General features: G+C 42.0%; 1 long non-coding RNA gene across 1 annotated transcript; it reads right to left on the bottom strand.

Moving 5' to 3' along the window:
* Positions 1-43,695: 43,695 nt before the first annotated feature.
* LOC128851440 (uncharacterized) lies at positions 43,696-57,279 on the bottom strand. Its single transcript, XR_008448826.1, has 3 exons — positions 56,989-57,279; positions 51,858-51,912; positions 43,696-44,393 (listed from the first exon to the last, which is right to left on the bottom strand). It is a non-coding gene; the product is annotated as an uncharacterized LOC128851440 (long non-coding RNA).
* Positions 57,280-72,089: the final 14,810 nt, after the last annotated feature.

Here is a 72,089-nt window from a genome sequence, read left to right as displayed (position 1 = left end):
CCATGGCACACAGCCAGTCCTTTCTTTCTTGGCTGTGATTACTATGATGGCTGATAGGCCTTCCTCCTTCCCCTTAGGCCCTACCCCAAGGGATCACATGCTGAAAGCAATGATAATTTGGTTGCTGATGCAGTTCTGCAATAACAGGGATCACAACTAGTGAGACTTTGATTACAGTCTTTTGAAGATGAGGTGAAGGCTGTTTACTGCATCCCTCTTTCACCACCAGTCACAGGACTTCCTGGCATTGCCTCTGAGGTGATGCACAACCTCAGCTTCCCTGGCACAGCTTGGTCCCATCACAGGTGTCATTTTGCCCAGTGCAGGGGTAATTCCTTCAGTCGCGGGGAAGCAAGTGACCTCATACACAGCCTGCCTCTCATGCAGTGGCACTAGGCTGGCTGGGAGTGCCCCTGTCCCCCTCCCTGCTGAATATGCTCCACACTGCAGGAGAACTAACGATGCTGGAGTAACCACAACTTCTGGAACTTCCTGGCTTTTCTTAATTTTAGCATCTCATTAGCATTTATTTGCAGGTGCATATCCTTGCTCTCTTCTCACAGAGGCTGTGGTAAATCCTCACTGCCTCTGCGGCAATCAATGTAGTCACTTCAGAAAGGAAAGGGCAGTTCTCAGAGGCAGGGAACTGCTCTACGGCCTGCCAGAAGCAGTGTCTTCACCACCATGGCCTGAGACTCCCAAAGTAACTGTGCCATCTCCAGAGGCCAAAGCAAAACCTAGCTCCTCATCCAAACTTTATTCTCATCATCTTCACCAAACTGAACTCACAGACTTTCAGGGACTTGGCCATTGCTAGCTTCTACTTGGAAGAAAAGCCATCGTGTCACAGTTTTGGAACAATGGATCCAGTCAATCACTTGATAAATGGAAGAAGTTTTTGGCAAACAAGCTTTGAGCAAGGAAATGTTTTATCTGAATGCATAAAGAGATCGTTAATGTTATATGCATCAGAAAGGCGTGTAGGTTTTTTTTTTGGCTAAGTAGGAAATACTGAGGTTAGCATTATTCAGAGGTTGAAGATCAAGTAGCAAACTGCTTGAAGTGTAAAAAGGACTGTAGAGAGATGAAATCTGGAGCATCTGCCTTCTCCTTATTTGTTCATAGTGATCACTTATAGTCTATGCTTTTGCTATGGTGGTAAATCTGCATTTTAAATAGAGATTTCTGGATAGCGAATTGGTCTCCAGTTATTGTCAGAGTACAATGTTGTTCATGCACAGCATACAGTGTCAACTATAGCACCAAAAGCAGATTATCCAAATGATGTAAACATCTCTTCTGTTGGGGACCCCAACACAAACACTACCACCACCTTGATCCATTTTTATAGGTTTTCGTTTCCTCTGCAGCAGGAGACCCAGATACTCAACAGTGGAGCAAAGGGACAGAGGCAGAAGAGATCTGATAGATCACTGCTGTGAACTGCAGATGATCCCTGTTGCCTGGCTCCACATTCAAACTTTCCAAATGATCTAAAAGACCAAAGCGTGCGCCTATTGGCTAAGCTGCCTCCTATCCCTGATGCTGCTGTTCAAGCTTCTCAGGACTTCGCTGCCCTGTTCCCTCAAATGTCTCTCGGAGGATGGCCCAGACACTTGATGACCATCTTGCCATGACCACGCTGTCTCTCCTTGTGGTGGCACCAGATATATCGCCCAAATAGGCATTATCGGTGAATTGTCAGGTCCTAGAATCATAGAATAGTTTGGGTTGGAAGGGATTCCAAAGATCATCTAGTTCCAACCCTCTTGCCACAGGCAGGAACATGTCCCACTAGATCAGGCTGCCCAAGGCCCCATGCAACCTGGCATTGTACACCTCCAGGGTTGTGTTGGCCATCAATCTCTGGCATTTGCTCAGAGATACAGACCTTCATGTCACAGCCAAGGTCTTGCTGATAAAAACTGAAGCTCCAGAGAAGGTATTTCTCCTTCACTCTGCCCTCCTACCTCTCCTCTCCTTTAGACCTTCCTCAATGCACTATAGTCTCACCTTGAGGCAGAAAACACCTCCTCATTGAAGCACACCCACTGGAAGAACTGAGAGTAGTGAAGCGGCCACTGACCCTCGCTGTCCCTGCACCCCTCAGAAAAGGATGGGTGGGATTTTTCACGGTAGCGCACCACAGGGCCATGGGACTCCAGCTCCAAAGCTGCATCCATCATGACATGACACCTCAGAGAGGAAGCCTGAAACAGCCCAGCACCGGAGCAGCTTGTGCTGCTGTTCCTTCTGCACCCAAGAGCCAGGGTGGGCCACATGGCTGCCTGGCACAGCTGTACCCAGATGCTGCACCCAGTCTGGAGAGGCAGAGGAGTATATTTGCCTCCCATGCTCTTTGGACAACCTCCATTAGATAATACTGGGTTCATAACTCATAAAAATACACTAAATTATGTGAAAGCTGTAAAAAAAGAAACCTATAAATAAATCGTATGAATTACAAAATATGCAGAAAGACATATTCATAAATTCATATACACCTCATAAGAAATCTTGCTAGACTTGATGTGTACAAAATATGAAGCAAATAATTATGTATCAGTGTACATTTCTACAGGCTGATTTGCTTTGTTGGTTTGGTTTTGGTTTTTTTTCTCTCAGACTGAGATGAAAGCTAGCATTACAGATTTATTCTAGTGGAAATGCTGATGTTTGTGTGAAGTGAACTCTTTCATTGTTTATGTAACCCTGGGATTTCAGCTACTTTATCAAATAACTACCTCTTCGTATTTACTGGCTGGCAGGAAACTAGCTTTGTTCTACAGCTCTAGTTATGGTCAGGGTGAGACAAGAGGCACGTGGTTAAGGGAAATTTTAAAGCAACCAAGATGCCCTGGAGGATTACTATCTCTAAAGATGGCAAATTTTGTGGTGTTGGTCTGTGGGATAAATCTCCCACAAAGGAGAAAGGGGGAAGGTAGTGGTTAAAAACTTATTCGTACTATGCTTTCTCTCTGAAAAGACAATGTCCTTAATAATATGCTTTATCATTTGGTCAACCCTGAAGCGGTCAGGCAGTTGGACTAGATGATGGTTCTAGGTCTCTTCCAACTGAAACAGTCTATTCTATTTACCTTCTCATCCCTGCCTTGTGATGTAGCACAACATGATCTCCTGAAGTAGAAGAGCTTTTGCTTTCACACATTTGTAGTGGCTAAGGAGGAGATTTTCCCATTGCTGCCACATCACTTAGGCACTGGATAAGAGGACCTGTGAGCACAAGGAAAACACCTGCATTGCTGAAGGTGATCTGTATCTCTGTCCATCCTCCTGAGCTTACTCCCTATGCACGTTGTCCCACCTTGCTATTCACAACCCTACTGGATTCAGCCTAGTTTGGAACCATGATTAATGATGGGATGAGTGTAATGTGCCAAACCAACAGAACACTGTTCTGTGTTCAGTGGGCATTTCTGTTTCACCTTGCCCACTTGGCTGACATAAACGTTTTTTCCATTTAGGTTACATGGGAGTCTTACAGAATTAGAGGCTAATTTTTCCATGGAACAACAACAATTCCTGCAGAACTCTGCAGCCTGTTTTAAACAAGGTATTAGCAAGCACTGTCAGGGCAATTTTATACTGTTTTAATCAACATTTATGTAATTATGTAAAACTGCCTCTAATGTGTACATATATCTAATTGCTACTTTTCTTACTGTCCCACTTGTTAAAAAGTACTTCTTTCGGTCTCCGGTTAACATAATTTTCCTGTTTACTTTCCCCGCTCTAAAACAAGAGGTTGCCTTTTTAATGAGTTGCCTATTAAAGAAAATATGAAATATTTTTTCCACACCTTGCCAAAAGTTGTCCAAAAAGAAACAGTGGCAGGGTCATGTACATCCAGATATGTCATGACTGTAAGGGTAGTGGGGAGAGAAGCCAGTCTGTAAGTGGGGGGTATGATTCATTTGGATAACAATAGAGTCTACTGTCCTTTTCTACCAAATGTTTTTAGTTTGCTTCAAATAAGTAATTGTCTAACTTGTATAAATCTCTTTATTGCTTCTTGAATTATAGTTGGATATTTTGGAAAAATATTTTGGGGGTTTCATGAGGAAAAAAAAGGGAAAAAAAAAAGCTGATTGCAATCACTTCCAAATAACACTTAACTCCTTGACACAAGGTCAGCAGGAGGGTTCATGCATGTGTGTGTGTGTGTGTGTGTGTTTTCTTTCTAATCTGCGAGCTGTTCCCTGAGAGACACGTTGAGAACTGGGGCTTGTCTGCTGACATGTTTTACACAGCTGATCCATTAGCATCCTGCTCTTCCTAGCCTCCCTGGCACCACTTTGATCAGCGACATCTTTTAAAAAAAAAAGGAGGGGGAAGGGGAAGAGTAAAAGGCACCTCTCTGATCAGGAATCCCTCCCCTCCACTAAATCATCCCAGGCACTTTAAAGCCATAGGAACCACTCAGGGACCCCTCAGCTCTGCGAGGCTTCAGGACAGCTCTACGCTAAAACATCCAGACGTGAGACGGCAATGTTTTTTGCCCAGTGGCCTCTTCTGCCTGGCTCTGTGGTTAACCTCTTCCCTGCCCGGCAAGGAGCCCCCACCAGCCTCCACTGATATGAATGTCTTCTCAATAGGATGCGTCCAGAGGGGCTCAGTGCCTATCACACACCCGGGGCACAAAGGGCAAATGCCAGCAAAGCTTCACCTCCCCGCCTGCTTGCAAAAACTTGCCTTGCCTAGAAAACTCGGCTGCTGCAGGATCCTGACTTTGCCTTTCCATTGAGGAGAGAGTTTTTCATTGATTTTCACTGAGCACCTTTCCAAAGGTCAGTCAGAAAAGCATAGAACACATCTCTGTGTGAGGGCACAGAGAGGGAAAGAGAGAGATGAGGATACACCATGAACAGGGATGGCTGCAGATGTGTGTGCTTAGTCTGCCACCAGTACCCAGGGCAGATATGCATGAAATTGCAATTCAAGACACGAGCTCGCGATACATCTCAGTCAACCTAACACCGATATGAGGCACTAGGGACGCAGAGATTTTGGACAGGCTCTGGATGGTACAAAAATGGTGAGTGATGCTCTGCCCTTGTGGAAGCATCCTATGACACACGGTAGACACAATAATGCTGTGGCCATGTCCATAACGTAATCCCTTACAGCATATACACACACAGCCAGATAAGGCTTCACCAAGGGATGAATGAACCTTTGTGGGTCAATCCCAGTGGCCAATGCTAGAACTTCCCAGGTCCAGCTGAGCATGGCTGCTGGTTCCCTGAACAGCTGCTTCCATCACACTGGGAGGCAGCCAGTAGTGCTCAGGGACTGCTGACAGACATCACTGCTTAACATTTTGACAAACCCTGATGACAGAGCCCATTTCTTTAGTGGTTTGACACCACTTTGGCATATTAAAAACTTGACATCTTTTCTGATGCTGGCTGAAAGTGCAAAAACTGAAACAGAGGTAGGGGCACAGCATAAGAAGAAGCACAAAAGGAAAGGGGGAACAGCTGTACAGAGGCCCAGAGGTCCCCGGCAATGAATGGGGAGGTGAGGGCAGACAGGTGTGCTTTTGCCGCTGCGACAGTACAGATCAGCTTCCTCATCCCTTCTCTTTTAATGTTCCCAAGTCTGGTGGGGTCTTCATCTCAGTCACTTGTTGGACAACTGACAGTGGTAACTCTGAACAGCCTATCTCCTGACAGGGAAGGATGAACAACTAACAAATAAGTCATTACCACCTTCCAAGCCATAAAGGAAAGTCTTTGTTTCACTTTTTTTCTTGCCACATTGACACCTCACTGGGGTGGAGAGGCGATGAACCCAGGATATTATGGTGGTTTGAACGCTAAGTAAGTACCCTGTGGTGTTCATTAGCAGCAGGTATAGTCCCATGGTGGTGCTAGTGCATGGTGGTACTGATTGCACCCCACCCCCCACCCCCACCTTCCTGTTCAGGTCTTCAAAGTCACTGCAGTTTGTAGTAGATAGAGTACATACCAGACAGTGTAGAGAATTGGATGAGTTGTTCTCTGTGCAAGGAAATTCCCTAAACCACAGCTCCAGCAGCTTCCCTTCTCCTCACCCATCTCACTCCCCACACATTAATTCCTTGCCTTTTTTAAGCATTTTTCACTGACTTGAATGATGAGAGGGACTTTTTGCCCTGAATGTCCAGTGTGCCCTTTTTATTTGGTTTACAGAACAAATAGGAATAATGTGATGGACGATCTGCCCTTGACAGCCTTCTGGAGACTGGTATTTTGGTAGTGCAGAAATTGAGGAATCAGAGAAATGCACTTTCTTTTCCCATATCATGGCTCACATGTAGCTCTGCAACTGCCACGTGCACCAACTCTGCAAAACATAAGGGTCCAGCAGCTTATCTTTAAGGCAGATGTGAGAGTATACACAATTCTACCTTTGACGTGAGGCATTTGCAAGAGTTTAAAGGTACTGTCCCGTACCTTGTTTCGGGGAGACTTTTCCATGTCAAATTTTGGTATAATAGTCTCAAACTGTTCATATTTCATCTCAAAGTCCCTTCAGCTTGGAGGAGACCCCTGATCTGGGTCCCCACTATCCTGATTTTATCGTGCTTTGTTCAGCAGGCCAGGCTCAGAGAATTTTGAAAAAAAGCACAAACATCCAGAGTCTCAGTTCCCTTACACTTCGGTTCAGACTGTGGCTGGAGGAAGATCTCTTCAGCTCTAGGTTTTCCTCACAGTACAAATCCCCATGACTGGATTCCATAAAACATTTTCATAAGCTCCCTAAGAATTTGTTGGGATGCCAGGTCCAGCATGCCAAGCCCTCATGAAACAGGGTAGCTGAAATCAGCAAAGTGAAAAAAAGACAAACACCTTAGTAAAACCAAGGACTGAAAAAGAAAAGCCGCATTAAAACAACATCTATTTTTTTCAGGCCATCTGCCTGAAAATGAGATAAATGACCTCTGTTCTTCTAATTAAAGAAAATGTGCAATTAGCTTAATCAGATCTGTGGGAAGAAAAGCAGTTGTTGAGTCTCAAAACGCAGGTTCTGAGAAACTGCAGCCAACTTTTCCTGGGGCCGACAGGAGACACTACATCAGAAACGGCATGAGCCCTGCCAAGGCCTTCTTCCTGTGAAAAATGATGTTTCAATTTAGGCTCCTGTATATTGTATTCGTTAATCTCCCTCTCACTTGCTTACTCACTTGCTCTCTCTCGCTCTTTGGCACTGTAAATAGAGGCATGAAGAAGTATTGCCTTGTATTGATACAGGCATTACATTCTTAATTTCTCAATGAAATGAAGCCAAGTTTATCATTTCAGTTCCCCATTAGCCTCTACGTTCTTAGTATATTGGGATCCAAAGATGTCCTGTTCCATGATACCACACAAGGGACAAAAGCACTCAAGGACTAGCAAATAGGACTTTCCTTCAGCAAAGGAAAATTGGACTTGTGCAATGGCGAAAGATCTCAGAACCCTTAGCAATGATGGGGGTGAAGGTCCTGAGAGGCTATTGGAAATCCTGGGGAGGAAGCTGGGAAATTGTGCAAACTGCAGGACCAGTGCCCTTAACCCCTTACTGGGGTTGGTTTGCCAGTAACCTCCGCTCTCTTGTTTCACAGATGTTCAAAGGATAGAAATCAGGGAAGGTAAAAAAAAAAAAAGCCCTATTAAAAAAAAAACCAAACCAGCTGTTTTGAAGTGTTATCTATTCAAATAGCTTTAAAATCTGCCTTCTTCCTAAAATCAGGGAAAACCCTTTTAGTTAGGCAAAGAGCCAGCCCTATAACAATCTTGCAAACCCACAAACTGGGCAGCACCTGGGCAATTATTGGAATAAAAAATAACCCTTATTCTGTCTGTTCCTTACCCTTCATTTCCTAAAGACCTTTCAAAACATGTCATAAGCCATCTCTGCAGTCAAGCAGGGGTTTGGCTTTTCTCTGGATGCTGCTCCTGAGAAGGGAGAGAGGGATACAAAGTCCCTCTTTGTTTGCTAATGGAGGGTAGCTTTGGGATCAAGGTTTGTTCGTTCTGTTGCACTCCCCATGCAAAAGATAATGACCACATCATGAATAAGTGACTACAACTCCTGTTAGATGCTCTTCTTCTACTGGGACAGTTTTTCCTAAGTGCCTGAACAGTAAGCACCACTAAGCAAGCACCTGCTCCCATTTGTGACCACCTGCATGTTAGCTTGTTGCTAACATGTCTCATAAGACTTTGGTGGGCATTTAATACAGGGGCTCTCCCAGTTACCACAAATGATGACAACCTGGTTTGCCCATTTCAGATGTCCCTCTTCTGTCCAATGGGAATGATCTCAAATCTTCAGTGAGTGACTGGGTTTCGTGGAGAGCACAGCTCCACCTTTAGACTTCCTACAAGTACAGGTGCAAATTAGAGTTATTGTGCTAGTGCATCTGGCCAAGGAAGGATCTCCACAGCCTCCATGTGCGGCGAAAACTCTGGATGCTCACACAGAGGCAGTAAACACCTGCAAAACTGGAATTTTACTTCTGATTCTGGGGGCATCTTTTTTTTAGAAATCCTTCTGCTCCCAAGGTTCTCAATCTTTCTTATTGACATTTTCTAGAAAACACTTTGATTTTCAAATGTCTATGGGATCTTTTTTCTTTGCTTGTTTCAGATTTATTTTTTTTTAAACAACGAAATGCTTAGTTTTTCAGCTTTGGTCTAGGTTGTTTGCTTGTTTGTTTCTTTGTTTACAGTTTTCCACCTAGAGAAAAATTAGATATGCAGTTCCAAAAAGTAGAGATTTCCCTGCTGTTGCCCGTGCTTTCTTGTTGACTCCTAATTTTTTTTCCATCTCTGCATAAGGGAAAAAGTCAGGGTTAAAAATAAAGATGGGGCCCTAAAATATCTCCAAACCAACAATAGGAAACGGATGTGTTTATTTTTTGGTTGGTTTCCAAAAATCTGCAGGAGGTAATACTTTATATTAAAAATATTTATTAGCTCGGGTAATGAACGCATGCAGATAAAGAGCCCATTGCCCGAAGTGTGAGGTAACAAATAAGCTAAGCCTTGTCTATTTTACATCATGTAATGAATATTTTGGTGCAAAACCAAAACTTCTTGACCAGTCAGGAGGTAATAAAGTGCAAGCTGGTGTCACACAGCTCTGCATGCACCCAGGAAAAGCACTGCTGCCCTTTTCCCCCGTTGGCTGGATTTAGCTTTGCCATCACCCTAGGCTCATTCGAGGGAGTTATGGGGAACAACACAGGGGCTGCAGTCAACCTTTGACACCGATTTCTAGCAGCCACCAGCCTACTGGGTAGGTTGAGAGACCAAGGTTTGTGTGTGCATCCCTGGGTCCCAGTGGACACCCAGGGGTTTTCTTGATGCAGCAGGGGACAACAGGCTCCCTGCCAGGAGCTCTGAAATGGCGAGAACTGGAGGTTGGCCTGAGTCTCTTAAAAAAAAACATCAGTAACGTTTCTGACAAGATAAATTACATTTTAAATGCAGAGATGACCTCGGCAATCGGAAATAAATCAGCAGGATAATCAAAATTGATGGGTAAGTCAAATCTGGAAAATTTATATACTGGAGCCCTATAGAATAGCTTGGAAACCCCCATAAGTTGGGATCTGGCTGAATTTTGGTCCCTTTGCTGTAGTAATTTAAACTTTTCTATTTACTTTGGCACTCCTTTGTTCAGTGACTTGGCCTGATAGAAATGCTTTGATATGTCCAGCAAGAATAAAAAATATGAAAATTGAAGAGTAATATCTTGGTTTAGGACAACTGTGAACACGAAATTTAATCCTGGGCTTTGGAAGAGGGACTGTCTAGAACATACTGGGGGGAAAAGCAATTAATACTGCATTAAAAAAAAAAAAGAGCAGAGCAGTCCTTCCTTTTCACTTTGCTTTTCAATGTCCTGCACTTTGGGCCAAACCAAATAGTGCTTACGCCACTGCTGATTTTACAAGTTCACGTACCACTGCTGATGTTACGTACATTAACACAGCAGTCACTGGAAAGGAAAAGCAAGTGTAATTTATCCAGAACATGGATAAAAAGAGAATACAGAATAAAACTGTCTTCCCATTACATTTTACTCCCTGCTGCTAATTGCTTTCTTAACACACCTTTGTTTTTGTCCTTTTGACATGTAGGCTACCATCACACTTCACAGCTACCAGAGCCGAAATTGCTCCAAGATCCATTATCCCTTAAGCAATCTTAAATCTGCAGGCACTGCTCTGAAAATCTTCTAAAATCTATCTACTGGCTTCAGTGTACTTATTCCTGCTTCATATCAGTACAAGGAAAGTAGAATCAGGCCAACTCTCTGATCTACTTGAGCTTGACATGTGGCTTACACTGCTTTTATATTGATCAAGAATTTGGCCTTGAGATCTCCATTTTCTTGGTTTGACCTAGTGTTTAAAAAAAGTACTTCCAAATCTGTGCCTCTCTTTTCTGCCTTTCCTTCATTCTTTCCAAGCTCTACTGCAGGCACCTCATGACTGTGAACTCAGCCAAAAGTCCTGGGACTTTTACAGATTCTTTCTTTCTTTCTTTCTTTCTTTCTTTCTTTCTTTCTTTCTTTCTTTCTTTCTTTCTTTCTTTCTTTCTTTCTTTCTTTCTTTCTTTCTTTCTCTCTCTCTCTCTTTCTTTCTTTCTTTCTCTCTTTATTTCTTTCTTTCTTTCTTTCTTTCTCTCTTTCTCTCTTTCTCTCTTTCTTTCTCTCTTTCTTTCTCTCTTTTTCTCTCTTTCTTTCTCTCTTTCTCTCTTTCTCTCTTTCTTTCTTTCTCTCTCTCTTTCTCTCTTTCTTTCTTTCTTTCTTTCTCTCTTTCTTTCTTTCTTTCTTTCTTTCTTTCTTTCTTTCTTTCTTTCTTTCTTTCTTTCTTTCTTCTTGAGTTTACACATACCTGTTTTCTTAAAAACATCACTTTTTTGTAGGGCTGATAAGGATTTTTCCACTGAAACTGCTGTGAAGTAAACTTGGTTCTTAGCTAACAGGAAAAGATGTTCAATCATAAAGCATGTCAGGGAACAGTTTCTGTTTTGCATTGGCAAAACACAATGCTTGAGAACTGCATATTGAGATATCAGTGCCTGCAGTTGTCACTTCAGTGCCCAATGTTCCTGTTTTCTTCCAGGGGTCTGCTCAATCCTTGAGTGATATCTTCAACGGTATAATCCAGAGACCTTCTCAGAAGCACTGTCTGTTCTTTTACTATCCCAGAATCTGAGCAAGGAGTTTGACATGGCAGGACATAGCAACTCCTTCAGAAATCCTCTGATGGAGTTTCCATCTCAGTCTTCCTTGTCTGGGGTAATACATTTAAGTATTTAAAAGTCAACATGGGACACGGTAGTTATTTTCTGATCAGTCTACTGGCAAATTTTTAAAGTCCTTAAATATATGAAGTACACAGTGCTTAACTTGGGCAGCTAACTAACAAACAATACCACTATTATGAACCAGCTGATAGAGAAGATAAATAGTCAGGCAAAGAGGAGAAGTACTGGGAGAAGGATAGAGGAAGAATTACAAATTATTTTTTCACTATGTGTACTAAAGACTGAAGATTATTGATGATCAAATCCAAGGAGTCGTGTAGGTCCTGGATTTGATGCATCAAAGGAGAGTAACTAAGTTCATTGACAAGTGTTGAAGTTACAACATTAATGGTTAACAAAGAAGTGAGAAACAGCTCAGGAAGACTAAAAAAGAGGTATGGAGGCATATCAGTGAAAAAAATATGTCTTTACTTCCACACTTAATTCCCTGGTTTCTTAAGATGGAAGACCCTGTGCAACAAGCCATGCTAGTGGGGAAGGACACTGCTAGAATTATAGAATCATAGAATCATATAATCATAGGATGGTTTGGGTTGGAAGGAACCTTAAAGATCATCTAGTTCCAACCGGTCAGCCATGGGCAGGGACACTTTACACTAGACCAGATTGCTCAAAGACCTATCCAACCTGGCCTTGAACACTTCCAGGGATGAAGCACCCACAACTTCTCTGTGCAACCTGTGCCATTGCCCCACCGCCCTCATCATGAAAAATTTCTTTCTTCTATCTAGTCTAAATCTATCCTCTTTCAGTTTAAAGCCATTACCCCCCTGTCCTTTCACCACAAGCCCCTGTAAAAACTCACTCTCCAGCTTTCTTGGAGGCCCTGTTTATGTATTGGAAGGCCACTATAAGGTCTCCCCTGAGCCTTCTCCTCTCCAGGCTGGAGAACTCCAACTCTTTTCGTAGGACAGGTGCTCTACACCTCTGATCATCTTTGTGGCCCTCCTCTGGACTTACTCCAATAGGTCCATGACCTTCTTATATTGGGGCCCTGGGGCTGAATGCACTGCTCCAGGTGGAGTCTTACGAGACAAAAGCAGAGGAGGAAAATCAAGCAAAGGTAGCAGGAGATCTACATGGATGAGCAAGAAGCTTCTGGAAAAACTCAAATGGAATAAGGAAGCTTACAGAACTTGGAAAAAGGGACTGGCCACTCTGGATGATTATAGGAACACTGTCAGAGTATGCAGGGATGCAATGAGGAAGGCTAAGGCTTTCTTTCCTAAATAAAATCAAATCTGGCAAACGACATTGAGGACAACAAGAAGGTCTTCTTCAAGAACATTTGTAGCAAAAGCAAGACAAGGGAAAAAGTGGATTGCTGCTGACTGAGATGGGTGCCCTGGTGATGAAGGATACAGGAAAGGCAGAGTTACTAAGAGCCTTCTTTGCTTCAGTCTTTACTGCTAAGGTCAGCCCCTAGGAATCCCAGACCCTGAAAGAAAGTCTGGAGAGAGGAAGAATTTTCTTTGATCTAGTAGGATCAGGTTAGAGATCATTTAGGCAAATGCAACACCCACAAATCCATGCATCCTGATAGGATGCACCCACAAATGCTGAGAGAGCTGGCAGATATTCTTGCTAAACCACTCTCCATTATCTTTGACATATCATGGAGAACAGGAGAGGTGCTTGAGGACTGGGGAAAAGCTAGTGTCACTCTAGTCTTCAAAAAGGGCAAGAAAGAAGACCTTGGAAACTACAGGCCAGTAAGCCTCATCTCCATCCCTGGAAAGGTGATGGAACAGCTCATTCTGGATGTCATCTCCAAGAATCCGTAGGAAAAGAAGGTTATTTGAAATGGTCAACATGGATTCACCTGATTGCCCTGATCCAGATGCATGACCTTGCACTTTGCCTCGCTGAACTTCATGAGGTTTGCAGGTCCACCTCTCAAGCCTGTCAAGAGTCCCTCTGGATGGCATCCGTTCCCTCCAGTGTATCAAACACTTCACACAACTTGGTCTCATCTGCAACTTGCTGAGGGTGCACTCAGTCCCACTGTCCATGTCTCTGACAAAGATCTTAAATAGTGCCAGTGCCAATACCAACCCCTGAGGAACATGACTTGTCACTGGTCTCCGCTTCAACACCGAGCCATCGGTAGCATTGGCCATCAGATTTGTTGGGCACAATTTGCCCTTAGTGAAGCCATGTTGGCTGTCACCAATCACCTCTTTATTTTCCATGTGGCTTAGCATAGTTTCTGCTGCACTATCTTGATAGACATAGAGGTGAGACTGACTGGTCTGTAGTTTCCCAGATCTTCTTTTTTTCTATTTTCAGAAGTGAGGGTTATGCTTCCCCTTTTCCAGCCAGTGGGAACTTCACCAGACTGCCGCAATGTCTCAAGTATGATGGATAGTGGTTTAGCAGCTTTATGCGTCAGTTCCCTCAGGATTCATGGATGCATGTCATCAGGTCCCATGGACTTGTGCACCTTCACGTTCGTTAGATGATCTTGAACCTGACTTTCTTCTGCAGTGGGCAATTCTTCATTTTACCAAGTCCCTGCCTTTGCCTTATGCAACTTGTGTGGTGTGGCTTGAGTCTCTGTCAGTGAAGACTGAAGCAAAGAAGTCACTGAGTACCTCACCCTTCTCCACATCCTGGGTAACCAGGTCTCCTGTTTCCTTCTGGAGAGGACGCATATCTTGCCTAGTCTTCATTTATCTCTTGTTGGTGAGAACAAGGTCCAGCATAGCACCTCTCCTCATTGGCTCCTCTGCCGCTTGGAGAAGGAGGTTATTGTCAACACATTCCAAGAATCTCCTGGATTGCTTATGTCCGGCAGTGTTGTCCTTCCAGCAGGTATCGGGGTGGTCGAAGTCCCCTAGGAGGACCTGAGTTTTGAATGTGAGTCTGCTCCTATCTGTCTATAGAGGCCCTCATCCACTTAGTCTTCTTTGTCAGATGACCTGTAGCAGACCCTCACCATAATGTCACTTGTCTCTGGTCTCCTTTTAATCCTGACCCATAAGCTCTCTGTCTAGGCCATTTGGACACACTGCATCCAGGTCTGAGCCATCTCACTGTCCTTCTTTCAGCATTGGTCAAGACCCTTTGGATGGCAGTTTGGGAAGGGCACACCAGGTGATACCTCAGCACATAAATGAATCTCCCAGCTCTTTTTCAGTGCTAATGCTTGTGAAGAATTGAAGAGGCAGTCTGCTTCTCTGTTGTTATGTGCTTTTATTTCCAATAATCCATCAGGTGCCCCTAGATCATATGGAGGGAAAATGTCTATGCCAGCTGATTCTACAGACAAAACAAACTCTTGTGGCTATAATGTAATGTTTTCCTTGGAGTATATGTTATGCTATAGGAACAGGTGGCATTCCAGGCTCTTGAAGGAGCATACTTTTTCTTGGAGCCAAGGTGAAGTATTATCTATTAAAAGCCTAAAAATGACCACTACCAACAGCAAGGAAATTAGGCACACACAAACAAAACCAGTCAGAAATCTGGCTTTTAGCCAGGCGACAACTGAGTTTGGCTTATTTTAGGACTTATGCACAGACAGTGACGCTATTGGTTCACATCTGCTAAAATTACTACAGCCCTAAGTGGCTTTCCAAACGACGGTAGGTCTGCAGGGTTAGCTACAGGTATGTTGGGTTAGAATGACACTGGTCCAGCCCTGGTGCAAGACATGGCACTCATAGCAAACCTCTTGTCCCTGTGTGGGGAATGTCAGGGGACCCAGAGAGCGGGGAGAGATACCAGCCATACCTGCTCCCATGGTACAATGCAGTTTATCAGGCTATTAGGGTCAGTCCATGACAGCAATGCTGGGTGCCTCCCTGGGACACTCAGCAGAATTTTTGCTGTTGCACTACACTATTTAAATGAGAAAAGCAAATTAGTTAAGTGATGTTCCAGGTGTGCTGTGCCTCATAGCCAAACTTTGGGCTGAAAATAAATTCACCTGGGGTCACGATTTTCCAAGGCTTGAGCTATAAACCTCAGGAATAGTCTAAAACTGTTCATGTCATCACTGAAAATTATGCAAGTCAGAGCTTGCTCATCACCTCACACAGTAGTTTACACTGCTGCAAACAGGGAAAAACAGATGTAAACCAGCTGACAGTGTTGTAAAATCACTGCACAAACTGTGAGGCAACAAAGAGGTGGTATCTGTTGGTGCTGCTGACAGTGGAGTTGGTCTCGTATTTGTCAGAGCAGTTCAAGGATGCAGAGAGATTATTTTAAAGACAAAAAAATCAGAGGAACTCCAACTGTCCCAGCTTTCTAGGGATGGCAAGAAGGCTTCCCAGTTCTTTTACACTGCCGCTCCGGGAGTTTGTCTTTGGTAGGACACAGATTGTTATCCCAAAAGGAAGAAAGCAAATCCATCCAGAGGAGCGGATCATCTCTGCATGAGAAGGCGAAGAAAGCTTGGAACAGTAAAATCTTGTTTCTTAATGACAGTTCTGAGAATTTTAAAAAAATGAAGTGGAAAAAAAGACCCCTCGGTGAAACATTGATTAGATGCCAGTTCACATAGCTCTCCTTGGCTACTATGTATCATTGTTATTGCTTTTAAAAGCTAATAGATCCTATTCTTGACAAGCGCAAAGCCAGGAGGTGGGATCTTTTCCAGTATTTTCATTTTTTAGCCCACAAGAGGCAATGATTATATCAGAATATTATTTGTCTGCCCAAACCACATTTACTGTGTGAACCTTTGCAGAGGACTCCCATTCTCAGGAAAAAAATGTTCTGTCAAACAGAGTGCAGAAGAAACACTCCACATTGTCCTGGTTAAGCCAGCTCAGTTAGGACAGAATCACTTTTCCTAGGCCAAAGTTCAGACTCGACTTTCATATTGCATTTACATTTTTTACCTGAAAACCCCGACATACAGGGCAAATTGGGTCTCGATATGTCAAAAAGCTGAGTGCTCAAACAGCTGAGTCACATGTCTGAAGCAATGAGAATAGTAAGAAGAACCTCAAGAGAAGGCTGATGGAATGGAAATGTGGTTGAGCACATATGATTTCCCCTCACAAGAGGAGAAATATGGCTTTCACTGAATTGCTTTTTGAGCAACCAAAAGTCAACTCTTATGCTTTGGAACTCTTAATATAAAGGTGTTTTAAGAAATATGTGGGACATCTGTTGGACAGATTGGGTTCAAAGCCTCCATCCCAGTCATCCTATAGGATAGAATCATAGAATAGTTTGGGTTGGAAGGGACCTTAAAGATCATCTTGTTCCAACACCTCCCACTGAATCAGGCTGCCCAAGGCCCCATCCAACCTGGCCTTGAACACCTCCAGGGATGGGGCATCCACAGCTTCCCTGGGCAACCTGTTCCAGTGTCTCACCACTCTTCACTCAAGAAATTCTTCCTAATGTCCAGTCTAAATCTGCCCCTCTCCAGTTTATACCCATTGCCCCTCATCACCACAAGCCTTTATGAATAGTCCCTCTCCAGCTTTCCTGTAGGCCCCCTTCAGGTACTGGAGCTATATAACCCTGGGGACTTCCAGCATAGTAAAAGTAGCCCACAAAGATCTTCATGTTCTCATCTTGTCTTCTGGATGACATTGTGATTAAAGCAGAGGCAGTCCCAGAAGGCAAGCACTATCCTTAGCCACATGCTTATCTCTCTGTGTACATTTTCTCCAGCACTTAGCGTTACCGGATCCTGACTCATAAGACTGGGTTTGCTTTTTTATGAAGCTACCATAGAGTCCTGGTACTGGCATGTGTGTGAATGTCCTGATAAGAGTATGACAGTGTGTGGGAGACCAAAGATGGGTAATGCCGCTGGTATGTTGAGTGGGGAATTAGTTGTGTGTGTGGAGTGACCTCTTCCAAAACTTCTCCAAGACAGGCCAAAGAGAAAGAGCAGCAGTGACGGTTCAGTGTTCAGGCCGCCATACCAAAACTTTCCATCCTTATGAATGGAGCCATTCACTAGATTCTGCTTCCCATTTTGCTTCTATATACTTTTAATCTTAAAATAGAGAACTTCCTCTCGGGCGAATAACTTCTGCCATAACACAACCTTGGTGATGTCAATACACCAAGGATAAGGTTGGTCTTCTTCCAGCAGGTTTTCTGGAGTTAAACCTTGGGTAGTACAACACTGAAAGAGGCATTTGCACTGTTTTGTGCTCAGTCTGTTTCCTCTCAGAGCACTAACCTGCAGAAAAGATTAAAAAATAAGAGGAAGAACCCATGAAAATGTTGCAGTTGTTTCTACACAGCAGAGTTTAAAAACAACCACATTTTATGGATTTTTCCACAAACATTCTCCCTCTCCCTCAAATTTCAGTGTTCCCTTTTCTTCTATTCTCCTTGTTTTTGACATATTGGCATGGAGTGAAATGAAATGAGAAATAGCCAGGGGCTTGCTCTGACATTTTCTTCCCCACCCCATCCATCCGTCCACCCTGAATCTTCTCAGTTTTGTTTTATTTGTTTGTTTGGCTTTTTCTAATAATATGGAAAGGCAAAAGGGAACTTCAGACTGAGCCTATTCATCTGCTGTAACCCACTCATTCTGCTGTTCCTTGACACCTTTCTTATCATTGCTTCAATATTGGTTTGGACCACCTAAAGCTGAAAAAAAAAAAAAAAAAGTCTTTGCCTGCAGATTCACTCCTGATTGACATGGAGGGAAAAATCTGGCCCCAGTATCTGAGATCAAGAGCTTTATGGCCTAGTTCTGCTTAATTTTAAGGGATTTTATATAGCAGAATTGGAAAGAACCAAGAGGCACTTACAACACATGTTCTGAAATACCAAGAATAACAAAGCAAACGTTTAATAAGTTCCAATGTATATGTCTGCTGTGAGTAATGATGCTTAATCCTGCTACAAAATAATTCTGTTATATGTTCTTCTGTTTTTTAAAAAATGCATCATTGCTGCACTGGGGTCATAAAAATTACGAAAATGTTTTCCCATGGCATGAAGCCATAGCATACTGTAAGGAATTGTGCTGGGCCATTGTACACAGCCTGTAATCAGAAACAAATGTAGTAAGTGAGATGATGTGATGTTACATGAGAAAAGTGAAAATAGAGCAAGGAATTGTGATAGACAGTGACTTGGACCACAGCAGCAGCTCTGAACGCACCCTTCCTCTTCAGAAATCAGAGGCTATGCCAGAAGAGGTTGTGTTTCTAGATACTGGTCTAGAAAACAGTCAAACTTCTTGGAAGAGGGAAGAAATAAAACTTGAGGCCTGTGGTAGGCAAAAAAGTACTGAATTTCCTATTCAGAAAGAGAGATACTGCTGTGGTGCTGAGGCGGTTCTATGTGGTGTGCATTAGCACAGACTTGATAGTGGTCTCAGAAACACAAAGGAGCCCATTGCTCCTTTCTTCCACACTTACAAGCTTGTTGCAAGGATCCAAATATTGGCTGTGATACAATAAGAGCTATCATTGAAGAAAGGGCTCTTGTTCCTTTGGAGTTTGTTTCTGAGACTTTGCACTAGTACTGCTGTTATCAGCTTAAAAATTAAACTTGACTCAGATTAGCAGAAACGAAGCAACTCATTTGTCTATTTGCCAGAGTTTATTTCCTAAAAAAAAATAAAAAAGATGCTGTTTGTGACAGCTGCTTTTATTTCCAGGAGTATACCACGACTCTTAACATCGAGGCTGGGGTTTAGTTTATTGACTGAACTTTGCAGTGCACAGAGCAAAAGGTCAAGTAAAATGAGATTCCTTTAGAAAAGTGGTAATCATTATTAAGAAGCGTATAAGCCATGAGAATGCTCTTGAAGCTCAGCCACTTGTACCTCTTGAGAGATGTGCAGACTGGGCCATAACTGCAGTGTGCGGATGATAGTAGTCTTCATCCCAGCAGCAAAGCAAGTTATGCCTCTGTTTCCAAGGTATTAAAGCAGTGGATCCTAAAACCAGCGCAATGCCCAGAAATACCAACCTTTCATCCACTGACATTTCTCTCTGGGGACTGCCATGAGCCAGGACCGCAACACACAAAGTTTTACATTCAACTGTAAATTTAACCATAAATTCTCTGCAAGCCACCGTAAGTAAAAAGCAGTGACTGTGAACATAAAAACTTAATCATGAGTGCAGTGGTCCATAAATTATCTAGAAAGCAGGTTGCTTGGACAATACCACTTTCTGCTTTCTTTTTCCTTAAAAATCTGTCAAATGAGTAGGGCTCAATAAAGAGGGACAAAGGACCTGGATAAACAAATCCTATCTAATTATTGACAATTATCTTAAGAATTGTCTCAACAGTAATCTTAGAAATGGTTCAGATCCCTTTAAATTGTCAAGACGAGCAGTTGCTGCTTCTATGCCTTCTACAGAAAGCAACTGCCTGCTCCTCAACAGAGAACTTGTTCCATTTTTCTCTCCTGAAATGTACAAGTAATTGACACAAATAAGAGGATTACACTTTAGGCATTATAATGAAGGACATTTTCTTCCTTGTGTCTGGATCTTGAACGAAAAATTAGTGTCTTTGCAATGAAAGAACAGTTGCTCAATATTTTATATTTTTGGACTGTGCAATACAAGCATGTATTTATGAACCACGTCAACGAGCTAGGTGTCTTTGTTGTAAATCCTTCTGTAGCAGCATTTGCTTCTTTTTTGCTTCCCTATTTCTCCCTTATGAAGCAGTATGGCTACTTTAAACCATAAATAAACACATTTAGGGATTTGCAATAAAGAAAAACTGAATGGCCCTCTTTACTGATTCTAGTTAACTTCCCCTCTGCATGAACAAATCTCCTTAGTGGACGAAACCCCATGCCTCAAAGGCTTTGAGACCCCCAAACACAGGACGTAAACCATACGCATTATATTTGTTTGCTTTAATTAAATGATTGATCTATTGGTCATGAATTCCTCAAAAGCATTTGTTTTTATCCCCTGGCTTTACCAGAGAGTCCAAACCAACATCAGTCAAAATCACAGCTGTCATTCACTGTGGTGCAGTGCAACTGAAAGGCTTTGCCAGTGATACCCATTAGAAGAGAGCCTTCCCCTACTTCCAAGCTTGTCCATTGCCAGGACACAGATATTTCCTCCTCCTAAAGTTGTTTGCTTCCTAGAATAACTGGGTTTGAGAAGGAGAGCATTCTTAATGGAGCTTGAGTGCATTGGCAGCACAATAGGTCGTTTCTGGCTCACTTTCTTTCTTTTCAGTTCATGGGACAAAAAGTGACATGCTTACACCATTTGCTTACATTGGTAGGTAAAGAAAACCTTAAATGTCACATGAGTCATTTACACTCAATTAATTTCTGCTTGTGTTATTTATTCACATTTAAGATATGATTTTTTTCTATATGTGACCTTCAGCAATAGAGCTGATAACAAGAACATTACTTTGGAAAAGTGAAAGGTTAAACATTAACCAGAAAAATAGTTCTAAGACAAACATTTTGAATGTTTTTTTCTTCATATTTGGAAGTAACTTGTCACTTCCCGTCTTACCGGCCTCCCTTCCCCATATAACTGTTATGCTGCTGTTCCTGATATCGTGTACTTAGTAGATGCAGTAAGCACTTGTATCACCCCATGATGGACTTCTGTCTTCTGCCTACTATGAGTTAGCTGGGCCTCTGAGCTGGGTGCAAGCTCTTGCTTGATTACCTTTCTGTTAACAATTTCTGGGATTTCTCATCTCCCAAGAAGAAGATCTGAGAGAAGAGCCCCCACAACCATGCTTTCAGACAGGGATTCAGCTCTGTGCTCCCTCTTTTACTCCTTGTTGCATGCAGGTAGAGAAGAAAGCAAAGAAAATAGTATGTGAATTGGAGAAGGGGGTTCTATCTGAGTTTAAAAAAACTGTGAGTTCAAAGCACTGATTTTAGCAGATGTCTTTTTCCTCTGTGACCCACAAACTTCCTTCTGGCATAATCATAGTCCCCAAGAATTTGAAATTTAGTCTACAGTGAGTCAGCTGAGGCAGGGAGGAGGGTGTTGTGCAGCTTTGGTGGTTTAAAAGTCTTCATGTCAATTAAGAAAGGACTGAAAAAAGAAGTCTCCGCCTTCAAAACTGAGTGCCTATTTTACCTGTGGAGTTCCTGTGGAGATATTTTACTTGTTGAGCTCCAACTCTGCTCTGAAGTTGCTTCAGCTTTTCTGCTTTAAGGCATCTCTCACCTCAGCCACAACATCAATTATTAAAAAAAAAATCTGAAATCAAAAATGTTGCTTCTGGTCTCATCCATTTTTGGAAGCCCAGAACATGGGACATGCATACTGTTTATCCAGTAAAACAGTCTAACTGCCTGTTGTTTGGTTAGTTTGTGTAACAAAAATAAACCACCAAAAGTAAAGACAAACGAAACTGCTAAGACAGAACCAAAGCCAATCTAACACTGACAAAAATACATGCTGTGTGCAGAATAGATTGAAAGCAGTGCTGCAGAGAAGAAATTGGAGGTGTTGGTTGGTGAGAAACTCAGCATTACCCAGCATTGTGCACTTGCAGCCAAGAAGGCCAACTGTATCCTGGGCTGTATAAAACCAAGCACAGCCAGCAGGTCAAGGGCAGTGATTCTGCCCCTCTACTCCACTCCTGTGAGACCACTACCTGGAGTAATATGTCCAGCTCTGATGCTCCCAATATAAGAACATCAACCTGTTGGACCAGATCCAGAGGAGGGCCACAAAGATGATCAGTGGGCTGGAGCACCTCTCCTATGAAGGCAGTCTGAGGGAGTTGGGGTTTTCCAGCCTGGAGAAGAGAAGGCTTCAGGGAGACCTTATAGTAGCCTTCCAGTACCTGAAGGGAGCCTCCAAGAAAGCTGGAGAGTGACTTTTTACAAGGGCATGTGGTGATAGGACAAGGGGTAATGGCTTTAAACTGAAAGAAGGTAGATTTAGATTAGACGCTAGGAAGAAATTATTCATGGTGAGGGTGATGAGGCACTGAAACAGGTTGCTCAGGGAAGTTGTGGGTGCCTCATCCCTGCAGGTGTTCAAAATCAGGCTGAATGAGGTTTTGGACAACATGGTCTAGTGGAAGGTGTCCTTGTCCATGGCTGGCAGTTAGAATAACTTGATCTTTAAAGTTGTTTCCAACCCAAACCATTATATTTCAGTGTTTTATTAAATGTCCTTTTGTCTTTCAGCACGGAACAAGGTGAACAGAAACCTCCTGGTCGTCTTCCTTGGGACTATTGAATATTTCACACAATTTGTTCGTGTCTCCCCTTATTTATGTCTCCCACAAGGTAATCCATGCTTGGATAAGAGACTGCTTCACCAATGTCACTGACATAGCCAGTGCCAGAGAGTACCAGAAGCCTCCCACCATAACTTCTTCACAGAGAATTTGTAGCCAGGGTCACAGACCCATAAGATAGACTTGGCATAAGGCAACTAGGGCCTGAGCCTACCACAGTGTGCCTTTTCCTATCCTTCCCAGTCTGGTTCACACCCTCCCCTTCTCTTATCCCCCTTGCTCAACTCCCCACAGAGCCCTCCTTCCCCAGACAGACCATCCCTTCCTGTCGCCTCCCTGGGATGGACTTCATTTTTCCTTAGCCAGCTCCTCTGGACAGACTCTTGGTTTCCCACTAACTTGTTGTGTTGTTGAGGTTTCTTGGCCTGAGTCCCAGGGTTCCTGCCTTAATCCATCCCTTCAAAGAGATTTGGATAAGTCTGGATAAGCTTCCAAGCCTCTGGATGCTTATTCAAAGTGCAAGGCTGAGGGAAAAGGGAATCATCCCTGAAGGGAGCCAGAGGCCATCTATGTACAGTCAAACAACCTTTTTCTTTTCTGAATCAGAGATACCTCCCCAAATCCCTCAGCAGCAGCTGTGTGTCAAAATCTGCATTTATGTTAGCAAAAAGGCAAACTCCAGCCCACACATCCTGAAGCAACAAGCCTGGACATTTAGACATACAAATGGACCAGCATCTTGTCAGGATGTCCGCTGCAGAACTGAAAACTGGGATTCCTTCTTTCAGGAAAGCTGGGGTATGTTTACATACCACTGGGTATTTTAGGGGTGAGTCACTACAGAAGACCCATTTGAAACAAAGAAATATCATAGTTTTGAAATGAAATGCACTGAAGAGGTGTGAACACAGCAACAGATCACAGAAAAATGTGAGGCTGGATTCTCCGGTCTGCAGGAGTCCTGCTGGGGGCCAAATGCTGACGCTGGGAGTACAGGAAGAGTGAAACAGCTGTAGGAGCTGGATCTAGAAGGGAAAGCTCTTCTGTACCATCTGTCCTTCTCTTTGCTTCTGACTTTACGGATGGACTGAGAAAGGGCCGTTTAGAGCTATTTCTGCATGTGTTTAGGGTAGTTCTGGTCCTGGTTTGAAGTCCCTGGCACCTGCTGTGAAACTAGGCATTCTCTCAACACTTCAGCTGCACCTGAATTAGAAGCGGATTTCAATCTCTCTGAAACCAAAACCAGCATTTGATTGAACACCACAATTACACCAATCCTTCCTGTTAGCCCCTCAGCATCCAAGATGCATTCATTCATGGTTAATTTTCTGCTCCAAACGTGTTTGCTTTAGGAAAAATGATCTTTAACTTCCATCTAAATGAAGCCCAGTTGTGTCTTGTCCACTAAAAGAACAATCTGGCTTTAAGAAAACTGCTATCTGATGTCAGTAAATCTCTGTCTATGCTATAACTGCTTTAAGTCAGGAAGCAGTGGGTGTGCTCAAAACAACACATAAAGATAAAGATTTCCAGTGCCAGGAACGTGAATGTGTTTTGGAAGAAAACACAGGAGGCATTCTGTGCAGGAAGAGATGAAAACACATATCAGCCCAGGGAGCCTGTCAGTGCCACAACACACACGCACTAGCTCTCTAGGGAAGCCATGTCTCCAGATGGGGAGGAGGAACTGGAGAGTTCTGGAACTGGAGAGGGACTGTCCTTAGCACACACAGAGAGTGAATGACTGCTGCTATTATTTGTTCCTTTGTCTTTTGACAAAGCAGGAGATGTTCCTCTGTCCTCTAGGAGCTGAAGGAATGATTAGAAAACAGCCCCAAGCCCTGTCTTTTGCAGGGATGGATGTTGAACCATTCCTGGAGGCAGAAGAGGATTTGGCCATCTGGCCACATTGCACTCCTGGATTCCCATCAGAACCTACGGTCATCTTTCCCTGAGCAGAGCAGGTGTTGCCACAACCAAACTCTTACACATTGGTCACAATTTGACCCTACAACTACATGAAAGTCCTTAAGGAAAAGGGCGTCTATCAGTCCCGTGGATGACTGTGTGTCCCTCAAAAAGTCATTATAACACGAGATGCTGGAGTAATTCCACTAGGGCCAAGGACACTTCCATCCCTTGCCCAGCCTAGGGAAGAGAGCTCATTGCTCTCTGTTACAAGTTTAGAATCATAGAATCATAGAGTCATAGAATTATAGAATGGTTTGAGTTGAAAGCAACCCTAAAGATCTTCTGCTTCCAAACCCCCTGCCATAGGCAGGGACAACTCCCACTAGATCAGGCTGCCCAAGGCCCCATCCAGTCTGGCCTTGAACACCTCCAGGGATGGGGCAACCATAGCCTCCCTGGGCAGCCTGTGCCATTGCCTCACCACTCTCACAGTGAGGAATTTCCTCCTAGTGTTCAGTCTAAATCTTCCCCTCTCCAATTTGTAGCCATTCCCCCTCATCCTATCACTACAAGCCTTTGTAGTAAGTCCCTCCCCAGCTTTCTTGTAGCCACCTTCAGGTACTGGGAGGTCTCTATAAGTTCTCCTCGAAGCCTCCTCTTCTCCAGGATGAACAACCCCAACTCTCTCAGCCTGTCCTCATATGGGAGGTGTTCTAGCCTTGTAATTTCTGGTTAGCAGACGACTACTACTTTGTCTTGTTGCTAGTTTCCCACTTAACGTACAACACAGAAAAAAAAAAAAAACTTGGAAGTATATATCCACTTTTTTATTGGAGCACTCTTCTCCTCCAGGAGATACCATCTTTTGAGTCCCAAGGCACTGCACTTAGAGGAAAAAGAATCAGTTAGCTGACCAGCTCCTACTTAAAAGGCAGGATTTTTTTTTAAACCATGAAGACACACAAGGCAGTAAGTTACCAGTTTACAGGATATTTTGAATTAGAATGTTAGGCACATTACCTACCGTTTTTATGAAAAATTCTTCTTGCACAGCTTCTTTCATCCCAGAGTATCCCAAAGCTACTCACATAGTGAAGTGCTAGCAATCTGAGTTCCACCGTTCATATATTTTGTCTACCATTAGCCTTTCTCAGACAACTTTTATTCTTTAACTCTCTTCATAGTTCTTTTTGGAATGAAGCAGAAGACATGAAGGTCTACAGCTCTCCTACCACCCCTTGCCAGAAGAGAAAAGACAATGGCAGAGGACCACAACAAAGTGTATTGCCTGAACTTAGAGAGTGTGACCCCATGCCATGTCGCTAGGAGGTTCTGTGGCATTAGCAGGGCTGGAGTGGCAGAGTGGGAGATACAGCACCTTCTCTTGCTCTGGGGAAACAGATGTCCCAGGCGTGTTCCCAGGTTGCTCCTTAGGACACATCCTTACAGACATGAAAGCCATGATCATGCACACTATCTACCTTTCAAAAAGTGGATGGGAAATACCGGTGCTTAAGGGAAGCCACTGGAAATCCTGGCCACGGTAGATCTATTTTTAAAAAAATCTCATTATCAGAATAACCATGGTTTTGTGTGACATTTGTATATACTTTTTTGTCACAAAGCCTAACAAATCCTTCCTTCTCAGACTCCATATCCAGACATGCCTGTGAAGCCAACTGCACAAAACCATCATGGATCCAGACAGGTCTGGTACAAGAGCACCATGCTGTACTCAGCATCTCCAGGGGAAAACTGACAAGTAAAAAAGCCCTTTTGATCTCAGCACTCACTCTCTAGCTTCCATGTTACCCATTCCTTACTGAACTGCAGTTACCTTTCCAAAAGCCAGAGAAAATAGTCTATGCATTTAGGGACATTTATGCAGCCTAAACAATTCAGCATAATTCTAGTGAGGACAGCCATAGTAGTGATCTTCTCTAATGTATTTAGACAGAGTATTTAACAAATGCGAGAGAGCAGAGCTTGTGAAAGTAGAGGCAAACAGTATGCTAAGACACAGAAGTTAGCCTGACTAAGTCTGGCTTTTCCCTAAGAGAGAAAGCAAAGTGCTATACCCCAGAGCCTTCTAACACTGAAGCTTTCAATAATAATGAAATCTCCATGGACAAAAATGTGCCTCCCACACACATGTCGGATAGGAGCTTACCACACAAGGAGTCCTGTTGAAATTAATGGGCTGTGTGTGGATTACAAGACATGATTTGGAGTAACTGAGAATGACCTTGCAGATATTTTCCCATTGTTGTTTCCACTGTCCACCCAATATACCTAGCTTTAAGTTTAACTGTGCCTCTTCATGAAGGATATGAAACACAGGGAGGGAGAAGAAGAGGGAAATGTGTTTATATGGGGAAGCATGGTGTAATGGCTGAGTAGAATCTGTGAGAATTCGCCTTAGGTCTCCAACTGACTCCTCCTGTTACCTGGATGGATCTCATCTCCACCTATCCGCCAAATGGAGCCTGTGAGTCAGGTGTCCCATGCAACTTCATGTCACAACATGTGCAACCTCAGTGATGTGGGGCTGGACAGGATCCTCTAGGATCCCACCGCTCTCTGTGGGTACAGCTTCTGAAGGGGTGATGTGGTTGTAGCTGTGAAGGAGGCAACGGTTGTGCCTGCGTCATGGGTCTTTTCCTGTTTGCTTTATTCCCAGGGGTTATTTCTGGGCTGGAGGGAGGCTGCAGAGTGATGTCAGTGTGTAAACAGGGAGGTGAGTGTTGTCAGGGCTTAGACGGTGCAGATGAAGGCACGTCTGGCTTCTTGGAGGGGGACTGGGGGAAAAAACATCAGCACAGATAAAGAAACATAAGGGAAATGGCAGTGGAGCCACAGAGGAGGCAGCAGGGGAGAGTGGGAAAAAGGCTGCCATCCCCATGCAAATCGTTTGGGAAAACAGTACACCTCCCTTCATTAATTCATCTGATTAAAACTGGTTTAATTTGTAGGTGTCGGGGACAGGCAGCTGTTTTCAAGGAAGCCCTGGCTCCACCAGGTCCTTCCTCACCAGGCGGTGGTGGCTCTATCTGGAGGTAAATGTCAGCGAGGCGCGGAGCCTGCGACGCTTGTCCTCCTCCTGACAGGCCCTGGCCAATGTCCTGCTGCTGAGGGTCGTGGTAATTTACGTCCCTTCTGTGTACATTAACTTATCTGCAGCGGAGCTGGCGGGGCTCTTTCAGCCAGGCTGTCTCCTCCACAGGCTGGGAGACTTTTCCTGCCTGTGGGACCCAGAGCAGGGACCGACTGCACGCCTCTGCCAAGTTCCTGCGCCAGACCAACAACAACAAGCAGCGCCGCGGAGCCGGCGGCCACTCACCCAGCCCCAACGGCATCACCCACGCCCTTGTGGACCCTCTGTCCCCCCATGGATCCCCACGCCCTGGGGAGAGGGGAGCCAGGCAGACACTGGAAACCAGGCTCTTGGTTTTAAGCCCCTTACCCCAACTCTCCTCCCTGGTTTTATTCTGCTGTTGCCACAACAGCTCAAATGGTTATTTATTATTTGCAGCTACCCTGGAGCTCTTTTCCCAGCCCTCCTCCACTGCTCCCCATGGAAGGAAGCGGCCGCCTCATGCAAGAGGCAGATACTTCCCACTGGGCTGCAAATTGTGGTGGCCTGGCTGAGGTGACTATCTTTACGCGGTGGCTTGGATAACAGCATACAGGTATGCTGCTAGCAACAGCAATTTCACTCTCCGCCTGAGGAGAGAAGCCTCCACCAGTGGTGACAGGCAGATGTGGAGACACCACATGAGTCTTCCTCTGGGCAATACGTTTTTGCATAAATCAGGTTATTCTCCTCATATCAACACATTCCTCTATCATCCCAGCAAGCATGACTGAACAGATTTAGTCATCCAGCAGCCCTAAGGAGGTTTCTTGATTTTGAAATTTTGGGGGACATAGCATTCAGACTCACTTTTTATGAGATTATCCCCTTGAGAATCACTGAGTCTTTATTGGAAGTCAGAAAAGATGAAGAAAACTCTGCCCACCATACTCCTTTTAAAACTCACTATTATACCCTACTTGTCTTCAACTAGGTTAGGCAAGGTTGCCCATTACGATTATGAAGCCCACAAAAATATTTAAAGCAAAAACCAGAAAGCATTGGTGAACACATGGTCCAGCAGCTTGAACACATGTCAGCTCACCCGGAAAGATTTAATCTGCCAACGTAATTGCTATTAAGAAAGAGGAGGAAAAAGAGCAGATATTTGTAACAATATTGGAAAATAAGCCTCCTCACACAATCTTTCAAGATTTCTGAATTATCTTCATCAGATGATTTGCTTTGGTATTTGTGAAGAGCCATTATTGTATCAGGTTGTATCGGAAAGCCACCTAGAAACTCTCAAACTCTCACAGAAATTCTCAAAAACACAAATTACCTTTCTTCCTCACAAGGATTGAAAACTCTTGTTTCTTAGTAGCTATTGGCTTGATCCCCCTCTGTATGCTTTACACGTACAATCTCAGCCTAGTAATGCCTGGTAAAGCTAGTAGGTATGATAATGACTGCAAGGGAAGTTGTGGGTAATTTTGTATGTTCCCAAGGCTCTTGGTGAGAATTAATCTACTGAAAATAGGTAAATGAATAAATAAAAAAAATAAAAGGATGAAGGTTGTAGTTACAGGCTGTATTTCCCTGCTTTTACTTTCACCAGAAGCTGCAGGTCACCCTTTACCAACCTTATGCTGTGACAAGATGAACAACCCCAAATCAAGGGCCAGAACTCAGAGCAGTAACTGTGAACTACAGAAGGTATAGTTACTGGTGATTGGTCAAATCCTATGGAGTAAAAACTGGGGAAAGAGGCCAGCACACACCCATTCCAAGCACAGTGTAAGATTTGCAAGCTAACATCAAACTCAGTATTTCCACCCTTGCCATGCTACTGGGTCTTTAACCCAAGACTCCACACCTTCCACTGTGCGTGATGGAAAATGCAGATAGGAGCAGGGTACATGGGAAATTTGAGTCCCTTGGCAAGACAGGAGAGCAGCAGCAGAGGTGTCTGCTCTAGTTGCAGCCTGCTGGGCACAGCAGCAGTTCTGCAACACCTCAAGTACTGCTCTCTACAGAGAGCTTGCAAAGGATGTTTCTATAGCCATCACGAGCAGACTGAGCAAATCAGCTCTGTCATGTTGTGTGGCTGCCTTGAAGAAAAGATGGGCAACTGAGCCTGTTTGTCTGTGGGAAAGGTAAATGTCTCGCTGGCCTGTTTAGTTTCTGGCGTTCTAAGCTCCCTGCCAATGAAACACAGGGGCCGTGTAGCAAGGGATATTGCAGTGTCTCCAGTCATTACTAAGAAATGTGTTCAAACATCTTTTCCTGATGTTCAAGACCAATCCCATTGGTGAGCTCCCATCCTGACCTCTACCAATGGCTGCCAGCTAACAGGCTGGCAACAGATTTCACGTGTAAGAAGAACGTGTAAGACAAACAGGGAGATTTCATTTCAGAGCTAATGCCTATGGCAGTCTTTATGCACATGGCTATATTTACAAGGTTTTTTGCATGCTTTGTCTGGGAATATTAATTTCAGTTTAAAAAAGACTTCACCCACATTGGAGACACCAACAACTAGTAGCTAAGCTCCACTGGCTTTTTAGGCATGCTGTTATCCAGGAGGATCTGTAGTCCCAAGTGAAGTGCCTACAGCATCTACATGATGTGTGAAGAGAGCTGAGTACCTCACTTGTGGGGTACCAATCATCAGTGCATGGAGGGGGAGCTACCGCAGTTGTTTTGGAAGAATTCCCCAGAAAGGACTTTGACCTTAACTCTACAAATTAAGGACTTGGAGACTTTATGCCATGGCTGGAGGGAAGATCCTACATTTGGCTGAAAGATGAGAGGCATTTCATGAAGACTTTTTCAGAAAGCATACTGGCAATGAAAACAGCAGAAGAAACATTTTTGGAGCCTTTAGTCTTGATGTTTAGGCATTTTCATGTTAAATATTTCTTGTACGAATCTTTGGACCATGTTTTTTCTCCTTTGGTCCAGCTACCCAGCTACTGGGCAGGCATTCCTTTTCTCTCCTTAACTCTATACTGTGAAAGTAGCTCTCTTTTCCTTCTGATAGGTCCCTCACTGGTTGTACAAATAAATGATTATCAAAATGTTCACCAATAGGTCATTCATCAAATATCAAATGAAATTTTCTCATGTTTCCATTTCTCCAGCTACTGCTTTTTCATCCCTGGCAATATTTATCTTCCACCTTCCATGAGGATTTGGTCTCAGTCCTGCTGGATTGAGCGAGTAACTCAGTTGATTAATAGACAGGGAAGAATTCCTTTGGATGTTCCCAGAAAAGCTGCATTACTCCTTGACTTTGACATTGGTAGTAAATAACAAATGTATAGATGAAATGCATCCATCTCTGGTCTTCTTAGGTATAAGAGTGAAGAAATCTGAATTAGTGTGACTAATGTGACTTGCATAGCCCTGCATCCCTAATTAACTATACTTTCTATACTTTGTGTCACGTGCTTTATTTTCACTTGCATTGTATCATAGCACCTGTCCGAGGCACTCGGCTTCCACATAGGTACCCGCATAGGACAACAACTATTCACTGAAGATATCCATCATCATTTTTTGTGTAACATTGCTGAATTCCTCCAGAGAAAAAAAACTTAGCTGAATCACTGCAGGAACACTTTTATTCTCCAGAACTCTGTCATGTTTAGTGAAGATTTCAAGGCTCAATGTGTTATTTGTGTTTTTCAGGGTGCTGCCGACTGTGCTGTTTGCCCCATTTTGACTGAAAGCTCACTAATCTCTTACAAATTCAGGCTCTGATTAAGGACTTTCATTTTTAACTACGGCTCAGTCAACACACCTCGCCAGGCTTTTCTGCACTTAGTACTAAATTTGATAACACAAGAGGTTGGAATCTTCTGTGGAAAAGCTGACAATTTTTTTGCATGTGAAGGACTCTCATTGTCCATGCTTTCCGCTGAGGACAACACAAATGCTTGAGTCACGACGCACATCCCTTCCTTCAAACACTTCCAAGTCATCATTTGCCTGTGTACACCGCTGTATTTAAACTCAGCTTTATGACTTTTACAGATGGGCAGGAACAGGAGTTGGAGGATAACGGACATTCGGAGCCAGAGCAGAAATAGGAGTAAACTATCGGCTTGGAGCCCAAGCAGACACAAATGTGTTTCTCTCTGAAAACTACTACAATGCATCAAAAAACAGATTTAATCACATACAATTGAGTTTGAACAAGTATCGCTTGGGTGCTCCTCTCCTGAAACTCCAGAAAAGATTTCATAGTAGCTCTTTGTTTTCCCACTGACCATCATGTAGTCCCTCTGCCAGTCTTTCCTAAGCCAAAAACCACTGCCAAATCAAAGGCACATTGTGATGCATAGGATATAACTTTGCAACCACTTGATGTAAACAGTTATTGTTAAGAAAGAGAAGTAGAAAAGAGTTAATAACCTTGCCTGTTTAACATAGTTGCTCCCATGTATTTAAGTTTTACTATGAGCTTTAGAAGAATAACAGCTAGGGTCAGTGGCGTAGTTAAAATGTAGAACTGTATATCTCTAGATATCCATATGTTCAAGATAGAGCAAGTGCAAAAGTTACTGAAAATGTACAGTGCCAACACTGTCTGTTCTTCCAGTTACATCAAAACTCCAGTTATACTTTGTTTTTCTTACAGTCTTGCCTCTCAGAATCACGTGACTATATAAAAATCTCAGCTTTTCCTCTTTATGTTTGCAATAGGAATCTTGAAAACATTTGCCTGTGAGCTACTACATCGGGATGCAGGGGAGGCAGGCCCATTCTAACAATATTTAAACATCACTTGGTGTTTCAGAGACAATGTCACAATTTGAGTTCATGGTACGTAGCACCATTTCTGTTAAATCATGAGTGTCCATGAAAGTTCACCTCATGCTTACAGGCAGCTGCAAGGGAATAAACTGAGCAACTCATGCATTTTCTTCCAATCCTGCCTACTATGCTGCGAGTCATGAATATCCCTTGATCAACTCACACAGGATGAGGTACTAGAAAGACTGAGTCTCACCCTTTGATTCCTTGTTTTCATTTTACTATAAAACACCCTCATTTTATCAAGCAAGAGCAGGAGTTCTTCCATCGGCACGCGCATGACAGAGATCTCTTTAGCTCTGACAGGGGCTTGTCAACTTTCCTCACCCATCAATCTTACCCAGATGTATTTGCATAGACCTGTTGATTTTGTGCACAGTACCAGCTGAAATCTGAAACTTTCCAAAAATCATATGAAGAAAAGAACATTTCTGTCTGAAGTACTTTTACGGTGAATTTCACAAACCCTTCCAATCACATTTGTAGTTGAAACACTGGCAAGTAAGGTTTTGTTGTTTTCTTTTCTTTCTCTCTTTCTTCTAGTGACATTGCCAAGCTGTGTTCTAATCTGGTGGGCATTGGGGAAACGAAACAAAAAATAATTGAAGTGCTTCTGGTAAACTTGAATTTCTCTAGGCAAGTACTTGTGCTGCGAAGCAGTCAGAAATCCAAGAGCTCTCTCCCAGTGCGTGCACTTTGCCATCAAGGGAGCTATGTCATTTCTTTGAAGCAGGCTCTATTTAGATGGGCAAAACACCAGAGGATGACGTAAACCCCTAAGGATGATTACTTGGGTCCTGTGTCCGGCTTATTCTCACAAAGAAAAATCTTCAGAGCTGCTGCTCTTTTGTCTAGCTGCAATGAAAACAAGAGAGATATTACTGGTTGCAGAGCAACTGAATCAAAGGACAGGCATTGTGCAAGGGAAGAGTTCCCTAAGATATCTTCTTGTCCTCAGTACAATTTGTCCTCTCTTTTTTTTCTGGAGAAGTCTTCAGATAGAAGTTCCATCTTGGTAGACACTATGCAGGATCTAGACAACGTAGTGTGCCATTTGTCTTGGTCTGACATTGCTAGTTCAGTGTACTCCCCAAGGTTTTTTTTGGTCCTCAGGGCTGTCACCCACACAGAGCTGTCTGGCCAGGGTGGTGTCTGGCCTTTGTAGCTTCTAATGCACATTTAGGAATGGCAGTGATCCCGTATGTTTGTCCACAGCATCTCAGTCAGCTGGATCTATGCAGGCACAGAAGCCAGTAAGGGTCCATAGTTGCCCTCTGCACAAGTCCTCTTGCAGGGATCTGAGGATTCTGATAGTCACATTCTTAACATTTTAATAATGACAAAAAGAAAAAAGAGAAATTGAAACACGTCTGAGAATAATTATGTGTCATAAACCTCTAATCTTAATCTCTGTCTTTTCACTCAGGAGGTCCTCTATTCCTCATAATACACTCCAATGCTCGCCCACCATTCCCATTCCCAGAACAAAACCCCCAGATTCCCAGCAGTCTTGTGGCAAAGTACCAAGATCACTAATAATCTGAGAATTTTTCCACTTCCCCCAAATTATTCACAATGTGACAACTGCTGCATGTAACAAAGCAAAGTCATATTCATGCTAAAATTCTTGAGTTACGGTTTATTTATCCTATTTGATTCTGTTTGCACCCCAAAATTACATTTGTCATGGGAGTACCTGAGCTTCTTGCATTAATGCATTAATGCATTAAGAAAAGTCTCACTCTTTCGGTAGCAGAACACATGTAGTGGAAGGTAGTCTAAAATTGGGCAGAAATGCATACACAATACAGAAAGTCTCACCAGTACCAACTATGGAGACCAGTAAGCTCAGCTCCTGGAGGCATCATTTCATTCCCTGGCACTGGTTGAGACCTGAAAAGTCCCCATTTCTATGCAGAGACTTTTCCCTTTCTTATTATGTGTTCTGCTGAAGACCTTTGACCACAGCTTTCACCCCAGAGTTTAAATACAAGCTTTTTAGATTCTCCATCCAGGCCAGGAGACCATAAAGAAAGTTAACAAGACCATAAACTTGATTCAGATCCTGATGGGAAGCTACTCAAAGGAATAGAGGACAAAAATGACAAATTGGGAATAACCTCAGCTGTTGAGAAAACACAGGACCGCTTTCTGAGCATGTCGGTTCTCTAAAGTCTTTTTACATACCACATTGCTGTAGCCTGGACAACAAACAGTACAGCCATGAATAACTGGAGCCAGACAACTGACTGCCAGAGTGGGAGAAAACATCTTGACCAGCTTCAGACAGAAATGAGTGTTACTCCTGCTAAACCTCTTTAATAATGTTAAATCCAAGAATAAAAGTGAAAAACATGACACATTACCAAGGATAGCTATAAGGAGTATCATGTGCCATAGAGAGAAATCAGAAATGTTAAGTCACAGCATAACTTCCAAGGGATTAAAAATAATAATAATGAGACATTCTCCTGCAAGTATGTTGATCCAAACTGGTTTTTACTTCAGCCTTCACTGAAAGAATCAACTGTGATCTTAACACTGCTGGCAAAAACTTCATTTGTCATAAGTCTTTGGCACCCCATTAGTCAGGGGTAAAGTGGAAAAAGGCAGATTGTTACTTGCTATGCAGTTAAATATTGTCAAATGGGCTTCATCTGACGAAATTCACTCCAACAAATTTAGAAAATCAATCTCAGTTATCTGAAAACTCCTGATACATGGAAGAAGTTGTAGGGTACCAGAAAAGAGCAAATATAGTACTTCTTAAATAAGAAGTTAGCTTCTTGCTTTTTGCTTCCATAAAAATAGTATAACAAAATACTATAGCCGGACCATCAGGTGACTATCAAGCTACCTGAGAGATAAGAGTTGCGGTGGAACATGGCTTTGTCAAACACTAGCTCTGTTAAGCTCAACTTGATTTTCCTCTCTAGCAGGATGTTGGTGTCACATATCTGGATGCTAGTAAGGCTTTTGACACTGTCTTGTACGACAGTTCCCTCATGAAATTATAAGAAAGCATGAGCTAGTCAAAACTACTGTAAGGCAGGTGCTCAGCCACTTGGAAAACTCTACTCAGAAAGTAGCTGGAGATAGGTCATTGCCAAACTGGAAAGTTTCTTTGACTCCAGTTCCACAGGGGTCCGTCTTGGATCAACGCTTTTATTAAAAACTTGGAAAACATCAGAAGGAATTTCTCACTTCTTGGAAGAGGCTGGAAATGTTTTGGGAGGTTAGATTAGAATTCAAAAGATCTTTACACATTGAAGAACTGGTATTTAAGATAATATTATCAGTAGGGGCTAGAATAAAGTACTACAGCTAGAAAGACATTCTCAGCTGTCAAAATGTAAGTTGGGGAAAGAACTGAATATATAACACTTCTTCCAAAAACGAACTAGAGAATGTGGGGGACCACACATTGAGGGTGAGTCAATTTTATGATACTAATGCAAAAAAATTTCCTCTAAATTATGGGGATTTTTAAAAGGGAACATTTTATTTAATACTCAAAGAAATCCTTCCACTCTGCTCAAGTACCTAGAAGGCATCTTCCAAAGAATTTTGTCCATATTGATTAGGCATTTCATAAAAGATTTGGACTAACTAAGGAAAATCAAGAATAATGAGAGATTTAGAAAACATGACCTATAGAGAAAGAATAAAAAAGATCGAGTTATTTAGTCCAGCGGGAAGACGCGATAACACTTCTCAAATACATAAAATGAAGCTGCAAAAAAAAAGAGTAAAAAAGAAAGTTAATTTTGTCCATTTCAGATATGACAAGAAAATGTAAGCTGAAATGGCAGTTTGGGATATTTCTTTCAAACAGAAAATGAAGATTTTCTAATGGCAAGAGCTCTTCAATGCTGGCAATAATTGCTAAAACTACTGTAGTCTACTGATGGTCAAAAAAAATTTGAGCATTCCTCTCTTGCAGTCAAATCACTAAGTTGATACCTTTAAGTTCAGTGATCCCTACAGTTCTGCAAATAGCAAGGAACACAAGAGCACCATCAATCCATGGGAGTGACTGACCAGCTCTGGTTCATACCTCCCACCAAGATGAGCATATCTGATGCCTTCTCTTCGAAAATCCTTTCTTCTGTCAGTATCTCCTGGGTCAACACTGTCTTTACCTTTCAGCAAATAGCCTTAATCTGCAAGTTGTGTTGCTGTCATCCAGCTGAAGTCATCTCGGTCTTATAGTCCAAGAAGCAGGACTGTACAGCAAGAAGGTTGATCAGAATTATCTGCCAAGACTGTACATTGTTAGGCAGGCAGGAAGATATTGAGCTCCTAGGAAGATGTCATCCCTCCAAGAGGGACCTGGCCATTTGGTGCATTACCCTGGCCCCCTGTTAACATTCCCAAGTGAAATAGAAGTATCTTCAGGTCAAAAGTGTAAAGTGTTGAAGAAAGATTCAGAAGGGTGAAAATGGATGGCTGTTTTCTGTCTATTGACAAGAAGAGATCATCCATCAATGCCACTATAGTGGCTTCAGTTCTTTGTCCTGGCCTCAACTCAAATTGTGCAATCTCTCATACGACTAATACCTCTTCTACACATAAATATAAAGACCATATTTCATCTTCCAACTCGATAATGACCTGAGCAAAAGGTAGATATGGAGATATGCTGATATGCTGATCTCCAGTATACCTACAGTCAATGTATGTTCTATCATTCTTTCTCCCCATTGGATGGCTAATTTTTATACAACAGATGTATTAACACAGCTTAATTCAGAAGCAGTATTTCTCACCATTCTAGAATGAAGCCAGAATGCCCTGTTAGAAATAAAGATAAATAAAATCACCCAATAAGTGAATGCCAAAGCTGAAATCTTTGTAAGCATTCTTAGGTAATTCCTTAAAAAAAGAGATCCATTATGACCTAACCTGCACTTTGTCATCGGTGTTGTTCCACTGTCAAGGTAAAGAACTGAGGAATGTCCTCAGACTTGTTATGACATTAATCATATTAAACGAGGCATGTGAACAACAACTGCAATTAAACTGTAGCAATCAAAGGCATAGGAAGCATTTACATTTTGGAAGACCATAAAGTGGTATGTTTTACTTACAAATCACAAAGGATGTGTCAATCTGTAAGACAGGAACTATATACACATCCTTCCTAAAAAGTAGCCCTATCTCAGGCAGGATTTGTCTACAACTCCAACAAAGAGTTAGAGTTCACAAGGTACTAAAAACTTGACCCTGGTACATAGCGGTATACTTTCTCCAGACTCCAATGAAGTATAAACAGTCCAAATGTATTTCTTACAGTCCACTTCTCATATGGCTACCAGAAACACCAAATAACCAAGATAAATAACTTTTAGACTCCCTATACAGCACTATAATACCTCCCAAACTTCTATTTCACCACTGGGAATACTGATGGGCTGACATGAGTCACTGATTGTAAACACATCTGCACTGAGGAAATATGGGGTTTTCCCCAAAACGGTTTTGTATTTCAGTGTAAGAAGTCTGAACACTAAAGTCAAGATTCCTGTCCTAATCTGAGGTTGCTTAGGAGCTTCACAGAGCTCAGGTTTGTACTTAAGATGAATCAAAAAATGGCACTATGCCACCCCTCCTAGACCCTGACAACAACCAAATGTTCCCAGACTTCTAAAGTATTCAGCCCTTGACTCTAACATAAGAATATTTTGAATATAAAGATTCAATACCTATACATAACAAAATCATTGTCAGGGTACTGGATGTCTAGCTTCCAGCCATGAAGGTGATCACCAAGTAGGACTGAAAAGTGCTTTGCATATTCTACTTTGCAATGCAGCTTCCAGGGACAACGCTATGAGAACCAGTTCCTTCATGTACTGCTTTGGGCAACAGATGAGATCCTTACAAACAAGGTGTTGGAAATGAATTATGTGCATATGCCTGCACTTACACATACATCTCTGCAAGCCAGTACTGAAATGAGAAGATCCATTAACTTCAGTACTGGCATTTGTCTGATTTGGGAAGATGATGCCTGTTGCTCCAGGATTTGGCAAACTCTGTAGTCAGGCGTGTTACAAGTTCATCTGCGTGGCCTCCTGTTAGCAAAGCTTTGTTCTTTTCTTTACTATCCTAAATAATGTTGAATGCACAGAGCAGACGCTAGCAATATTCCAAAGACAATAACATCTTCCTTAGATTTCTAGTGCTTAAAAAGTGTGCAAAGCTATGCATACTGATATGGTGATTACAGCTGCCTTTGAGCCATAGGTCAGACAGACCTGCTCAGAGGAGTCACTACTCTGGCTCCCCAGCTTCAAGGACACTACTAACAGTCTTTCTTCTCTGAGGTTAAGCTGGCCTACTGCCACTGTAAACACAAAATCTCACTTACATGGCTGAAAGATTAAATATCTGATTAAAATCTCTGGCCGATAATTTGTTGAACTTGGCCATGGAGGTAAATTTGAACTACATGATACTCAGCTCTATGTGCACAAGAGTAAGGGGAGAAGAAGGGAAGGGGGATGTCATATTTCATGAAAAGCAAGGAAGTCACATGTCAGCTGAAAATGAGCTGTGTCCAAAACAAGAGGCAAACTGAGCTTTGAGGCATGTTGTCCTCCTTAGAACAGTCCCCACAGGAATGGGGCTCAGTGCAACAAAAGTAAGGTGTGAAGTCACTGCAAAACATCCCTTTGAGTTTCAGTGCCTGCTGTAGAACCGCGCCAGAGGCAGAGTTTAGGCACTGCAGCTGAGGTTGAATTCAGCAATGGACATCAGTATGTTGGATCAGGAGCTGCTCAATCTCCATGAATAATTTAAACTACCATGAGACCTCTGTCTCATCACACTCCCAAAATTTCGCAGGGCTTCTAGAGGAAGGCATGTTAGTCTCCCTACCCAGGATTTGTTCTCAATGAAGTTACTTGGGCAGCCTCTAGCAGAGTTCTTGAAAGGGCTGGGGTGTGTTCACATGTTCCGAAACTTCAGACAAGTTCCACAGATTATAATAAAATGCAAAGGATGGTTTTGTTTTTTCATATTAATGGGTCCAGACAACTCAGAATAATTTATTTTTTGTAGAGAGAGTAAGTTGCTCCTTCCTAACTGCAAGTGTGCCCTTTGTCAAATTTCATATTTTGCTTGCTGCAAGCTATATTAAAGCTCTGCAAAAGAAAAATGATTGGTATTTTTTTATAACGGGAAATGTTAGGCAGCTTCAGTATAGGAACTTGTGGTTGACCTATATTAACTCTTTATTGTTGTGGTTTAATTTGACAGAGTGGTTTCAACCTTGAGCCTCATACTATGTTCTTGGAGGTGTTCTAGCAACACAGGAGCCACAAGCAATCACATTTCCCCACAGATGTTATAATCCACATAGTAAGTATCAGGAAAAAAAAAAATCACAATCCACTTACAGCAAGGACTGCAAGGCATCCATCACTTCTTCAGCCAAAGTTGGCTGAAGTAGATATGTTTAGAAAGCTACAGATTTTATGAAGGTCGTGGTTTTGTCCTCACAGTCCTGGCCTGGTTTATCCACACCCTGTGAAGACCGAGCAGGGAATGACTCCCAAGCGTAATTTTCAGCACTTTTTTTAGCATATTTTCAGCAGTCATGTTCCTTTTGGACTCACTTTTCACTGCAGCCTTTCTAGAGGCTAAATGCCGCAACAGTTACTGATAACAACCACATTGCCTCTTTCTTTCTCTGTGTAGTCATGATACGGCTATATTTTCCCAAAATGTGTGCAAATCCCCGGCATGTGTTTTATCTCTTCAAATTCAGTATAGTAAGGATAGATCCTGAACAGTCTTGACTCAGGCTGGGCAATGACAAATTTGTCTCAACTAGTTAGGAAAAGCTCATGGCATTGGTTTTTTTTTTTTTCCCCAGCATCAGGTTTCATTCAACAAAGTCAATGAGACACATTCACGTATTTAAAGTTAGTATGTATGTTTTTGGGGTCTGGTTGTTCTTCAGAGCAAATACTGACATTCCTCCCCAGATCAGCTTTCCACCGCATGTTTGTGACAATAAATGTCACCGCTCAAATGGGAAACAAATACACAAAGGTGCCAAAACAGCCAAAGAAAATTAATGCAAGCAGATATCCCTGGGTAATATTTTACTCTGCCACCAAATGCCTGTAGGAAGTGAACAGGACGGGAGCCTTCAATGCAAGTTAAATGGTAAGAAAATTTCCAAGACCTGAGGAGCTGGGAGTCCTGGGGAGTCCTTCACAGAGGCAGCCAGCATGCCCTTGACGTTTGCCACCCCACAGTTAAATCTGTCCCTCAGTCAGGAGGGTCTTGCCTATGGGTGCACAGTCAGTAGATAGAGGTCACCTAGACATCCTTGTTTACATAGCTGAGCCACTGACAGAAAACCAGAGGCAAATCCCACCAGACAAGAAGGGAAGTTGAGCTTCTACTACTTTTGCTGCTGCATAAAATTGGTTAGCAAAGTATGGACCATGAACCCCTTGTAGCCTGTAGATGCTTTTGCAACGATAATTCAACAGGTAATTTCCATTGTGAATGTGCTACCGAAAAAAAGGCACAGTTTTGCTGTCAAGGACCCAGGTGAATATTCTGCTGCTTAGGTGAATATTCCTCAGCAATCGTTGGAGGCCTCCATTTAAAAATGTCTTTTTTTTTTTTTTTTTTCATTGGCCCATATTCTTTTTTAACAATATCTTGTCCTGTTATATTTATCTGAGCAGTTGTCACTCCCCAGCATGGCTGGGCAAGCCTGGTCCTCTGTCTGAAAAAAAAAAGACATTGGAGTTTGCTGTTTGGAGCTCTCTGCACAGGGACAGGGAAACCTGCAGTGCAGAGAGAAAGCCGGGAAGCAGACTCAGCACCACACTTTTGAGCAAAATATGCAACTTGATGGTGCAAAAATGTCATTGGCTGGAAGGCAGCCATTTACCTCTAAGAGTATTTAAAGTATGTTAACTACAGACCAAAAGAATACATTGTAAACACAACATAATAACTCTCTAATAGAGGAGAGAGGTTTTTTATTTACCTACCAGAGACATTTGATTATCAAGCAAAATCGCCTTGTGAAAAGAAAAGCACTTCATCACCTCGCAGCCTTAAGTATCAGCATACCACATATAACTTTAATGTGGTTGGTATCTGTTTAGAGGTCACTTAAAAGGTAACTATGTCAAAAAATACATAGATATAAAACATAAGTTTTAATGCCTTTTGTGTGAAATGCAAAAGTTGAGTATTGAATGCCTCTGCTCGTGAAAAATCATGTAGTATTTTTAGCAAGATTAAAGGGGTTAATCCTGGTCAAATTCTGCTTTGAATACTTGCACTCTGCCTACTTCAACTCTCCTGAAATTTCAGCTGTACATTGTGTTCTCCTTGGCTTTTGCCCTAACTTGTCAGCGTTACCTAGATAGGACCATATTTCAGTAGCATGTGGTCAATTGCAAGACTCTCCATCCCAGCTCACTCTGCCTTACACAGTTCTGCACCACTCCTTTTCCTTCTTCTGACACAATTACTGGGTCCTTGTGGACCATTTCACAGGGACCTGTGAGAAGTCTTTGAATAAAATGGGCTTAGCCAGATCAGATGTGTGCTGAGGGAAGACAATTTGCCTTTATTTTGTTCAGCATTAAGATGCCCAGGAAAGAAATGTGCTGTGTAAGTAGGAAGGCCTATTGCTATTAATATCAACGAGTAATAGTTATATCTAGTGCTTTCCCTTTCACTTAACATTTTTGGTGATAAAAGGATTCTAATTAAAAATATAAACAGGGCTTTCACTTCTTGTTTTATACTTATCTTCCACATGTGCTTGTAATAATCTGCCTTCTTGCCAACACCATCTTGTAAATGAGATCCATATCTCAAGGGTTTATCCTGGTTAAATAAACTGAATTCAATAAAACCCATCTTCAGATATTCCACATGTGAGAGTTATTACTACACTAACATGCTACTGTTCCTTCTGTTACCTAGTGTTACAGATGCATTAACTTCTCCCCTTTGCTTGAGTTATGCTCCACTGTATATCTAAGATAAGAAAATGGAGTGCCTGGAGTCTGTTCAGTGTTATCGTATAACAAACAGTGACTTTTTTATTGAAGGAGCTCCACGAGCGATGCAGGTTTTATTGAAACTAATTCAGAGGGAAAAAAAAATATTTAAAGAGAAATGTTGAACTAAAACCCAAGTAAGTTATGATGTTATTTGCCCCCTTCCTATTTCCTTTCCTCCTCTTTGCCCCCAGCTGGTAAGCCTTGTGATAGTGTCACGATGGTCTGCACAATATTTCTTTGCAGTCAGAACTCAAAGGTTACAGTGGAGTCTTATTTGCATCAGCATTTCTTGCGCCCTGAAATTCATTTATTTACCATTCTCCTTGCTTTGACTACCTCTGCGGTGCCTGCAAGCTGGATTGTGCTCAGCACAAACCTCAGAGCAATACAAACAATTGTATTTGAGCTCCACAGGATTTCTTTTTTTTTTTTCTTTTTCTGGATGACTTTTATCCATCTAGCTTGAACTTCCTGCCTTGTTACTGAAAAATGATCTGATCCACTGTGAGACACTGAGCCCTCAGTGTGTTTTCCTGACAGCATTTCTTTCTCAAAAAATACACCCAGGCCATCCACTTATCCAAGTAAAGCTAGACACCCATTAAAAAGTCTCTGCATTTCCTTCAGGATCTTTCCATTGCTGTCTGGAAAAGAGTAAGTGGACATCTGGATCTTCTTCCAAAATTAGGGTGCATACCCCTCTTAGACCAGAAGAAAAGCAGAAGGAAAAGATCAGTTACAACCACCTCCCAAGTTCCTGTAACCAAACCTCCCTTTGTCTCCATTTCTCTTTTTTTTTTTAGCCTCTTTTTCCTGTTGCCTTCCCAGCAAGGGATTTGCTGCATTGCATCACAACCATCAGATGGAAATCTTCATTTCGGTTTTCAGGGACACGGACAGACTAAAGGCCCAGCCCTGAGACAGATACACAGTTGTTTTGATTGGCAGCAAGAGCTTGATGTCCAGAATGACTCCAAATGATGAATTAGATATACAGAACCAAGGCGCTCTTGAGATGGCCAAAAGGCAACTCTTGGCCGATCAAAAAAATAATCAGAATGGTATTGCAAATAGCAAGGTTTCTTTTGCAACTTTTATAGCAAGTGGAGGCCTCTCAGGGAAGATTTCCAGGAGCAGAGCCAAATTCAGAAATAAAAGCCAACTAAAAGAAGATTTACACCTCCCTCGAGAAGATAGCCAATAAGATTTCAAGGTGGATTTTGAGACTTTGGCAGCTGAACTACATTTCTCAGATTTTTCTCTTTGATTTTAATGGGGTGAACTAATGCTTTTGTTTACTTAAATTAATAATAATAATAACAGAAACAAATGTCAAAGAAGCATCTTTTCTGAACATCAAGGCTTTATTTCAGGGTTTCATCTCCAATTACCATCTCCTATTGGGTTTGGTTTGCAAAAGCACATCCTGGTGATGGGGTCAGATGTGCTAGCCACTGTTTAAACCATATAGTATAAAGTCTTTGTCCCAGAGAGTTTGTGATGGCTTGTTTTGGTAGGGAAATAAATATCAAAAAATATAAAACTAGAACTAGTGCAACATTGAAGTTCATTGTGCTTGTATAAATCATACCTGAGACCCAGATGGGAAAATTGTGTAGAAAAACAACTGTTTTTCTAAAGCTTTCCTGCTTTTCTAAAGCTTTCCTGCTTTAGTTCCCTTAGAATTTTTCTCCCTTTGAGCTACTTCTTGACTTTTTCTCCAGGAGTACTATCTCCTCTTTGTCCTTTCTGCATCTTCATCTGCCTCTTCTTTGCTTGTTGGCTGGGGGTGCTCCAACTACACATCATTTAATTCACTGGTCACAGAAGGAAGTGGAAGACTCAGTGAATGAGTGAATAAGTCTGTCAAGCAGGTAATCACCGTTTTTTCCCTCAAAGGATTCCTCCTTATCTTTAAGTAAATACTAAATCCGATGTGAGGAAGAAAAGGTTTCACACATCTGAAGCAAAAATAAGATCTGACAGTGCCTTTGTGCTTGAGACTTTATCTATTAAACAAGAAAATACCTCAGGACTCTTTTTCTTTTTTTTCCATTTGTAACCCTGAAAAATAAATAAGAAATGATCAGAAAATGTTAAATAGTGGTTGTGTAAACAGTAAAGCCTTCCTACACATAGGCCTTAATACGTTTTTAAAAGAGGTTCAGTTGGCAATTTGTGAGTAATACTGCTTTGAAGCATTGTATCAAGATATATCTTTCTGGCAAAACTTGTAAGTTTTTAAGTGGAAATCTCATGCTGGGAATTTTCTTCTAGGCTCAACAGCCTGTTGTTAGAGGAGGAGTTGAGAGCTGGGAGGTATCTCCACGGAACCCCACTGCTATCCTCTGTGATGATACTCCAGGTTTCAAGTTAACAGAGTTTCAAACCTATTGCTAGGGGTAAGAAAGAAAATGATCTACAGACAGTGTACTAAAAAACATCCTCTGTTGTTTGAAGACAGTACTTGCTAGACTGGTTGGATGCTAGGTTTCAAGCTGAGAGGGGCATTGATCAGTCTGTCTGTTCCTCTTTGCCCTGTTACCTAGAACTGTGTTGACTCCTGCCCTAGCTCTTCCTTGGTAGTTTCCTTTCCAAGCTGAAAAGCCTTGCTCACACACTCACTGCGTAGTTGGGAAGCTCTTCTATCCCTTTGGTCACCTTCATTGCCCTTCTCGGGACCTGCTCTTTTTCCACTTCAGAGATGGAAGGAGGATGCACACCTGCCCCTTACACCAGGCTCAAGGAAACGACGGGTCTATTTAGTGGTGGCACCATGATAGTCATTGTTTCATTTTGTATGCTTTTCTTAGTACTCCCTAACATCTGATTCATTATTTTGTTTGCTACTGAGCACAGAACTGACTTTTTCACACAACTATTATGGCCTGAAGATGTTGTTCACAAGTGATAGCAACCTGGTCTTTAGCATTTTACATTTGATTTCCAGATATTTTTCTGCCAAGTGCATCCCATTATGCTTATTTATACAGAATTTCAACTGGCATTTTACCACCCAGTCACTCAGTGCTGCAAAACTCTCTGCAATTGTTCACAGACAACCATCATCTTACTATCTTGGATTATCTAATAACATCCCCAATGTTCTCTCCCTATTAATCCCCTTCCAGAGCCCACATGATCTTTTTGATCAAAAGTTTTACAACAGACCTTCTGTAATTCCATTGATGACAATCCACCATGAAAATAGAACATATTTTCTACTCTCTGCTTCCCATCTTCTAAACAATTTTTTATACAAGGACCTTCTGTCCCACAGTCTTTCAGTTTCTCTAGGACTAGCTGTTGTGGTCCTGCTGAAAGACTTTTAAGAATTCGTTAGATTGAATCAATGGAATATCGCTATTTATTGGCTACTCCTCCAGAGAAATAAGATTTAATAAATAAAATTCTAGTAGAATTTTAATGTTAGACCTTGCTTTACAAATATCATGTTGACTTTTCCACAGTACTGCGTATACATGTTTTTTAGTTATGTTCTTCATTATTATTTCTACTGCTTTGCCCAAGCATAGGTGTCGGGATCGTTGGCCTGTAGCTCCCCCCAAAATTCCCTTAAACGAAAGTCTCTTTTGATTAACGCAGTAAAAAAATGGTGTTAGTTTGCCAACTACCAGTCTTTGGTTACTGCCCTAGTTCTAGGTGTGAGTTTAAACATCACAGCTCAGTTATTTCCTCCTTGGATTCCTCTACAGCCATTAGGTAAATACTATCTGGTTTTGATGACTTGGCATTGTTCATTGTGCATATGGAGCCCATAACCTCTTCCACCAGCACTTCACTTAGAGACAGGTCCTCTGATGAGTCCCTCATAAATTAAGATCCCAGTGTGGGAACCTCTCCAGATGTTTCCACACCCTCTTTTTCAGATGAAGTCCTGCATTCCTGATCTTAAACAATAATATATTATACTTAAGCAGCACTTTCAGCAACAAAAGATCCTGAATTTTGTTTAACAATTTGCACAAAATAAATTCCACTGTGAATGAAAAGCAAGAAAGTATGTGAAAAATAATTTCCAAAGTCATCTACCTACCAAAAGGTGTTGCCACAGCGAACCTAGATAGGAAAAGAAAATCTGTGTGTATAGTGATTTTATCTGTTATATATGTTATGGAACAAATACTGTCATGCGTGTACTGCATGCAGATGGTGGGATCAGTCAGCCTAGTGCACAAGGTTTTCAAAGCTGACAAAACCATTGTGATTTAAAACTAGTTTAAGTTTTACTCACATACATTTATTTGCTCAAGTTACACCCCTCCACGGATTAGGACTGTGACAACAACTAAGCTGATACTCTTCCATCAAAATGTCAAGAAAACCCCTCCCTCAAAAGTAAAAAGAAAAAAAAAAGAAGGGGCTGTCAGCTTTCTCAAATTAGTGTAGAAATATCTGGTTTGGAGCAGCAAAGAAGGCAGTTAAGCGTCGGACAGCTCATGGTCACTTACACAGAAGTTTCTGAAATATTCATGATAAGACAGGATGCAAAGAGTGTGAACCATGAGAGATCTAACAGAGTTTCTGAGCACAAAGCTCTTGAAATGTTCTTCATTGCTAAAATATGTGAAATCACAGAAGCTCACGAGATGGCTGCTAAGGAAGCAACAAATTTGTACCAAAATTCTTCCTGTGTGACCTGCTGTAGGTGAACTTGCTTTAGCAAGAGTGTTGGACTAGATGATCTCCAGAGGTCTCTTCCAACCTCCACCATTCTGTGATTCTGTGAATTGATTGCGAACACTTTATTTTCATTGAGGAATATTTTGTGCTGAAACATTCATGAGTATTTGTATACATAGTGTAAGACTTCTGCAGAAAGGAATGGTGAAAATTAGATGATGTCCTTACCCAAGATTTACTCAGAGCTAAAATCATATATCTTGGTAGGACAAAATCTTCTGTGTGTTGCCAACACCAAATGCTGCCAATCATGCTGTTTATTTCAAGTAATGTAAAAATTAAAGCTTTGATAAAAAGAAGTGATTTTACTTTGTGGCCAGTAACACCTCTACCATTGTAATATCAAAATGTTTCAAATAGCTGTTGCTCACTAAACAGATAAGAGGGCAATAATCTGTAATCTGCTGGACTGTTTTCAATGCGGCACTGAGAGTGCATTAAAATATTCCATACAAGCAAAAAACATGCTATTATCACACGTCCTTGGCTCTATATCACTGTTTGTTCTGATAATGCTTACAATAACACTGTGAGATACCTCTCTGACTATAAAGTAATGAAAATTGAAAATTATTATTGACTTCCAGAGAACTGGTGAGCTTACGCACTGCATAGTACAGTAATGTATCGTTCAGATAAGTTTGCATTTGGTCTGGAAAATTGTGAAACACAGTGTTTCAACACTTTTCCTCTCCTGCCAAAGGAGCTTCAGAATCACAGAAGACAGTTTATTTTGAATGTATGGAAAAGATGAGGAACATCCTCTCAGAGATATCCATGTCTATAACCTCTAGCTGAAAGGATCTTAATACATTTTCCAGCTATTAGATGTTACTTTTGCATATTAGAAGAGCATTTCCCACTTACACTTTTTTATGTCTGGAGGAAACAGAGAAATATTTAAGTAACTGATACTTCTTCCATGTGTCCTGCAAATTTAATGGGTTTTTGACAGGGTTAAAACTGGAACAATCCGATTTCGACATGCTAAAATTTACAGCATAAAACTAAAGGGTAGGTAACAACAATCAATGGCAAATTACTTGTTAGTAAATGTAAATTATCTGGTATCATAGCAAAGAAGATAAAACAGGAAAGAATTTCATTCACGTTAATGCTGTAGCTCTAAAATGCCTGACTTTACAATTCACCTTCATAAAATTGCTCGAACTTGACTTAGACTTGATTCTTGGAAACAGCACTGATTTTTCAGGAAACTGCAGGCATTGATAAGGGGGTAACACTTGACAAGAGGCTGGGTATATACAATTTTTATGAGAAATACTTCATATTGAGACATTCGCAAGTATGTGTGCACATGCTATAAGAGCTGAGCACAAAGAAATGGTGCAATGTTCTGTTTTACTTACTACTACTCTCAGTTTCTTAAAACTTACACAATTTATTATGACCATATCCATCTCAAATTCAGCAGTGATGGGATTTATTTTTCCTTGTTGATAGACTAGAAGAGACTGCTGTTAAAAGCCCATTGAATGTGTGCTTTTAGCCTGAACGTCAGGTTAAAGCTATGGTTGTATACATAAAGAATTTTAAAAATTGATTTAGTTTTTAACTAATAACTAAAGTACATTGAAATATTTTAAAATATATAACAGCATTTTAAATAACATATTGCAACTTTACCATAATCATGTTGACTCATTGGTGTGGTGAACTACCCTGGTGCTATTTGCCTCAGCTACAAATAAGGGTAGAACTGCCTGGAGTTTTGTGAGGATTGTAAAAACCAACCTGCAAAGGTGAATAAAGGCACATTTTCTACCCAGAGGTCAATGAGGCTGAAACTTGACTACTAGCAATACTGAAATTAGGTGTCATAAAACTTGGCTGGGAACATTTGTGTGACTTGGTGCCAGAAATATACCTACCACCAAGGTGCTCTGCAAAGTCTCACCAGGACTCTGCCCAATCAGCAATGGTACCAATGTCTTCCCAGTGAAACATCCTGGTTAGACAGATCACGTATTAGGAGAGCATGTGGCCACAAAGCACTCAGTGAAACTTTGTGCTCTATTTTGCCCAGTCTGAGTATCCGTAAGATCTGGTCCTTGGCAGAATGTTGCCATGATATTTCATAGAATCATAGAATCATTAGGTTAGAAAAGACCTTTGAGATCATCAAGCCCAACTATACCTGTCCACTACTAAATCATATCCCTAAGCACTTCATCTACCCATCTTTTAAATACCTCCAGGAATGGTGACTCAACCACCTCCCTAGGCAGCCTGTTTCAGTGCTTGATAACCCTTTTGGTGAAGAAATTTTTCGTAAGGTCCGATCTGAACTTCCTCTGGTGCAGCTTGAGGTCATTCTCTCTCATCCTATCACCTATCACCTGGGAGAAGAGACCAACACCCACCTCTCCACAACATTTCAGGTAGTTGTATACAGTAATGAGGTCTCCTGTCAGCCTCCTCTTCCCTAGGCTAAAATTTCAGTTTCCTTTTGCCCACAAATAGCTACAGGTTCTTGCAGTGCTGTGAAAATAATATGCATTTTAACTTGCCAAGGACAAATCAAGTGTTTTAATTTTACACTCTAATTTAAGACAAGAAAATAAACATGAGCTGCTGAGGAATACAGTAAACTTGCTCTCAAACTGGAGAGATGGAGTGAAGAAGGGGCAATAGAGTGTGAAAGACTTCCATTCAGTGCAAATTGGGTAGAAAAGCAAATTACACCGCATATGAAATAATATTGGAAATAATATTGGAAGTATCTGGGTATTGCTGTACAAACCAGCAATACCTTTTTACATGCAAAATTGTATTTTCTATTCCTAATGCCAAAAGCTTATAGATGCCAACTATGAAAACACAATAATATTGATTTAAGCAAAAGAAGAAAATCTCCCTGCCTTTCTTTCCATCTTCAGCTTCCCGTAGTGACTGCTAATATTAAGCCTGGTGCTGAGGAGAAATCTGTTTGACAATGCTATGGCAGTGGTAGGTTTTTAGGAGGAGCTGCAGATTTATATGCTCTGACACAGACTGTGATGCAAGAGCTTTGGCTGCTTTGCAACATATCAGAATGACATTTATTGCATTGGCAACATTTTCTCTCTTTCTTTGGCAGTTCACAAGCACTTCAGAACTCTCCAAGAGAAACAACGTTTTTGTTTCGATCTTGCTTGTTCTCAATATCTCAATATTTCAAGGACACAGGCAGTCATTTGGGGAGCTCTTCAGCAACAATATCGTTAACACACACGTCTTTGACCCATAGGGCCACAGACAGCAGCAGCAACTGCATCACATCTGCAAGCCAGATCTGAGGAAGTGGGATATTTAGAATGGATTGGGTTGGGGAGGGGGAATCTTCAGAGACCATCTAGCCCAACCCCTCTGCCATGGATAAGGGCAACTTTCAGTAGACCAGGTTGCTCAAAGTCCCATCTGAGCTGACTTTGAACACAATGACGGGACATCCACAACTTCTCCTGGCAATCTGTTCCAGTGTTTCACCATCTTCATTATAAAAAGTTTCTCCCATATAACCAATCTAAACCTACTCTCTTTGAGTTTCAAAATGTTGTCCCTTGTCCTGTCACTACAGGCCCAAATAAAAACTGTTTCTCTTTCTTATAAGCCCTGTTTAACTAGTGAAATGCTGCATAAGGTCTCCCTGGAGCCTTCTCTCTCCAGGCTGAACAATCCTAACTTTATCAGCCTTTCCTCACTGGAGAGGTGTTCCATTCCTCTGATCATTTTTGTGGCCCTCCTGTAGACCTGCTCCAACAGGTCCACATCTTTCCTGTGAGGAGAGCTCCAGAACTCAGTACTCCCAATGGAGTCTCTCCAGAGCATTGCAGATAGGCAGAATCACCTCCCTCAACCCACTGGTCAACTCCTTTTGATGCAGTCCAGGATATGGTTGGCACACATTGCCAGCTTATGTCCAGTTTTTCATCCACCGGTACACCCAAGTCCTTCTCTGCAGGGCTGCTCACAAATATTTCTTTTAATCAATCAATCAATCAATCAATCAACCAATTTTCTAATCAATGGATACTTGCTGCTACCTAAATTTGTGTTTCTCAGGACATCAGCAGAGCAGGACAATCAGCCCCACAAACTTCCGTCCCATCACTTTTGAGATATACTGATGGGTTCTCAGAGCTACATCTGGTGTCTTGACATCTAATGCAGATAACATCTCATTGAACAATAAACCTATTTCACTGTTAGCAGAGGCCAAAAACAATGGATGGTTTGGACTGGATTGTTTCAGGACTGCTGTGCCCATCAAACTGAGATGACATCCAGAGCTTCTATTTTCTTATGTATTTCAGGAACATGATGGCATGATCAAAAGGCTGAGATTTTGAGAAGAAATGAGAGGAAGGGATGATCTGCTGACTAATAAATTCTGGAGGCAGTTAAAAATGTGAGGACGTAAATTCCTCTGGAAGTGCCTTTTCATGACACTGCATTACTGTCTGATACTTTCTGTAGGTCTCTGTAGTTGAAATGCTGCTCAGGAAGCAGGAACAATCTTTAATAGCATCCTTCGAACATTCCTGTCATATAGGGTCTTTCAAAAACTGAAGCATGAACCCTTAGGCTTTGTTTTCTTGTAGTAACAATTCTGAGAAAAGAAACACTTTTATTCATTGGGGCTGGTTTTGATCATATTCTTGTGTCAAATTTCATTAGTTCTGATTCCAAGGGAAGATGCATAACACAGTAAGTTTTTACAACTGGAGCGGATTGGCTTGCAATTTGGGAAAAACATGCTCTAACGTATTTTCTCTAACCACACAAGAAAGGGCAGAAGTGGAAAGGAGTTCATTGGCTGACCTGTATTTCAGATTTTCCTTGTATTTGTCAGCAGTCTCCAGAAAAAATAATGCATCTAAAGGAAGCAGAAGAGTCTCATTACAGAAAGAAGTAATTGCAGGGCTACTTGCTTTTGCTGTTAGGTATATACATACCTAGCAACTGGAGAGAGTGGTTTTCTCTCCCACTACAAAGTGACAGAGCAGAAGTTGTTTACAGAATGCCCTACACACCCATTGTCCCTAACACTAACCCTAGTTTTGACACTGCATTCATCTGTGAATTCATCTCCCACTACCATTGCTGCTGTACATAATTCTCTGTGTGCTTTACGGCCTAAGAGTCTCACAGAAGCTCACTGGTATAAGTCACACTGAAAAAAACCCATAAGAGGTTATCACAGACCATATAGCACAGGGAGACCCTATTTCCAAATGAACTTTATCCTCCCTGTTTAAAAATCTTAACAGAGTAGTTAAAGATGAGAAGGTATGTCTAACGTAACCAAGTGAAGCCATAGAAGATAAGTATGGCTGGTTGCATTTTCTGCTCAGCGAGTTTCTCAGGGCCAGACTGGTTTTGCCTGAGAAAATACCGTCATGATCTCCAATTTAAACCTCATACAAAAGGCAGCACCAGAGCACCATAGTCCCTCTTAACGATGTGCCAGACCGCTTATTTGTTCAGCACTGACTCAGAAGAAATAAAAATCACCACCTGAGCAATCAACTCCACATCCTCGAGGATGGAAGTGTATAAATCCTTTGAGGTTTACCAGAGGCCTCTTTTCTCACTTTTCAAATGTGAGGAGAAGGTGTCCCTACCTGAGGAATGATGTGTCTGACTCCAGGGACGGGTGGCCTGCAGGCAGGATGATGAAGAAGACCAGGAGCCCGAGGACTCAAGACCTTTCCTGCAGCAACATCCACATGGTATGACAGGCTCTTTGGTGCACCGAGCGAGGGCATCATACCTGATTGCCTCAGTGGGAGCCCACGGATGGTCAGGAGAGACAGGCAGAGTGGCCGAAACCTCCTAGCCTATGTGTGAGACCACAGATGATCAAAGGAGAACACAAGGTTTCTTTACGCTTTAGTAAGTCCTAATTTATCAGAGCTGAAGACAAATGACATGCTCCAAATTTGGGATATTTTGGAAGAGGTGACACCCACCATGACCCAAGGGGAAAGGAAATCTAAGAACAGACAATTTGCTACAGTGATGTCATAGGTGTTGGCATGCTCTTCTCAGGCAGATGGCCTTCCTTATCCTTCCTCCCCACTTCCTGTCTCTTTGGTCATCTCATCACTACTATGATACCCAGTGACCAGAAAACAACAAAGACCTTTCCATCCACCTCAAAAAATAAATGTCTTTATTGTTTTAGATAAAAAAGGCAGGTGCCAGTGTCACATTTATATCAAACCACTCCTCCCACTAAAGGAAAGTGTGGTAAATGAGAGTTTCATACTTGAACACATGTTCATTTTTATCTTTCTGAATGCAGTGGGGTTTTCTTAGGTTTATATGGAAAGTTTCTATTCTAATGGAAAAAAGTTGAATAATTAAAGAAACATGGTCTGAACACTTTCTAGCCTGGATCAGCAGTAAGAACTGAAGACCTTACACGAATGAAAACAAGCTCAGTTTTGTAGAGAAGAGGAGAAAACTTAAAAATATCTCTCAAAAAAAAGCCTAAGCTACACATTCAACAAAGACCACTTGTTATATGGTCCATAAATTGTTTCTGGAAGATCTTTTATCTCTCACGGGTCTCTACAGTTTCTGCAGTCAGAATCAAGTGTTATTTTAAGAAATAACTATGAAGCAATAGTAAAACTGATGTGGTTCCCTCTTTAGTACACTGATACAGTTTATTAAATTCTCAAAATGTAGGATGAATTTATTTTCCCATGGACCTCTTAGATGGTACTATAATGATTATTATATTTTTTATTATCTTTATTATAGCTAGTTGTAGAAGACTACTTCCTAAGATGGAAACCACCTCCCACTACCACTGCTGCTGTACATAATTCTCTGTGTGCTTTACAGAAGAGAAGACAAACCAGTTATAGGAGAAACACTAAAGTAATGCAAAGGAAGCAGAATACCCAAGAAGTGTTGCAGTTTGGTATTGTCTGTACATTTTCCCATAGTTTCTCCTACTGCAGAGCCTACCCTCGCTGACGACCAGAGACATTATTCAGGAGCGTTAGAGATGGCGAGGACATGAGCACTTCCTTCTCTCTTGAGGATGCTGCTCTGACAGCTCTCCTTTCCGTTTCAGTCTCACTGCCACCAGCATTTCCATGAGAAAACACATCTCTTTTTAACTATTGCATTTCTGGTATTTAATTATTTTGAAGACCAAGATCTGAACTGGACAAGTACCTGTGTGCCTAGCTACTTGGCAAACAACAGGAATTTCGACATTGTCACAGCAACAAAGCCAGTGATAATTCTCTAAACAACCAGTTGACTATGATGTGAACAGCACTGTATCATAGATGCACAACAAGATGTACAACAGTCTATGTACTAAAAAGGCATGCTGGTTATTCTAAGAGAAATTAATCTATTCAGGTTTACTGTTTTGAGAATGTTTCATCCATCCTCTGGTCTGTAGATGACTTCTCTGTGAATCTGTTCCCAAATTAGACTTACTAAATTGAAAATCGAGTTCTTTCCATGCCTACACTCTGTGGATTCTTTTATTTTCCTTAATCCCTTTGGCTGTTACGTTGGAGTCTGAAACATCATCTCCCAACTGTCTCACTGAGACTAACTGAATTTATTATATAATCTCATCTCCCGTTCCAAAAAATTCCAGATCAATCTCAAAGAACAGTCCTCTGAACTTGGCAGACACTCGTGTGGGAAAGTCTTTAAACAAAAACAAATTTGTTTATATACTGGGAGAAGGAGCTCCAAGAGAAGATAACATGTGTTGTGAGCCAACACTGCCCTCAGCAGCAGAGCTTGGGCGGCTCTCCCAGTGCCAGCACTGCTGTAGAGCTGGAGCCCCTCCACCAGCTGCCCCAACTAGAGCCATCCCCTCAGCTTCTGCTGGGCAGCAGTGACTGGAGGGGGTTCCTGCTTCAGGGCAAGATGAAGCCTGAGCTCAAAATGGGGAGCCAAGAATGCCTGGATGGTGAAATGGTTTCACACAAAGCAATTTCAAATTTGTAGACTTTGTGGATATTTATTTGGGCCATATTTTTTTTAAAAAAAAAATTATTTAAGTGTATAGCACAATTGGCTTCCCATGAGAGTTAACCACAAACCTTGGGAATTTTTTTACTTGCAACGTAATCCCAGCTTTTAAAGGCTACAAAGTCAAATTTTCTGGGTGGAAAAAAGGCCTACACCTACTCAGTGTGTCAGCAGAAGACTGATCCCCCAGTCAATTCCCACATAGCTGGTGTTTAAGGACTTTCAAAGTATTCTGTATGACCCACTACACCAAACTAGTTATTCCTAGGGATTTAGATTACAGGTATTTTCCCAAATGTGTCTATTGTAACCTTTTTTTGAGAGATTAAAGAAGTATGCTCTTGCTTTAAGAGCAGAGTGAGCAAGCTTTGTTTCAGAAACTGAGCTGAAGCTGTGGGGGAAGCCAGCAACATCCATGAAGGGCATGGGTGATCTATTAGTACATCAGTGAGATGGCTGAGGAACAATGACCATGTCCTGTCCTAGCAGGTGAACCTTTCATGCTGAAACCATAATCTCTGGATACTCAGTGCTGAGTCGTAGCGCAGACCACCAATCCATGAACCATGTACATACCCAGTCAGAGAGGTAAAACGTAGGGCTACCCGAGGTGGTTTTGCTTACTTGGACCCTGGGAGCAGCGTAAATAAGCAGTGCTAGGCATATAAGGACTACTCTTGCTTCTTGCATGCAGGTGTCAAAATGCACTGCAGGTTCATGGATATGTCGCTATCTCAGGCATACGCATGCCACAACAGTCACTGTTATGTTTGCATGGTGAAGAGATCTTTTGTCTGACAGGTTGTTTCCAAGCTGACCAGCAACAGTGGAGGCATTATTCCCGGGTGATGTAAGCGTGAGAGCTAAGTGTAAGTAAGAATTCGAAGAGTCAAATCCAAAACAGTCAAAACAGTCAAAAATTTCTCTCAGGGGACCACAGCTGAACATTTTCCCAAAAGCCACATCTTCTTTGATTAGATTTGGCTCTGATCCTGGCTGGTCTTTAGTTGTGAGAGAAGCTGATCTCCTTTAAGTGTTGTACCATCTTGAAGCAAAGTTTGCCTGGTGAAAGACCTGCGTGTGGCTGTCCCTCAAAGACTGTTTCTTGATGAGTCCATGTATATTTTGGTGAGAAAACATGGAACCTTAATACGAGCAAAATACAAGTGCCCCCCAAGTTTAGCTATCCATTAGCACAGAGGTCCCAGAGTTATGAAAGGAATGACATTACTGGCAAAAGCAGTTGGCAAAATATAAATCTAATGGAGAAATAAGGGAAGCAATGAGAAGATTTGAAAAAAAGGGGAAGCTCCATTACCATCTCTTTGCTTGGAATGAGTGTCCAAGAAACTCTGTTTTATCTGTTGTCCAGACAACCATAACTAAGTTAAGATGCTCTGAATATGACACTCAGGAATGACACAGGCAAATTGCCTTGACAGAGGCTTTCAAAATATCAAGGAGTTTTCCAAGCTTCTCATCATCACTAGTCACACAGATACTCTCCAGATTGCCCCTGCATGAATGCTCCAGACCCATAATCTCACAAGAATCCAAAACATAGATGTGCTGGTCTCCATTGAACAGCATTACCTGAAGATGGTACCTCTACAAGGAAGGAGATAGCTTAATTAACGAAAGAGTAAAACTAATGCATGAGACTGATGCAGAAAAAAGACCCAGTGCCATCTTGTGTAGTCAACTGACCAACGTGCAGAACTTGCACCTTCACGTGGTAACTAAGGGAGCAGATGAAAATTACAGTATACCTAGAAGTCAGTACTCAGGCTATGCTTTTTATGGGAAGCTGTGCCAGGAGATGTGCTAGGATGGAGCCCTTACCTAAACGTTCTGCCTTCCACCACAAAGCATGTTTGGTTTGTGCTCCAGGCAGAATAAAATGAAGCCTAATTTCCTGCTAAATACTGGTGCTTACCTTCTCTTGGGTGCTCTTTGGTTCTGATCCATGGGTTTCAGTGCAGTCGCGCTCTTGTCACATGTAATGGCTATGGGACCAGCATGGCTGGGACCATGTGCAGTGCCAAGATTGAAGAGAAAAAAAGTTCCTTCCCTGCAGAGTGGGGGGAAACCCAGCAAAGGGATTACAAGGGTGTGAGTCACCATGCGCCTTCTGCATGACTCTGGGGACAGGGCGGCCTCTTGTTCCGGGGCTGGGGCAAAGTCACAGTTTCGCCTGTTATTATTGTTAGTCACAGCCCCAGCTATACAAAGTCCAGTAGAAACCGCACTTGCAAATGCCTCAACCTGAAATGTAAAATAAACACTGGGAAAACAGCTGCTACTTACTTGCTCTAAATATACCCTGAGGCCAGATCTGCTTCCACTGAAGTCAAGTCCAGTTTTGCAATCAGAAGCAGGGGAAGCAAGATCCAACCTTTTATTTGGAAAGACGTTAATAATCAAATTGCAGTTTTAATTTGTCACCAAAGCAGGGGTATGATAAGACATTTTGGTTTCTGCTATAGGTAGCTTTGAGGACTGAGAGGGGTTGTTGTAGGTGCTGAAGACTTTGTGACATCCTGGGACAGTGAGAAAGGAACTCTGTAACTCTGGCATATGTCGTTGCTACAGGGAGGAGAAGAAATCCCTCTGGTCCCCTTCCGAACACTGAGAAGGAGCATAGCTGGGCCTGAGAAGCTGCAAGATCAGTGGACATAGAAAAACAGGTATACTGGAATCTATGGACCAGCTCGGTATCAGTGATCTTATCAATATTTTCAGTGACTCATCTACGGCTTTTTTCCCCTCTGAGGTTTTTACGACATAGTCACTTCCTTCATTTCCGTATAAAGGTGGAGAATTCAAGCAGAAAAGGTGGAAAACTGCTAAGTTAAGGCAGCTGGATAAACATGAATGTTTTTAGCTTTAGCAAGCTTCTGTGTCAAATTCTCCCATACTTCCCCAATGTCATAGACTTTGTGATGGTATTTGCTGGATTATACTGGCAGAATGGTTGACACTTGCACTAGATGGTCATTTCCAGAAAACTATGTCTGTGTGACAAGTGCCCCTCAAATGTGCCATGTCATCCTCTGTGTCTCTAGAATAGTTCTAATTGCTGTGATGTCATAGGCAAAGCAACACTAGCATTTTGGGCTGTGACTGAACCTCACCTGGGGAGCAGGACCATTCTTTTGCATAGAGGAAGAGAAAAGAGGGAGAAATGGACTGCTACATTTCCAGGTTCAACTCAATAGATGCTTGGAACAAACTCTAGAAGGCATCCAGAGTTGGAAGTGCAAGAGTCACTCCCAAGAACACAGTTTGGAAACAGCTCGTGTGTCTTTTAGCACATTGCATACATTGAAAGTGAAAACTGATCAGCTTTCTGACTGACTCCAGATAGAGTCAACTTAAGTTTAACCAGACTTATTAGCTCTAATTCAGTCCTGCATTTGCCAGATATAACCTGCCATGTGCACAGTCTCTTAGGTATTTCTGCACTCTGCTCCAAGAGGGTGTATTAGCTAATGTGCAACCCAAGGTATGTTTGCAACATTGCAACCACAAGGATAAATTTTGCTGGAGCTGGAGCATATTTAGGTGTTGCCACACAGAGTTCGCTAAAGCTTTGGACTCAGTCCTGGAACACTGTGCTTGAGCACATAAGTACAGATGGACCCCTCCTGCACAGTGCCAGCAAAGTGTCGGGGCCTCTGCAGCACAGTTAATCCACAACCTGGATAAACAGCTCATAGATAATTCAGAACTCATTGTACACCCATCTAGCACCTCTCTTTTATGGGAGGATAAACACTTCTCCATAAAAGTACCGGTAAACATGAATTCTATCATTGCAAACAGTCACACTTTATATACATTCTCTTGGGTTTTGTTTTTCAATTGTAACATGATTCATGCCTTTTACTGCATGTACAGTACAAACTCGAAACACTATAGAAGAAGCATTTAACCAGAAGAACTGAGTTTGTAGTGCTGCACTAGTGACATCCAGACAAGTAAGCAGCACAAATCACAACTCTTCAAAATCTAATCAGGGGAGAACAACTCCAGTTAATCGAAGGCTTAATTTTCTGCCTTCAGGCACTGTCCTCCTGATCTCGCATGCCATTTATCTGTTAAATATTCCTGCTGGGACCTGGAGAGTTTTATGTGATGATTTACAGTTCTGTGACTATCCACTGAGAAAAATACCGTATATAAAAATATAAAATTAACAGCCTTTGTCCATCCAATAGCTTCAAACTAAACTCAGTGTTGGAAATGTTCCAGTATATCAGCTCTGGAAAAGAAAGCTGACAAACAGTTTGAAGTCTTCAGAGCTGCAGCATCTAGTTTTCTGCAGTCCAGCACTTCCAGAGTCAGTGACCTTGACTCCTAGCTTGCATCTACAGCAGCTAGGAATTCTAATCACTGTCCATGCAAGGACCAAAATGGACTTTTGGACTTCAAACTACTTTCCAAGTTTAGAAGAGATGAGGGAATTCTCCCACAAGACAAGGCACTAGGCCACAGCAATGCAGTCATAGCCCCTCTTGCCCTCCTTCTTGCAGTTGTGAAGCTTTAATAATGTTTGTAAGGACAAGGAATTTCCAACTGCAATGGTGACGTTGCACGGGTGACTTCTTTGGTGAATATTTTATGACTTCCTTTGTAGTCAGTAACAACCTGACTGAGGGTTATTTGCCCATAGCTCAAGTACACACCCTTTATGGCTGAAAAAACCCAACCGCTATGGATCCTGGCTAATGGGTTGAACTGGGAACAAAACACCAGTTACAGGAACAAGTCATAAAACCAAAGTTAAGGGTAAAGTAAAGTGTCAATAAAGCTGTGAAGACATTCATGCTTGTATCCCTTGATACAGCAGTGAAAGGGGGCTAAAAATGTAAAGGGGTGGAGCAAGAGGTGGTCTTGTACAGTCAAAGACATTTAAATGGTTATCCTCAGTCTCTATGTTTTTTTGCTTCTTTTTTTTGTCTGTAAAGATTTGCTCATATACCCATTGCTTCTTGCAGTGAGTACAATGTAGAGGAAGAAGACGTAAGCCAACTTTCCTCGAGTAAAAATTGTTACAAAAATCTCAGAAACGGACTAGCAGTATTGACAGCAAAGGTCACGCCACCACCTGTTTTCAGCAAGGTGGTGGGTTTAATTCCTTCTGTTTACTCTCACCACTGTTCTCATCCCATAGAAAAAGTAAAATAAATGCCTTTGTTTGATACTGCCTGCACTGAGGGCAGTCATCAAGGCTGATTGTGGGTTTATGGTTGCCAGCCAGCCTCCCTGCTCCAGCAGGTGCCAGGCACCCTGAATTACTTCCATCACGCCCTGCTTGGTGGGGCAGTGAGTAAGCTGATGAATTCTGCTTATTTCGTCTGGGAGGCAACTACCTCCCACTCTCCACAAGGAACTTCCCACGTATAATAAAGGTTTATAGTCAACCAGAGCAAAACTTCAAACTCATTCCTTCCAGATTCATTCATGCTGAGGGCGGGGATGCCAGAGCGCTTGGCAATGTTTAACTCAACAAATACTAAAATCTCCAGAGCAATGGCCCTTTATCAACCCTGCTTTCTTTAGATACAGAATCAAAGAGCTAGCAGTCATGTCCTGTCAGCTCATGCTTACCAGTACTGAAACTGGATGCTAGGTGTTTAGTAAATCTTATGCTAGAGAGTAAATGCTGCATGTTTAAAAGAATTATTCTGGCCACCTAACAAACTCGGGACACTAAGGGGCCGGCCCATCACAACAACGTCCAAATACCACTCTGTGATATGTGAAGATAATTGTAGCCAAAAAGACATAGGAAGTACTTGCCAGGAGTAGTATGTTGAGTTTTGGGTGTTAGACGTAAAGAAAAAATGGGGAACAACTCTGGAGAATGCAGGAATAAGAATATTCGGTCAGAGATTCTGAAAACTTGGATCAGCGCGGGAAAGCTGTGTGAAGTAAGAGGAAGAAAGAAGATCAGGGAGGAGAAAACAAAAGGCAACAATCTTCAAATACATGTATAAAAAATAAGTTGCAAAGGGAAAGGGAATATTACATTTCTTTTTATTGTATACAAGTAATGGGATTAGGCTGCCACCAAGAAGATTCAAAGTGGACATGAGGCAGGATGAAACAAGAAGAATTGACTGCTGGGAAAGTCTATAAGGTCTCAATCATTGGAGATCTCTAAAGTTTGACAATAACTTTCAGCAAAATTCTGAAAAACAGAAGCAGTGTACCACAAGCCAAGCTTTCAGGTGACAACCCTGGCTTTCAATCAAAATAAAATGGTGCACAGTAGAGTTACTGCAAGATCCCGGAGGGGGAGGATGGCACAGAGACAAGCAAAGTAACAGTACCAGATTCTTTCCACTTTAACACAGAAAGCAGTGCAGCCTTTACCCAAAAAGTCGAGTTTTAATTAGCTGTAGACCATACAGTATTCCACCCATGAGAACAGCCTCACACGTCTCACTCCACAAGGTGAGGAGTGATTCAAGGACATGTTAAGAAGAGTGTTGTTTAAATACATTAAACTCAAGCATATGTATATCACAGATCTGAACCATTAAGCCACAGTAAGAGCATTGTTGTCTACTACTGGCTGTGGATAAAAAGGAGTATTTTATTTCTTCAAACCAAAAGACAGCTTAGACTTCTCATTGCATCTGAGCAAGATCAAGGACACTCTGTTGCAGAGGAACATTTCCCATGTCCTCCAAAGAGGACTCGCACCCCTTAATGCCAGTGCAAATAAAAACCTTTGCCCTGTCCTAGTTCACACAGCTGGGGCATCTGTGGTATGACTAATTTCTTCAAAAGTGACTTTGGAGATCACAAGCAACAGGAGAATAGGTTAGAGAGAAGTGAAACTCCTGTGTTAATGTCAGAAGGTCTGGATGGAATAGGACCATACAAAACTGAAACAATTTTTTTCATAAACTTTTTCAGAATTTCCTGCTTTCAACTGCCCCCAGGAATACTAGAGAGCAAGAAGTGCCATGGCTTCCTCTCTTAAGTGTTCTCCAGGATTTTGTAAGCTGGAAAGTCCCACTAGGCAAACAGGGATTTAAATAACTCTCATTAAAGGAAATTGACAGGGGGTTGTGGTGAAGATTATCTTGTACTATTTTATATGTTTCAACTGGAAAACTGATTCACAGCTTCTGAAAATAAATTTTCAGGGGAATTGTTGGCAATTCTGTTTTTTCAGTGCAGAAATAACTGGTGTCAGTGTTTTCCCTTCCTGAAACTGACCTTTCTTTTCTCCTGAAACATTTCTATGTATTTGATAAAAAAAAGTCACAAAACGTGAATAGCATCCTGATTTTGGCTGGCACACTGCAAGGCCCCAGCACATTTTCCATCTCAATAACTGATAAACACTGCACATTATGCATAACCGAAAAACACCGATCTAATTGTATGAACGATTTTGAAGTTCTAAAATTTGGGCTTCTAGCATGGAATATAAGTAGAGCCTTGAAGATGTACCAAAAGACAGTCACCTATCCCAAAACTTCTAGACTGGAACTAGACTGGGATGTGAGAGAGAACAGCTTCCCTAAAATCTTACCTGTGCTAGTTTCCTTGAGATCTTGAACCAGATTCTGTCAACTCCTAGGATAAGGCCTTAAGGAATACATGAGCTGTACTCCTGACAAAAAGGATATTGAAATGGACATGTCTGCAAAAGATTTCCAGCAATATCAATCCAAAGTTTTTCAGTGGGTAAGGTTGTCATTAGAAAATGAACTTGGTTCCAATGGGAATCGCTTCACCACAAAAAGGCAAGAAAATCAAATTGCCTGATAAATTCATGAAATGGGAAAATATCACTCAACACATATTGGAAAAACCTTCAAAATTATTCCCTTAACATACGCTGAACTTGTGTCAAGCTCACCACCAGGCAGGCTTGCAAGATGAAAAATTGTCTTAGGCACTCTCTCATTTATGTGCTTTCAATTGCTCTTAACTTTACGGTGCATCTTAAAATCATAGTTTACAACTAATAGAAAGGGAAAAGAAGTTAATTTCTTTGGAAATTGGCAACCATGCAAGAAGGAGAGAGTATTGCTTGCCCCATCTCGCATTGCTTTGTACCTGGTTCTGGGCTTTGTACGTTGGCTCATTCCAAGGGGAAGAGTCAGCGAGCATGGTCACCCAGTGGAGCTACTGAGGCTGAGACTGGGAGAGTGATACCGCCCAGCATGGGCCTCTAAAGTGAGGAATGCTACTCGATTTACTTTTCTTTTTCAAGACAGCCTCAGAGTTTGTTAATTTTCATTTGAAGAGCATCAGGAAACCATTTCTGCCAAACTAATCAGCAGCTATCACCCTATGTTGAGGGATGCTTCTAGGCTGCTTTAGACTTGGCGCTCTCCAGACTGGTTTGTCAGATCCCATAAATTTAAAAGAAACCTTAAAAAAAAAAAAAACCCACACCAAAAAAAAATAAAATAATGTCCTGCTGAACTTTTCTGTTTTGCTGTTCTTGTAACATATATGAAACAGATCTGACAGGAGTGTTTCCTTCAGCTCATATCTCAGCAGTAAGTGGGGGCATGAGCTTTTTTCTTTCTTTTTTTTCAACAACCTTTACTAAAAATAACTCCTTTAAGACTATGGAAGGAGATTTCCAGCCGTGTAAGTTCAGATGTGCCTGCAGTCATTCAGAAGGTTGATCTGGATTTAATATGCACAGCCCTGTCAATATCGTGTTAAGCCCTCTGGCACCAGAGGGTCCAGGCAGTCTCCCTGTATTGTATCCCAACGCCAAGCATCAAGAGGGGTGTAATCTATCACGTCAGCTCTTGAAGCAAAACCTGCTGCAATTATATGCTCTCAAAGTGGGCCCATTAACCTATCAAAAAGCATTTGAGAAGGGGTGTAATGTTGTCAGTTATTGTTCATGGGGGAGGAGTGAAGATAATTCTTATCTTGCAAATAGATTCACGCAAAACCAATCACTGTTTTTGTTGCTCTAATTGATTTAGCCCGTTTTCTATTCTATGAAAATTCCAGGGCAGGGTGTTCACACACACAAAGGCTAATGCCATTTCCCAAGAGTGGATTAGAGTGAGAGCCTGTGCCTGGCCCACCACAGGAACACAGAGTCAAGTCCGCTACAAAGAGCAGATCATATTCCCAAGGAAGGCAAGAAACACCAAAGAAGATGGAAAAAAAGGCAAAGGCAGTGGCAAAGACAGTGCTGTTGTTTTGTAAGCACCAACAAACGTGGTAGTGATAGTACTCACAACTCACTTAGGTGCTTCCATGCATCAACAGCTACCTAGAGGTACCTTGAGCTAAGCTGCACCCATGGCACGTTTTTTTTACAGTAAGTGAGGCTGGAGAGTCCAACAGCCTCTAATAATCTAGTCATCCTCTGTTCAAAAAGGATGACTCCTTGGCACGCAAAATAGCTCTCCACTGGGAAATAATTGCTACAAATAAGAACAGTAGTTTTCTAGGCTTCACTGAAATGAAGACAAAGGTTTCCTAATCAGGTAAGCCTGGTTACAGAGAGATTAGAAACTTTCTTGACTCTTTATGAAGTGGTGAGCCCCCAATTTGGTGGAGATCTGGAAGAAGAGATATCTCTGATGATGACACTTCTTATGCTTTTGAAGTACTCAAGAGAGGGAGCATTCATATAACTTAAATCCCCAATGTGATAAGATAGGGGATTTTAGGAGAAAAGCCCTCTTTAATCAAGGACAATAGTCCTCCCAAATTAGCCACCCAAATGAAGTGTTTGCAGTTAAGCAACGTGCATACCCGTCATCTGCACCTTCCCAGGGAAGCCGAGGCTCTCTGAAGTTTTGGCAACTTTTCTCTGGTACAGCCAGATCATCAATGGGCCTGGCCACCCTTTCCCAAGAGGCACAGGAGAGGAGCTGTCCTGCACAATGCCAAGGAATGGCACAGATATTTCCATGTTCCTTAAACAGCAGAGAAACTCTGGGAGACCTCTGTCCCATCAAAAACACCATCCTGAGCTGCACCCAGACCCTTGCCATTTCCGTGTCCCACAGCAAAAGCATCTGTTCCACTAGGTCAGTTTGGACAGCCCAGAGCAGCTTCTTGGAAATGGAGACGACACATTGAAGTCTTTCTGGCTTTCTCTCCTTTGGCATATTACATTGCACAATTTCTTCCCAGGTGACAACCCAGCTTCTGTCATGACCAGTCACACTCTCAAAAATAAGGTGACTCCCTCTGCCCCCAACCCAAATCTCCTGCTGACTCATTTTTTTATCTTGCTGAAAATAGTCACGATCGGATTCATTCTGTTCTGATGACTTACACACTTCAGAGAGGATGCTGCTCCAAAAATAATAGGACAGATTCCTCCTCTAATATATGCAGTCCTGCAAGTCATTTCCTTAGTTTAAATAGTGGAACAGTAAAGATGTTTTCATTGTGTACTTCCCCGAGAGCAGCTTGTACTGACCATTGGGTGCTAGAGGCATCCTGGGCTGCTGGAGGGCAGATTAGACCTACCAGGGCAAGACCTTTCTTTATTTCTCTATCACTACACCCTCTTTGTCAATGTTGCTACCATGAAGGATTGCATTTTACCTCCTTTTTTTTTTCTTTTAATTCTAGCAAAAGACAAAAAAATTACTTCCCTAAGATACTTCCACTTGCAGTGGAAAAGGGCTAGAAATACACGTCTGGAAAAAAAAAAAAAAAGCTGAGAATCTCTTTAAATTCATAGTTCCCTCAGATGAGTGGGGTCGGTGGCTGCAGACTGCATGGAGCCTAAAGGCCAGCTCCGTACAAAAGGGCAGAGGCAGTTCCTGTACGCGCTCCATAACAGCATGACACATCGCAGGGTTTTTGGACAAAGGGATGCATTTTTTATGTGAAATTGTTCCTTAGTTGTATATTTCTTTGTCCTCTGCCCATGGGAATAATGATATCAGGCCAAGAATGAAAGACTCCTTTAAATTTCTCCATGCAAATAGGTTTGCTGTTAGTATTTCTTCCTGACTGGAGAGGCTGACAGGTTGAGGCAGTACTAAAACCTTCATGGTAATGAAGAAGGGTACTTGAAATTCAGACGGTTCTAAACATACAAAAATACACACTGTATTGAGAGCTGCTCTTTCCAAAATGAGGAGGTCTGCAGGTAAAATAAACTTCACTGATTCCTCCCTGTCCTATAAACTGAATTGATAAGATTTAAGCTAACATCTCATCTTGACATTACTAATACATGTGAGTGAGCATTCAGTTTACACTTTGAATACAGTCTGTCAGATTAGATCTGTATACCTGCTACCGAATAACAAGGGTACTATTGATTTTTCGTTATTTTCAAGTATTTGTTTTCTTCAGTTGAGCACATTCTATTTATTTTGGCACAGGCAACAGAAGAACCAAGGCAAGAGACTTAACCTCTTTTCAGAAAGGTTTAAGGCTTGACAGGCATCAGAGCATTGTCAAACTGTTTGTTCCCATGGTGGTCTGTGACAGAGTATTGTCCCACCTATTACTTTATTCACTGCTCATTCGCTTAATTTGATACCTAAACCTGCAATGCGGTGTACATGTCGAGGTGGTGTGTGGGATATTCAGGGACAGTTTTCTTCCAGAAAGACTTGCAAAGTACCTGAAACGTGGCTGTTCTGTGCCTCTGTGGCTCGGTTCTGAGGCTCAATCAGAGTCAGACATCCTCCACACTGAGTTTCATCCTGCTTTATACTGCAACTGCACCTACAGTAAAGTGCAGAAGAAATTTATAAAATTATTTATACCAACAGTTTATCTATGCCTTTTGCAAGGTGGATTTAAAAAAATAAAAAAATAAAAAAAAAAAACAAAAAACCCACCCCTGTGTTGTTTTCTGATAAAATCCATTGTTTGACACTAAATGTTCTTCCAGCAGCCAGCACCAGCAGGCAATGCAGTTGTTTTCTAGCCAGTCAGGAGCAGTCTGGCTCTGTCCATGCCAGCCTGTGTGGTGCTCACGGTGATTTGGGGCAGCGAGGATCACCAAAGGCTACGTCAGCCGGATGCACTGTGTCCTGCTGCATCCAACAATTTAACAACAATATCATTACTGGTGACCCCATGAGTATTGTGTATTTTGTAGGTGTAAACTAGAACACTACACACGTATCTATAAGACCTAAATGCCTGTTCTCTCCCTCCTTGGTGAGTTCGTGCAGTGATGTGCTCCTATACTGGCACCTAGTGGGGAGTGCACGGGAGAGGAGGGCAGGTTGCACTGACACACGAAATATCTGGGACATAAGCACAGTTTTAGCAGGATTTGCGCTTGCAGCAGATCCCACTGTGGCTCGCACTGCTTTTGCCAGAAAGCCCTGGCCATGCCACACCACCCTCAGCTCCCCGCCCATGCAACCATCCCTTGTATGAGCTGGGATTTCTACCTGTGATCCTCTAATCCTGCGTTTTTATGCTGGATACCCTCACAGCAACGCATCCTCCTCTGGGTCCCCCTGCCTTGACCTGGGCCTGACAGGTCTCTCAGGAAAGCAGGCAACCACTGGTGTTTCTTCCTGTCTTGTAGCTCATGCTCCAAGGAGGAAAAGGTTGCCTCTTACCCAGCAAAGGACTTCCTCCATGAGCTCCCATCACCCTCAGGAATCTCATGTCCCACAATTGTCCTATTTTAGCTGAAACAGCAAAAGGTTCAACCTACCGCTTCTTCCAAGGTCCACTCTGTGACATTACAGCATTTGAAAGGAAATACTGAAAAGACGTGATGTTCTTGCCAAAAAGCATTTATCTTCTTCTTACAGTCTATACAAAAAGGACAACTCTCCCAAGGAGCCTCCAAGGTTGGTCTCAAATACTGCAATCCAAATTAGACCTCCTGTGCAGCCCAGTATAATCTTACTGATTACAGTTAGATAAACTACAGCTTCAGTTTGTTTCTTTTGCCATAGCCCCACAGAGCCCTGGCTCATATCACAGTAGTTAAGGCTGCTGCAAGGCAGTATCTTCAGTACCAATTTAAGCAAGCTCCGCTCCTTCTGGCAGTGGACTGGAGAATGGATTGTTGAGGAGAATTGTCAGTCCTACAGCAGACCTTCCCATGACCAGCCAGCCTGATGACACGACTCCTGTGCATGACATCGCATACTGCAGTTTTCCTTCTAAATTTGATGAAGGCAAACAGAAACACCTGCTAGATCCCAAGGGTCATTTCTTGGTCCACCAAGGATTTCATGAACTTCTCTTACTCAAACCATGTCTCATGAGCAGGTGCAGTCTTTCCTTTGGTTGACCCATTTTGCTTCCATCTTGAAGGAAACTTAGGGTTGGTGGTTTTTTTTAAATATATTTAGACATTAGGAAGAATTTCTTCACTATAAGGCAGGTGAGGCACTGACACAGGTTGCCCAGGGAAATTGTGGCTGCCCCACCCCTGGAGGTATTCAAGACCAGGTTGGATGGGGCTTTGAGCAGCCTGATCTAGTGCGATGTCCCTGCCGATGACAAGGGAGTTGGAACTAGATGATCTTTAAGGACACTTGCAACACAAGCTCTTCTATGATTCTATGATTCTATAATTCTATGATTCTATGATCTCTGTACTGTATGGCCTTTAGCCATGATTTACAACCCATTTCTAGTTTCGCCATGATTCAGCTGACTTTTCTATTGAGCAGTTGATTTGAATGCTAAACCTAAGCAAGGCTAGCAGCATTTCTACAATTCACTCAAGTTGATGAAACACTGGAAATTTATTAGGATGTTTTTATAGTCCCAGAAATTGTTATGTGACTCTGTCACTAACAGAAGAACAGAAATGGCTCACAATTTTATTGCACTTTTTCATATGCATTAGATAATGTATGCCTTTGTCACTTACTCATTCTTGTATGTCAAACCCTGTCCTGGGCTGAGATTCTATAAGACTTCTAGGTCTTACAATTTTATCACAAGTTTTCCCGACATCTGGTGCTTTTCTTAAAGCGATAGCTTTTGGAGTCACTCAGTTTGGCTATCTGACAACCTCAGCTTTATGAAGAAATCGAAAAATAGCTCCGACCCATGTGACTGTGAAGAGAAACAAAAAAAAAAAAGAAAAGATATTAATTGTAAAGTCACTCACACGGCAGATGGCAAAGAAAACCTAGGAAAGTCAGCAGAAGAACAGCTTGCCCAGTTGCAAACAGATGAGAAAGAGAAAGGAGGAATCAGAAGGTAAAGAGGAAGAGTGAGGAAGTTAAAACTCCTCGTGCTCTCTAGACACTGGCTTTGGGAATGCCATCTATGTATGTATATTGCTTACAATATAACAACACTTGTGTCCAAAGCTTACAGAGACAGTCACCAGATAAACTGAAGGAAATTTAAAAGAAAAGGACCAACCTGCAGCCCTGAAGAGCCTTTGCTGGGGGGATTGCACCACTTAAGGTTGGTTAACGTCTCTTATCAATATTGCTATGCTGCACTAGTGAATCCATTCCCACTATCAAAGCTTGGCCAAAGGCTTGAACAAGGGGGTACCACACCAGAACTGGTCTAGACTGAGACAGCCACAATTTTTAAGACTGACCAGCCTCCCTCTGTTTTTTGGAAGTAGAGAGAGTTCAGTTATGTATCTATATATGTTTACATATGTATGCTTATATCTGGACTATAAATAGTCCAGAATTGCTTTGTGGCTGGGAAGAAGATTGTGCTCAGATCAACGAGCAGTCAACCAAGACAAGCCCAGCAGAGAAAAGTATCAAAAGAAGAGAGGAGCTGTGCCTCTGAACAGACTAAAATTAGAGTGGAAATAGGCAGCCCTGAACCACGAAGACCAACTCATCATGTACAACAAGCCTTTTTAGGTGGTGAACAATGTTCACAGCAGTCCCTTCCTCTAGCCATCTCTACGTTTTGCCCCTCAGGGCTCCTTACTGTCCATGCCCACCTCTCTCCACAGCTACAGCTTCCTTTCATGTAAACAGCATCAGCTCACTGATAAGACAATAAAACCAAACAGCTTGTATTAGAAGGCAGCTAATTGATCTTTTTTAAAGATTACCACTGATTTAGTCACACAATTAGCATGCAAACAAGCAGCCTGATTTTCGAGAACTACTTAGCGCCACGTACATGTCCTATATATACACACAAATGTATACTCTCCGTTTATATCCAGTTTAATTTCAGGGGAGCTGTAGATTGTTCCTTGCTTTTGCAAAGCAGGTCGTTGGGAACCTAAGAATATATTTGGGAAACTAACTTCAGGAGGTTTTTGATTTGTTTTGTTTTAATCTTGGCCATAAATTCTATCATTTATGAGTTAAAACCCCATCTGCTCTAAATTTGCACTTGATTTTGTGCACAAATAGGGTTCACACATGTAAGTCCTGTCATTTGTGTGCTCCCAGAGGCAGTGCATAAATTACCTATGCACAAAACAAGAGGTGGGTCAGCTTTACCTTGTGCACTGCCGGGTAAGTGTACATCAAAGGGCACATTGTGTTCCTGGAACAAGAATAAGGAGTCCTGGCACGGGTCACTCTCTCCACGCAGAAATGTTGCTTTTCCTAGGCACTAAGAAAAACCTCTAACGACCTTAAAAAAAAAGTTCCAGAATTATTCAGCTATTGGAAGCTTCAGAAGAAGTCAGGGTTTGAGTAACTAGCAACTAACACAGCAGATTTCACAAGGTTGTTTGAAACCTGAGTTTAATCTTAGAATAAACAGCAATGTGTCTTCATTAGAAATTACATCTATTTTAGAACATGACCCTGAGGAATGTTATTAAATAAGTTTTAAAATAACTCTATATGACCAGTATAAATGGAGGTTAAGATATATTTAAAGCCAGCTGGATGGAGACTAGAACTGTCTGTGGAAATCACAGGGTTAACTCAGATCAGCCAACATGAAGTTAAACACAGAGTGCTCAGCAGTACAGTGTTTCATATGACTCCTTCAGTCCCTCTTCTATCTGAATTCTTGTTGGAAGACAAGTGCTTTGAAAAAGTGGGCATCTCACTTTGACTGCTTTATACTCCAGTTGTAACACATACAAAAAGCAGGATCTTAGTGAGAAGCGAGGGAGGAAAGACACTGAGTCTGAGTGGATCTTTCCCAGATAAATAAATTAAAAGCATAGTAACACACAATGACTACCACAGCTTGTAAATTAAGCGAGCAACTGGTTGCATAGTGAGGGACTGATACATAGCCTGGAGGAGAAACAATTTCATCTGAACAACAAACAATTAATTTTCAAAAAAAAATACTTTGAAGAAAAAAATTGTCTCCAGATCAGCTTCTGAATGAAGCATATCAAAAGGCAATCTTGATGCTCCACGAGTAGCACAAGAAAGGAACTGTCCCCTGAGTCTAGCCTAAAAATCAATTCCTTTTTCTTAAAAATATAGCTGTTTGGCTATCTCAGTTTAATTGCTCCATTGCAGCTTGAACAAGCGTAGCTCAGGATAGCACAATGCTCTGCAGCAAAGGATGCAGTGTCCTTGCACAGTTATCCGAAACTTCTGCAAATACAGCTCAGGTCAGCATCTGTTCTGAGCCCTGTGGTGCAGGCAGAGGGCATCAGCAAGCACCACACCTTTGCCGCTGGACCTGAGCAATCGTTGCCATCGGCTAACATCCCCACAGGGTGTATCTCTGCAGTGAGATATCTCAGCTTTGTCAGAGCTACCTGGTTGTCTTGGAACGGTGATACCCTTTGAGTTGCATGTGTGCCCAAAGATCCTGTCATCTGGCCACCTGGGCCAAAGGACAAAAGAATTTTCTTTGTCTAAATTTTGCCTTTTTGTTCCTGAGGCCAAAGCTGAAGCCATCACCACTAAACCAACTGAGCAGGACCCATTTGGTGACCCTATTGGAATATGAGTCATGGCTTTGGTGGGCAATGACTCACCCTTAGAGAGTGCGCAGACAACAGAGCTGCAACACCACCAGGAAATATGCATCCAACATTTCTTCCTCCAAACTGGCCACAGCAGTTTGGTTTAAAGCAACAGTGAGGTTCCTGGAGTGGTCAGAGGAGGCCAGACACAGCCCTGAAGGCCACCAAGAAGATCACAATTTTCTGAACAT

This window comes from Cuculus canorus, chromosome 2 (genome assembly GCF_017976375.1).
Source record: "Cuculus canorus isolate bCucCan1 chromosome 2, bCucCan1.pri, whole genome shotgun sequence".
Taxonomy (NCBI): domain Eukaryota; kingdom Metazoa; phylum Chordata; class Aves; order Cuculiformes; family Cuculidae; genus Cuculus; species Cuculus canorus.
This window is presented reverse-complemented; position numbering and strand designations above follow the sequence as displayed.